The following is a 71576-nucleotide window of genomic DNA, read 5'->3' as shown; positions in this document are numbered from 1 at the left end:
TACCTTCACTGTGAAGGCCTCGCAGGACGATTCTAAAGTGGCCCCCACTTGCCACTCTTCAGGGTCACCGAGGACAAACCAAGAGGAGAGCGTTGTGGGTTCTGACAGGGCTACAGAACTCTTTCCTGGCGGGGGGTGAGGGGTTGGGTGGAGTAAACTGTGACATTGGTGACAAGCTATAGAGTTCATGGAACTCCAGTCCAGATCCTACGAAAACAATGGCAAATGTGCTATAAGAATTGGGAAAAAATATTGTTACATATTTTCTTGTTATTATTGTCATATTATTGTTAGTGAAAACAGATAAAATGTTACCACTTTTGAGACAACAATCCCTAAAGAAATTACTTCCCTTTGGTTTTTGCTCTATATGTAGCTACTCAGTGGCTTGGAGCAGGGATACCTTTTAAGTAACAGGTTTATAAGGGTGAAGCATGAGCAACATTATCTGGTAGTCTATGATTTCAGAAAGTCTGGGAAACAGCAGTATCCCTTTGTAGGCTTCCAGCCCTGAGATTCTCTGATTCAGGGATGTTCTCAGAATGTCCATCACTCAACCTATTCTCTGATGTACCTGGATAGGAGCATGTGATACAAACCAGAGAGGTTTTATGGGGTCTTAGGATCCCATAAGAATTGTGACCCTCCACTCTCCTTATAGACAACAGCAGGACTTTAAAGATTTTTTTTTTTTAATTTATTCGGCCATGTCGGGTCTTAGTTGAGGCATGTGGGATCTTTCATTGCAGAGCATGGGCTCTCTAGTTGTGGAATGCGGGCTCAGGAGTTGTGGCACATGAGCTCCAGAGCACTTGGGCTCAGTAGCTGTGGTGCACAGACTTAGCTGTCCCGCAGCACGTGGGATCTTTGTTCCTGGACCAGGGATCGAACCTGCGTCCCCTGCATTGGAAGGTGGCTTCTTAACCACTGGGCCACCAGGGAAGTCCCAACAGCAGGGCTTTAAATATCTGGGTTTCAGCTCTACTGAGTAAGAGCTTCTACGGGATGTACTCCTCCTTACTACCCCACTTTTCTTTTTTCCTTGATTTTCTTATTTATTTTTATTCAGCTTTATTATACCACATCGAATACAGTTTGGGAAGCTTCTATGGAGAAAAGTGATATAAAAATAAAATACTAAACACAATAAATAATAAAGTGAAATAACAAAAAATTTGTTTAAATGATGTAGCTGCTGAAATCTAGGCAGACGCTAGGTTATTAAAAGGAATTCTCAGGGCATCTTTTAACGCTCAGCCACATCCATCCACTCACCCAATATTTACTGAGCATCTTCTGTGGGTCCGCTTCCGACAGGTGTCGGGGATTGTGCCTCCAGGGGTTCACCCTACTCCAGGGGCAAAGCGTTTTCGGCTTGCCCTCCCGAGCTGCACAAGTTTGTGGCTACTTTGTGGCAGCCCCTGCTGGGCCTGCTGGGACATCAGGTTGAGGAATGAGATGGGTTGGAATGGTTGGTGCGGTTACTGCCACAAGACCCACTGAGGGCAGAACGAGAGGAAATGGGCTGAAGCAGCAGCAGGAGGGATGGGGGTTTGGCAGAGGGAAGGCTTCCCCTCTGTCTGGGAAGGAGGAGCTGACTCAGGTGACAGGAGAGCTGGAAGGATCAAGGTGCCAGCTGCCCTCTGGCACCTAGATCCAGGGTGGCTTTCCCTGTGTCTCACCAACCTCTGGGGACTGCTCCTAGCCCCAGCAAGTGCTGCTGTCTCCGCCACACCCTTTGGCGCTTAGTCATACAGCGCCTGGTGTTGCCTCCTCCAAACTGTCAGGGAGGTGGGGTCTCCGTCTTGTGCTTGTTACTAGGACGTTACTAGGTTCCCGCCAACGTTCAACAAATAGGGACTACTGTGTGCCCGGTGCTGGGATGTATCATTGAATAAAGCAGACACTAATTCCTGCCCTTGTGGAGCTTGCATTCCAGTCATTATAAATAAGTTAGATGGCTTTTTAGAAGGTGATCAGATCTATGGGGGAGGGGGGGATTAAGTAGGGTAATTGTTTTGTATGTACATCATACATCAATAAAAAACGGTTTTTAAAAATAAAGCCATGGAGGAGAATCCAGTGCCCAGAGTAAGGAGTTAGGGGTGCGAAGGAAGCCGGCAGTCTGAACTAGAGCTATAAGTGCAGACGTTATTGAAAAAGTGACACATGAACAGAACGTAAAGGAAATAAATTGTGCAGATTATCTGAAGGAGGAGCGTTCCATCCGGGGGGTCTGGGGGCTGGCGGGAGGCGGGAGGTGCTGCACTGTGCCCTTCCAGCCCTCAGGTTCATGAGTGCTCTGGCTCATTCACTGACAAGCGGCCGTGAGCCTCTCTGAGCCTCAGATGACTTCACTGCCTCCTCTTTGCCTTTGGGAGGTGTTCCAAGCAAGCTGTAAACTCCTGCTGACCATGTCAGGGCCCTGAACTCCAGAAGATTTTTTTCTAGGCACTCAATCAAGTTGAGCCTCCACTTACAAGTCTATAAAATGGGGATGATAACACCACTATCTCATAGGGTTGTTGGAGGTCAAAATCCACAAGAGGAGAGGTCGCAAAGGGGGAGGGGGCCTCTGAACTGAGCTGGGCGGTTCCTTCATTCACTGTGTGCCAGGAACTGGGCTAAGGGTTTACACTGATTAGCTATTTAATTCTCACAACACAGTATGACAAAGATGCCCTTTCTGTCACTGTTTCACTGATGGGAAATTGAGGCTTGCAGAGGGCGACAGCTTTGAGCTGGCAAGTGGAAGAGCCAGAACGTGACCAGGATCTGTGGGAGTCCAGGGCGCTGGCCCACACTGCCTCTCCTGCTCAATCACTCAAGCCACACTGTATTTGCTGGTGTGAGCACAAAGAACCAGGTTCTGAAACCCAACCTAGACACAGCTTCTCTCACATTTCCTTTCAGTCAGCCCCAATCTCTGTGGCCTCCTTTGCTGGGATATAACCCAGTGGTTTCCACCTCCAAAGTCAGGCACTTGATTAATTTTGTCAAGTGTGGGAGGGAGGGAAGGGGATGCATTCTCAGAACTGGGGCCGAGGCTGGGGCTGGCGGGCTCCACTTTCAGCTGATGCTAGATACCACCAGCACAGGGTTTTTGAGAGAAACCCTGTGACTCAACCTCACCTCTCACAGCCCCTGTTTCACTCGAAGGCACACCGTCTTCCCATCAGCCTCCCTTGGCCCACAACTCTGCCCAGCTGCTAACGCCCCCCCGTGACACTACCGCGCCCCCCCCCACCAGCTACTCGCGCTGCCTCCCAGCAAGTCACGTCCCAGCATGGGCGGGGGTCCTCTTTGCGGGCTGAAGAGCAACAGATCCAGTGGGTCCGAACAGCCCTGCCCCAGACCCTATAGCAGACTTGCTCAACCAAAGCCACCCAGTGTTAATCACCTTTACCCAGGCAGAAAGCAACGGGTGCAGTCCAAGACACTGCTGGGACAGCTGCCACTGTTATGAAAGGGCATGGGTCAGCAGGAAGAGAGAGCTCAGAAGGAATAGATAAGGGAAGGGGCAGGAAGACACATTTCCAGATTCCCAAACCCAAACTCTCCATTTTAGTTAAGTCAACCTGCTTGCACTGATACAATAATAAGACTACTTCCTATGATACATAATAACAAGTGCTGTGTGCCAGGCGTTATGCTCAAGCTTTTACATGTCTCTTACACAGTTTTTCATTTGTTCCTCACAACAACTGAATGAGGTCAGTGATATTATTTTGTTAGTCTGGGTCCTCCGAGAAGCAGATGACAAAATGGGATTAAATATGCAAATGTTTTACGAGGGGAAATGCCTTTACGAGAGAAAATAGGGTGGGAGCCAGGCCAGGCAGAGAGAGCCATCATACCACGTCTGACCCCATCGAGGAGCGAGGGAGAGAAGTCTGGGCACAGGAGGCCTAGAGGTTCCACAGAGTTGCCAGGGAGTCCTCCAGCCAAAGTCACTAGAGTTCTGGTTCCCCCAGGAACCCATGTGCCTTAGCATCCCTGCTGTGCCCAGTCATTGGCTGGGGGCAGATGCAGGGGAGGATGGCCTCAGTGCAGGTGCAACAGTGGGTTTCAGAGCAAGCAGCTGGGGGCCCTTGGATGATTATGCTGTAATTGGATATCTGTGAGGCATCTGCTCATAATTAATAACTAAGTATTATAAATATTAATATTTAATTAATAGTTGTGGGGTGCCACAATTATTATCCCCATTGTACTGGTTGGTAAACTGAGGCTCAGAGAGGTCAAGTCACCTGTCCATAGTTTGAACCCAGTTGAGTATAACTCCAAAGCTTTCTCCTGTGCAGTGTGCATCTGAGTTATTGACCATCGTGTCACAAGCCTGATCTCAGACTCGGTAATCAGCAGATGGCTGAGCACACAATCACTGTCACAGAAAGGGTTTTGGGGGGGAAATGTGGTTGAACTCCTGAATAGTAAGAAAAAATCCTTGCATGTCTCCTGTGTCCCCCATAACACCTAGGACCCTGAGTCAGAGCTATCTCCTATGCCATGTGCCTTTCTTTCCCCACTCTCCCTAGTCAGAGGGGCCATGCCTCCCAGGTAACCTCCCATGGCACTCTGGGCCTCTTACAGCACCCGCCAGTCTATCTTACGTCAAAGTCATTTGCACACTGCAAACTCCTAGGTGCTCCACCTGGGACACTCGCTTCCCAGTCTGAGGAGTGGGTCAGGTAACCTGCTCAAAGTCAAATACCAGTAGGAGGCTGAACAAGGCTGAACCTCAGAATTGTCTTTGAGCCATTCTGCCTACACACCCAAAATTTATGCAAATAACCATAACTGAGTGAGCAGAGCTGCTGATGTGTGAGGAGAGGTTTTAGGAATCCCCTTGCCCCCTCCATATCTGATTTTTCCAGTCGCCCACAATGTGGCCAATGGTATGCATCTTTTGGTTTTGAGAAGTGCTTTGAATGTCCTCTTATTTTCAGCTGACTTATTCTGTCCCCAGATTACCCCACCACTGGCAGCAAATCCTTTCATGGACCTCTCATTCCGAAAACAATATGCAAAGTGCATTCATTCACAATCGATACTGTCTTTTTGGCAGTGCTTACCAAAACCTAAAATGTGTATACCCTTTGATGTAACTATTCCACTTCTAGAAATCTATCCTACAGAAATCCTTACACACGTGCACAAAGATATTGTACAAGGTGTTTGCAACATTAATACTAACAGTTTAAAAAAAATGAGACATCCATCAGGAGCAGATAAATTATTGTACAGCCACACTACGGGCTGTTAAAAATGAATATAATGGTTCTGAGTTCAGTCACGGGCACCCACTAAGAAACGCTAAGTTAAAAAAGCAAGTTGCGTGTTGACTGACGGTATGAGAAAGTTCTGGGGATCGGTTGCACAACGATGTGAACATACTTAACACTGCTGAGCTCTACACTTAAAGATGGTGGTAGTAAACTTTATGTTATGTGTATTTCACCACCATTTTTTTTTTTTTTTTTTTTTGGCCGCGCCATGTGGCTTGTGGGTCTTTATTCCCCGACCAGGGATTGAACACATGCCCTGGTAGTGAAAGCACCAAGTCCTAACCACTGGACTACCAGGGAATTCTCTCACCACAATTTTTTTAAAAAGCAAGTTGCCGAACAATATACCTAATGATTTCATTGCTACTTGTTACAGCCTTCAAAGGAATTTCTCACCTGTGTTTCTAAGCATATATGTATGTAGACAAATAATTAGAGTTTTTGGTAAGACTGGATAAAATCAAAATAAAATCAAGCCGCTAAAAGTAGTTATTTCTGAAGAGGAAGTTGGCATAGTTAGGTGAGGAGGGGTTATAAGGAGAAAGCTTTCACATTTCACTCTGTATGTATGTGTAATTACGTGTGTATATAATTTCTTTGAATGATTGGGCTTGCTTGTGTTGTTCTTTAGACGCATTCATCCAGCCAGCAGATACTGCGCACGCACCTTCGCTGGGTGAGCTGTCATCCTCAGAACCAGGGCTTCCCTGGTGGCGCAGTGGTTGAGAATCTGCCTGCCAATGCAGGGGACACGGGTTCGAGCCCTCGTCTGGGAAGATCCCCCATGCCGCGGAGCAACTAGGCCCATGAGCCACAACTACTGAGCCTGCACGTCTGGAGCCTGTGCTCCGCAACAAGAGAGGCTGCGATAGTGAGAGGCCCGCGCACCACGATGAACAGTGGCCCCCGCTTGCCGCAACTAGAGAAAGCCCTTGCACAGAAACGAAGAGCCAAAAACACAGCCAAAAATAAATTAATTAATTAATTAATTAATTTTTAAAAAAAGAGCCTGGAATAGGCGGATGAAACTGGATTTCTCGTCTACCTCTTCCTCTTCCCTGCAGACTGGCTCAGAGAATGACCTGCCCTCGTCCCACTGTGGGTGGGTGGGGTGAGAGGTAGGATTAGAGTCTCACTATGAGGACCATTTCCATAAAGCAGGTTTCTGATCAGAAAAGGAGACAGCTGAGTGCCAGAGAGCCACTGGCCCCTCTAGGTCTTACTACAAACACCAGATCTCCCCATACCACAGGCTCCAGTCACAACTAACCGAGGCTTCGTTCTCAGAGTCAGATGAGATTGTGATTCCTTTGAAAAGTAAACCTCGGCCTGGTGAATTCAGAACCACTGGCCTCCAAATCAGAGGCTAAGGGCTGGGAGAACTCAGCTCTTTCTGAACCTTAAGGCCTCACAGCCTCAGGAGGCTCTAGCTATTTGAGGAACAAGAGACAACCAGCTGCCGGAACTGAGGAAGGAACAAGATCACGTTTCACATGGTCCCAGGCAGCAGCGACCTGAGCCAGCAACTTGGCAGGAGCTTGGGCCAGAGCCACCCAGACTGGAGACTCATTTGCATGATTTTTGCAGTACTTTGCATCATGGGGCCCGGGAACACTGTTACCCTAGGATCAGAGAGGTCAAGACCAGTATTTGGTCACACAGGGCCTGGGGAACAGAAACAAAACTCAGGGGACGAGAGGACTCATGAAGGGAGGGGGATGGCAAAGGGAGAAAGCCAGTCCCAGTACTTCACTTGCAAATACTGGCAGGGGTGTCGGATGGGGTAGGAAACTTCACTGCCCCTTAGAGCAAGAAAGTTATGCAAACGAATATATTTGCATGGCAGCCTGGCCCCTAAAATGACTTACCACATGCAGGTTCCTGGCCTCAGGAGCAGCCACTCCCCACCCCCAGAGCCCCACATGAGATCCTACAGGCTTGAAGGCCAAGATTTCCTGACCAGAGGCTCTGGGTACTGACTTCCCTTCAGAGCAATCATTATTCCTTGCAGAGTGTGGATGGACATTCCAAGGTAACTCCAGGCCTGAGATGCTGGTGTGTGACAAAAAGTGTGGAAGCTTAGGTACACTAAAATGTGTATTTGTTACAGGGAAGCTCCTAAGGGCTTCAGGTTTAATACACCTGGAGCCCATGGTGTAGGGACCACGGTGAATGGAGATGAGAAAGACCTGCAAAGAACTCTGGCTTTTCAGTGACACTCAGAGGGGAGAGGGGCAAGGAAGCCCTTGACAACCATTCACTCCAATTTTCCAGGACCCCCTAATCTCATGTAACGTTATCCTTTTCTATAATGATCTGTAAAATGCATAACTAAAAATGATCTAAGTTTAACGTATAACCTTGTAAGGATTCTTTAAAAATTAATGAACTTAGGGCTTCCCTGGTGGCGCAGTGGTTGAGAGTCCGCCTGCCGATACAGGGGACACGGGTTCGTGCCCCGGTCCGGGAAGATCCCACATGCCGCAAAGCGGCTGGGCCCGTGAGCCATGGCCACTGAGGCTGCGTGTCCGGAGCCTGCGCTCCGCAGCGGGAGAGGCCACAACAGTGAGAGGCCCGCGTACCACAAAAAAAAAAAAAAAAAAATTAATGAACTTAAGAATAGGTGGTCGTGGCGGGGTTTGGGGGGGACTTCCTAGGTGGTTCCAGTGGTTAAGACTCTGCGCTTCCACTGCAGGGGCTGTGGGTTCGATCCCTGGTCGGGAAACTAAGATCCCACGTGCTGCGCGGTGCAGCCAAAATAAATAAATAAACAAATAAAATAATTAACTAATTAGTTCAAAAGACTGGGCCGGGGGGGGGGGTGGGGGGGGGGGGTAACAGGCGGCACTTCCCTGGAGGTCCAGTTGTTAAGACTCCAAGCTTCCACTGCAGGGGGCACGGGTTTGATCCCTGGTTGAGGAACTAAGATCCCGCATGCCCCACGGCACAGCCAAAAAAAAAAGAATAGGCGGGGGTGAAGAGAAGGAAGGAGCAAAGGGCAAGATGGAGGGATTAGGAGGTGCAAGCTACCATGTATAAAATAAATAATCTATAGAGCAGCACAGGGAATACAGCCTACATTATATAACTATAAATGGAGTGTAAGCTTTAAAAATTGTGAATCACTATGTTGTACACCTGAAACTTATATGATACTGTAAATCAACTATACCTCAATTTTTTTAAAAAAAAGGAATATGTGGGGAAATCCCTGATAGGCTAAGTTTTGGTTTTGGGGGAACAAACATGGCAAAAGAGGGGAATCCAGGTTGAAGGGGCTGAAAAGAGAAAATGAACAGAAAATACCGAGGACCCCCCACTGAGGAGAAGTCAGGTTTCCCATGGACAGAACTGATGGCTAAAGGTCCAGCTGAAGTGATGAGCAGACAGCAGTTCAGACCAGAAGACAGAGGGGTGAAACTAGAAAGGAAGAGCTGACTCTTACTCCGCAGAAACCGGAGCAGAAATCTGACGGCAACACCTCCACCATGCTGCTCCCTCATTTTCTACCATCAAATTTGTCAAATTTGCCAGCTTGAAGGCCTCCTGAGTCTCCACCAGAAAAGCTCTACCCTCCCCACTGAGGCCCCCTGCTCTGTCCCTGTCCCATGAAAGCGTTGATCCTCCCTGCCTTCCATCATATTAACCCCCACCTATGCCTCTGAGTCCCAGGAGAGCTGGACCCACTTCTAACTCAGCTGTGTCTCCCCAAAGTCCCAAGCGCTGGGTGTGGCACATGGCAGGTGCTCGAGACGAGCTGAATGGGAACGTGGCATTTCTGTTCCTGGAGGGAGTCTCAAAGAACAGCTCGGGCCCAGGAGGCCAAGGCACTGACCCTGCAAAGCGCGGCCTGTTTGGGGGAGGGGCCGTAGCCCTGCACACCCAGCCGGTGCTTCCCTCCTCTTGAAGTCCTCGCATGGCCACGTGTCACCCTCCTGTGTCTGGGTCAGGAAGGACCGACCCTTGCTGTCCTGAGCAAGGCATGCATGGAGGGCTTCGTCCAACAGGAGATGAGGATCCAGGATCCAGGACCTTCTGACTTCACTCATCCCTCCAGTCTCAAACCCTCTAGGGCCCTAAGAGGCCACTTGGGCTGGGGCAGTCTTGAACGGATCGACTCAGACCACAAAGTATGTGTCCAGGCCTCCGGATGCAGAGAAAGAAAAGACAAGGCCTCTGATGGTTGCACGCAGATTTTGTATCTCACTGGGCAGCAACTGGGTCTTACACTTGGTTTTTCCCAAAGCATAGCACATATAGTAAGTGCCTGGGTATTTATTTGGTGATTTAGTATGTTGGGTCCGACTGAGTGCAGGGAAAGGAAAATGAGTCCACCGAAAGGCCCCACCAGAGCCTGGTGTCCCTTCCAAAGAATGGCTACTCCCCAACTCAACCAGCCTCCCCCTGGGGTAGCCCCTAAACATGGGCTTCAAGAGACAGAGCCGGGGAGAGGCTGTATCCCTGGGGCTGATCAGAGGCTGGCTCCCAAAGCCTCCTCCAGCCCCCTCTGGCCCCCTGGAGAGCACCCAGCAGGTTTACATTCACCGGGGGTGGGTGAGACAGCCACTTTCCCCAGCCTCACCAACTCCACCCTCCTTCCTTGAATAACTGAATTTCCTTCGCACCCTGAGCAGGCCAGCCTACCCACTCTACCCACTGTCATTCCCAGCCCTCCACGTTTCCTGTCTCCAACCCAGTCAAAAGAAAACCCCAGGGCTTCCCTGGTGGCGCAGTGGTTGAGAGTCCGCCTGCCGATGCAGGGGACGCGGGTTCGTGCCCCGGTCTGGGAGGATCCCACATGCCACGGAGTGGCTGGGCCCGTGAGCCATGGCCACTGGGCCTGCGCATCCGGAGCCTGTGCTCCGCAGAGGGAGAGGCCACAACGGTGAGAGGCCCGCATACCTGAAAAAAAAAAAAAAAAAGGAAAACCCCAAATTTTCTGTTATTGTTTACCAACCCAACTGCCTCCTCTCCCCAAGGCACAGGTGATGCCCTCAAGCTGACAGAAACATGGACTCAGCCTAGACCACCAACTCCGCTCCAAACCTGGGCTTCCCTGTGCCCTCTGGGCAGGGCAGCCCACCAGAGGGTAGGACACCAGTAGTGATAAAGGCCACCTGGCCCCTGACCAAACATTTAAATCCACCATCTTGCTGCATTCCTCAACAGTCACAGGGCCTAGGAGTGCCACCCCCATTCCCTAGAAAAGGAAATTCACCTCTACTCAGTGGAGAAGAATCCAGCTGTCTCCCTGCTTGGCCTCCCTTCCCCCCTCCCTTATCAAGAGGACTTTGGTGGTGGTGGTGTTTTTTAAGAAACTCTAAACTTGGAAGCAAGAGACCCAAACCAGATTGACCTCTGCTTAGTCATGAGGCCTTGGGAGAGTCACTTTACTTCTCTGATGCTGAGTTTTCTTACAGGTAAACTGGAGGCTAGACTGACTCTGTCAGAGGGCTTTTATGATGGTGATGAGATCAAGGGAAAGAGCCCAGCACAGCACCAGTGCTTCCTAGGTACCTGCAAGTGTCCATAAGCCCTCTTTACATCTCACACCGCTGAAGGGTGTTCAAGAACCATCTCCTGTTGCCCCCTGGAACCATGCAAGCCAGCATCTGCCTTTAGGCACGGAAGTTCCACTGCCATCCCACCTGGGAGTTTAGCAGAAGGAGCTTAAGTTCTTCCTAGAGACAAAGAATCACAGGGCCACACCAGTGTGGAAGGTCAGGGGTGTGGAGAGAGTAGAAAGTCATGGCAAGACCCCACTCACCAAGCCAGGCCCCTCCTGCCCTTCATCCCAGCCACGTTCCCTGAATGTCAGATCCAGTTTTGTGAACTGGGCTGACCTAGATGGAGGAGGAAGGAAAACACAAGTGTTAACATGTGGGGCAAGAGGATGAGAAGGCTGTGAGATGGGCCTCTGTGGCAGAGCAGCGGCCCTACAGATGCTCACATCCCAATCCCTGGACCGGGGAACATGTGGCCTTACATGGCAAAGGGACTCTACAGGTGGGACTGAGGTGAAGGACCTCCTGCATTATCTGGGTAGGCCCAGTCTAATCACACAGGTTCTTAAAAGTGGAGACTCCTTCCTGGCTAGGTTAGAGAGATGCGACAACAGAAGGTCAGAGAGATGCGATGTTGCTGCCCTTGAAGATGGATGAAGGGGGCCGTGAGCCAAGGAATGGAGAAAACTCTGGAAGCTGGAAACGCAAGGCAAGAGAATCTGCCAGAGCCTCCAGAACACAGCTCTGCTGAGACCTTAGATTTTAGACCAGGGAGACTATATCAGACTTCTGACCTCATAAATCTAACATATTACATTTGTGTTTTAAGCCACAAAATGTATTACAACAGCAACAGAAAACTAACATGGCCTCCAAAGACAGCAGAGCACTGATAACGCCCTTCCCCTGTACCCCAATTCCCGCCCTACCACCCCTTATCCCCTCTTCCCCCGAGTTCTCATCAATCACCTCTGATACCCACATAAGCACAGACAACGTGACTGGATTTCTCTGAAAGCAAAACCTCATGCTGGTTCGTTCGAATGGTGGTTTCTAGAGTGATGGGTAGAGTTTCAAGGTAGGAGCCAGCCACATTCAGGAGTTGTGAGGGGGAGGCCATGGGGCCCCAGGCATGCCCTGCCTCTGCCACAAACCCGAGCAGGGGGGATGCGATCCCACTGATGACTGGGGGGATGAGCAGGCCTCTCCTCCAGGCAGGAGACCAGGTCCTAGGGTGAGACCACCCCAGGCCTTGGGATCCTGAGCTCTAGTCCAAACCCATTAGCTCTGGGATCCCCAGCACATCCCTTCACTCCCTTGGTCGGTTTCCTCGCTCATAAAACAGGGATAACCATCCTGCCTTGCCTTTCTCCCCGACAGCTCTGAGGATCAAGTGAGAAAATGCAGTTGAACTTATCGATGACCATTTTTCCATCTGACTGGGAGGGAGAGCAGTGGGGTCAATAGACCGATTTCTACCTTGGGCCCCACTGCGAACCAATTCACTGTGCGTCTCAGATACCCCACCTCTGAGCCTCAGCCTTCTCATCTGTGAATCGAGGGGAATGGGTCATAGGAGCCCTGGGGCCTCTTCCAGGTCTGAGGTAGAGTATTCTGGCTTCTGCCTGACCCCTATCACCTCCTCCTGGAACTTTCAGGAACTACGCTGACCTGCTCCTCTGGACCCTTTCCCAGGATTTGAACCAATTCACCACCAGCAACTTCTTCACAATCCTCACACCAGCCAGCCCCCCAGGCTGAGGGTGTCAGCGCCTGCTTGTGGCTAAACAAGTCGAAGAACTGGGCTGAGAAGCAGCTTGGCTCCTGATTCAATACTTGGCAAAAGAGCATGGGCTCCCCGCACCGTGGTGGGCACCGGCCCTGCTCTTCGTGTCCCCATACCAGGTCCTGGCCAGGCCCTCAGTGGGGCGTGCGCTGGCTCCCTCTCGCCCGGGAGCCCTCCCCTCCTCTCCCAGGACACACGGACTCTGCCCTCCCAACTCACAGAGCCGCTCTCCACGTGCGGAAAGAGGACAGGCGGGGGGGGTCAAGGGGCTGAGCCCCACGAAGGAAGAGAAAGAAAGCCTTTCAACTATTAAATCTGTTTAGTAAAGACAATTTTGCTCATACAAAACAATAGGAGTTTACAACAATCTGAGTGCTGGACACGCCATCAGAGACGGGAGGCGCCGCGGGCACTCGGAGCCCTTCCCTCACACCCAGAGAAGACCCTGGGTGCGCCCCCCAACCCTGCCCCTGAGGGAGATGAAAGCTGAAGCATTACTGTCACCCCTGTCCCAAGGGACCACGGCACAGAGGACCTCTCCCCACACTGCTGCAGACTAATACTGGGGAGGGAGGGCCCTCCCCCCCACTGGCCTGGACACATGACGCTGAGTTGTTTGGGGTCGGGGGGAAGGGGCTGATGGGGAGGGGGCAGGATCGGGACATCTTTGGTGTGAAGCCTCCACCGCCCACCCGCTAGGCCGCACGATGGAGATCTGCAGGAGGGCCGCAAGAGTGGTGCTGTCTTTGCCCACCAGGGGGTGCTGCCGATGCCCCAGAGCCCGGGAGGCACAGGAAACGCAGCAGCTCTGTGTCACTCATCGACTGCCCAGGCTCACCCATGCGGGCTGAGAGTGGGCCTGTTGAGAAACAGCAAAAATGTAAGAAAATAAACACGAACGGGTTAATAGTGGCAGGAAGGGGAAGCAGAGAGATGACGTGGCAGATGAGCGCCTCGGAGGACCAGGACCAGCACTCAGCGGGGAGTGGGGTCCTGGGCGGGGCTCCAGCCTTCCTGGTCGCTGTGCCAGTGCTAAGTCACTCCTCTCCACCTCCCAGGACCCGCTCACAGAGGCAGGCACGGACGGCCTGGCTCAGAATCTGGACACGCTTCCCAGGCACTTTGGCAGAGCCAGCGCGGGCAGGGCAGGCCTGAGGAGGGAGACAGTTCCTGAGCCCCAACGGAGGCCCTCCCTCTGCAGCCCTGCCTGCCCCTGGCCCCTCAAATGCACAGGCCCAGGCACTGATCCACGCACACGGGCACGGGCACACGCGCACACACACAACCACACTCACTCCTATCCGTCTGGCACACCGGTGACGTCTGAGGGCTCAGCAGAGGAGGTGGGTGGCCTCCCGGCCCCAGCCCTCCACGGCCTGCAGCTCCCGGAAGGCCTCAGCCAGCGGGGACCTGGGGCTGTAGTGGGGAAATTAGAGGGCTGGTGGCACGACACAGGGACGCCCCCTATAACAGTTTCCACAAATACCCTTTAACAAACCCCAAACCCTTGTAGTATCCAGACAGGAAAGGGTCTGGGGGGAAGGAGCAGGAATGAGGGCAAGAACAATAAAAGAAGTTTCATAAAAATTCTAAGTCAAATTATTGATAAAACTGCAAAATGAGCACAGGTTCAAGAGCACCTTGCTCCTTCTCTCCACGCCCTCTCAGCCTTCCAGGCTCTCCCTCTCAGGGGTGGCCAGAACCAAAGGCAGAATTCAGCCTATGACGAGGTCCGGGCTCCATGAGGCTGAGGAGGAGGGGAGGCGGGAGTGGACAGTTCTGTGTCTCTTCATTTAAAAACTAGATTCAGGTCACGAGTTATTGCTTGTCCTCCAGTGGAGCAGGAACGGGCCCAGCGGCTCAGTGAGCGAGGGCCGCAGCCTCCAGGGCCCGAGCTTTCTTCCGCCTCTTCAGAAGCAGAGGGTTGGATGCGTCTTCAATCTTTTTTATCTTGATCTGCTCATAGTCGACCCGCATCGTGGCCAAGGCACTGGTCATCTCCTCCTGGGGGGGGGGGGCAGTGACCGAGAGAGCCGTGAGAGGCGACAGGCAAAGCAAGGGCAGGATGCGGGTGACGGGCGGGAGCAGAGGAGACAGAGGGCAGGCTGGGTGATGGGCCCAGGGCTGGGTCAACAGAGCCTGGCCACCGTGCTGCCAGCGCTCTCCTAGAGCCCTCCAGCGGCCCCACGGGAAGGCAGAAAGAGCGCCGACCAGGAGTCAGGAGACCTGGGCTCATGTCTGCCCCAGCCGATCACTAGCTGTGTGACCTCGACCAGGTCACCGCCCTCTGGGCGTCAACTTCCTCGTCTGCAGAGTGAGGAGATGGTACCAGATGACCTTTCAGGTCCCTTTAGAGACCCAGACAGTAGAGGGCTTGTAGAAAACAGCCACGGCCAACTTTAGACCAAACACAGGACCTCTGCCCACAACCCGGCAGGGAAGTGGCTCAGAGCCGCTGTTCCTGTTGTAACAGAGCCCCCCTGGGGTCAGCGAGTACAGAAGCGACCCCTCTGGGCCAGCACTGCCTCTCACACCCAAGCACCTCGGCGCGCACCCTCTGAGCCCCTCTTGGCCCGTGGTGCCCTCACCTTGACGTCCTCCCACCTCTCCTTGTCCTCCTTCAGGACCCGGCTGGTGTGCAGTGGGGTCTGAGGGACCTTTGTTGATTGCTGGGGACAGAGAAAAGGGTCACGGTGAAAGCCTGGGTGGGGTGGAGCCCCAAGGGACAGTCCGCATGAACCCAGGCCCCTCCAGCCCGCCAGGCTTACCATGATCCAGGGGTGGTTCATGAACTCGGTGATGGTCATCCTCTGGGTGGGCTCTGTCTTCAGCAGGTTCCGGATGAGCATCTTCACTGTGGGGGATAGCGAGGTGCAGGGAGGGGACAGAGATGGCTAAGGGGCCACCCCCCTTCTGCTTCTCCTTCCCACAGTTTTCAGGGAAAAACCAGATTCAAAGGGGCATGGACACAGACCACCCAAGGAGCTAGCCTTGAAGACCATTACGGCTCCAGCCCTGACAGCCCCACGCGCCCCATACCCCAGCTCTGCCACAGGCCCTTCACACAGACAGGACGTACCCAGCAGCTGTGGGCCGGGCGCAGATCCACAGCCACGCCACCCACGTGAGACCGCCCCTGCACACGCACACACACCTGCACACACGCACATGTACACGTGGGTTCTCTACCTTCCTCTGATACTTCTGACCATTCTGGGTTGGGGAATTCATACTGGCCCATTCGGATGCGACTCTTCATGCCCGGAGAGATGGCAAGGCCATGGTTGGAATAGAAGGGGGGATACCCACACAGCCTGAGCCGAGAGGAAGTGGGAAGAGAGGGACAGAGCTGATGTTATTTAGCGTCCTGCACCAGGACTAGAGCGCAACACAGGCTTCTTCTTGCAAAGGTCGCAGAGAAATTGGGACTCACTGACTCAGGTACAATATACAAAGTCAAGGACAGGGCCCGGGAATGCAACAGTATGTAAACCACACATTTTCCTGCCCATAAGCTAATTTATAGCATTTAGCTGTCAGAATCCACTAAACGCAGAGAGATGGGGACATGCGGGGGATTCTCAGGGCATCTCCCATCCAGAAGGGGAACGCTAATCTTTGCCTCTTCTTCTCATCCCACCCCTACCGCAGCCCAGCCCAGGCCAGCCCAGCCCCACTTCCCCCAGGCCCCTCCCCACGCACTCACAGGATGTACATGATGACACCCAAGGACCACATGTCACAGGACTTGTCATACTTCTCTGGGCCCAGCACTTCTGGAGCTGCAAACCAAAGGTCAACGTGGGTGGGCCTGGCCCTCAGAACACTGGGATCCACCGCAGTTCCTCGGCGGCTGGTGCTCCCCATCCAACCCTTCAGCCCATCTTGATGGGACCTTAGCTGGGCTGGGAAGGGGAACAGTCATAGCCCAGACCCAGGGCTGGACAAAGGAGACCAGAAGACCCTTCTCCAAGAGAGCCCTAGGGCTAGAATCTCAAGATAAAACAAGTCTTGAACTGCAAGAGCATTTCAGACTGCCATTTAATTTGACAAACGCATTTTGAGAGTTTATTCTGTGCCAGTCAGCTGGGGCTCCTGAACCAAATCTGCATCCCAGACTCCACTGGGAATCTGATGGGAATGGCAGCTCTACTCAGGAAAAGCGTGCACGTGTGCAAAATGCCGCCCATAATCCAGGCAGATGATTTCCTGCAATGCTTCAGTCCCAGCTGAGCTCTGACGAGCCCTAGTTTGGGTCAGGTCACACCAGAACCAGTGCTAGAAAGGGCCTGAGGATTCAACTCTCCTAGGACCTGTGGCCCTGGGACCGGCAAGAGGAAGGCTTGAGAAAAGCTCTGGGGAAGACAAGCTCCCCAGGCCTCCTCTGGACTTACCCACATAGTATGGCGTGTAACAAGGAGTGGTCAGAGAGTTGTGGCTGGTGGTTTCCTTGGCAAAGCCAAAATCAGTGAGTTTGAGAATGGCGTTGGGCCTTTTGGAGGTGTATAAGAGATTCTCAGGCTACAGAGAGAGAGAAATAAATAGAACCTCTGCTGAACCTGTGAGGGGCTATCACTCCCTCCCTCCCTTCCTCCCTTCCTTCCTTTCTGCCTCCATTCAACAACCATTTGTCCAGCCCCTGTGATCTGCACAGCTGACGGTGACGACCCTCAGCTCCCTGCCTCCCAAGAGCTTACAGCGTGCATGGGAGTCGGACACTGACGCAGAGAACCGCAGTGAACACTGCAGTGACACAGAGACCGAAGGTGCGGCGGTGAGGTGTGGCTGAGGAGCACCGCAGGGTGAGGGTGGCCTCACAGGGCTTCATGACTGGGGTGGGGGTTTGCCCAGCAAGGGCAGGGCCTGCGGGGTAGAGAGTGGCACTCCGCCCCACTCTCGCTCAGGAACCAGGCAGCGGGGACGCACCGCAGGATGACTCTGGGGACCCTCCCTAGGGTCACCACGACCCTGACCCCTATGGCCTCCATGGCACCTGAGTTCGGGGGACTGAGGGGGGGGACAAAAAGAACAGCTGGTACCTTGACATCCCGATGCGCGATGTTGATTGAGTGTAAGTACTGGATCGCCTCGCCGATGCTCTTCATGATCTCTGATGCCTCTGCAGAGAAGAGGGAATGGGGGAGCGGGAAGGAGAGTCACAAGATGTGTCATTAGGTTTGAACACCCAATACACCAATCCCCCCGCACAGCCTAAGGCTCCCTACGTCCACCGCCGCCCCCCAGAAACCAGGGAATGAGGAGCAGCCCTGGCTCAGCTGAGGAAGAAGGCCCCGGCGGTGAGCCGGAGAAGGCAGCAGGCCTCCGCACCTCTCACGAGAGCCCCTTCAGACACCCCGTGCCCCTGCCTGCCCGAGCCCAGGCCCCACAACAGACCCTTTCTACCTCTTTCTGTGAATGCCTGGTCTCCTCGATCCTGGATTCGGCTGAAGAGTTCTCCACCATCCAAACTGAAACAAAGCCACAGTCAGATCTGAGGACATAGCATCCCACTAGCACTCTCCCCACTGCCCCTCCAAAAATCAGGCGTCTACATTTTAAGCTTCAGAGTCCCCATCCGGCAGTCCTCAGAAGGTGGGGGGCCTGGGTGGGGAGTGGGATCAGGCTGGGCCAGGAGTAAAGCGGAAGGGCTGCTCACCACTCCATGACAATCAGCAGGCACTTCCTCCCCGCGTACAGGTTCTCATAGACGTCCACGATCCGCACAATGTGTGGGCACTGGGAGGCCCGCCAGTGCAGCTCCACCTCCCGGCGGGCCTTGGGGCAGTCCTGCAGCATCTGCAAGCCGAGCGCCTCCTGAGTAACCTCAGCGGGGCAGCCGCACCGCCTGCACCTACCGGAAGGCCTGGCCCACGCACTCGCCCGCGTCCCCACCGACACACCACCGACTCTCCCTACCTGGGTCCAACACCAGCCCTTAGCACTTTCCCTGCACTTCCTTCTCCTAAGCCCCGACTCAGAGCTCTGCAGCTCCCTCATCTGCTCTAAAAGGAACCTCAAGATGACCCCTCGTGGGGTCTCGACAGCTACTCTGAGACCACGCCTTGACCATTCAGGAGAAAGGCCCAGCTATGGGCATGAAGTCTATTCCAGAAGGCGAGCAGAGTTGAGCATTGGGAGACAGAGGGTAAAGGACACCTGGGCAGAAAGACAGACCGAGAAAAACCCAAACAACAATGGAAAGGGGCCTAGAGACAGGGGAGACTCCAGATCAGTTAGAAAAGGTACCTCCAAGATCCCTAAACCCAGCATATCAAATCCCGAGCAATGTCCTTTCAACAAACAGATAGCCTCAGGAGTCAGCCCGGTGTGGTTTGAATCCTGGTTCTTACTAGATCTGCAACCTTGAGCAAGTTACTTAACTCACGGTCCTCGTCCTTGTCCCCTCTTCTTCCATGCACCAGGTGGCCAGGGGTATTAAAGCAGCCTGGCGCCCTCACCTGCCTCAAGGGCTGAATCTTTTTTTTTTTTGACATCTTTATTGGTGTACAATTGCTTTACAATGGTGTGTTAGTTTCTGCTTTACAATAAAGGGAATCAGCCATACGTATACATATATCCCCATATCCCCTCCTTCTTGAGCCTCCCTCCCACCCTCCCTATCCCACCCCTCTAGGTGGACACAAAGCACCTAGCTGATCTCCCTGTGCTATGCGGCTGCTTCCCACTAGCTATCTATTTTACATTTGAGAGTGTATATATATGTCCATGTCACTCTCTCACTTCGTCCCAGCCCCCCCCCTCCCCCCCCCCCCCCGGTGTCCTCAAGTCCATTCTCTACGTCTGCGTCTTTATTCCTGTCCTGAAGGGCTGAATCTTGACTAGTCTAAGCCAGGCCCTTTACTAAGACCTGACACTGGTCAAGAAGAACTTTATAGGAAGTCTGCTGAGAGGCCTCTTAAAAGGAGCACAGGAATGCACACCATCTCTCCTGCATATGACACCTGGTGCCATGGCAGTCATCTTGGTACCAAGAGGTACCCTGGGGTGGTGGGTGATGCATCAGGAGCACTAAGAGACCTTCTGGAAAGTGCATGAAGCTTGGTGAGTGAGATCAGATGGCCAGGACGGAGCCAGATTACAGAGGGCAGGGAAAAGCAAACACAGGAATTTCCAAAAATAAAACTAACATTCAGTTATGCTATGGTCTATGATATGCTGGTCCTTTCTTAATTGTACAATGGCTGCCCATTTTACAGGATGTGGAAACTGAGGCTCAGAGAAGTAGTGTGTCCCAGGCTCAGTTCCTGGGGAAAGGCAGAGCCCGGGGTTGGAAACCAGGCCTGGTGGATTCCAAAGCGTAAACCTTTTCCACGATAACACGCAACTTTCAGAGGAGGGGCAGAGACTGAGACTTGTCAGTCTCAGATCACCAAATGCAAACTGGCTTTGCAGAGGCAATCTCCCAACAGGGGCCAAGATAATTCAGTCTCCTAGGGAGCAGGCAGAAGACAAGGTCGCCATGGGGTCACACTGCCACCTGGTGGCCATCTAAGGACACTGCACAGGTCCTGAGTTTTGCCACCTTCAACTTCATTTATTTGGATGGACCAAGGAAAAAGGTTATTTTCCTTTCCCATGCACTATGAGAAGGAGGAGGAGACGTTGGCCAATCTCATTTGCATGTATTTCAATTCAACAAGCATTTATCGAGCTCCTACTAGGCCACACACTGTGCTAGATGTCAAGACCAAAGAGAAGAGTCCCAATCTGAAAGAACTCAAACTGGGGGGGGGGGGGGAGGGCATGAGGGGAGGTAGACACACAGAAAATGCTTCTAATCCAGAGACAATGTGCTATAAGACTGATAAGTTCAAAGGGTTCAAGAGAAAAAGTTCTCAGAGCACCCAAAATAGAAAGACCTCTATCGCCCCCTACAGGCACATAGGAACTGAAGCCCAGAGAGGAAGAATTGAAGTTGTCAAATTTACTCAGAGGCAACATGAGGTCATTGGATTTACAATCATGAGAGACTTGGGCTTGGTCTGGAATTTGTCAATTTCTGGTTGCATAGCCTTGGAGAGGCTATTACCTTTCTAAGCCTGTTCCACATTTGTAAGTTGGGGGTGAAAATACCTGCCTGGCCCCCTCCCTCAGAGAGCCATTGCAAGCATCTAATGAAAGAATACCTCTAAGTGTGCTTTGTTATCAGAAAGGCACTCACCACTGTAAACCATGAGCATAACTGCCACTGCACAGGGGCCCTCTCCATCACCTCTGAGTTGAGGCTGGAACATCCTGATACAACCAAGAAACCCTGATATATACAAGTCACCAGCAAGACTATAGGCTGGGTTTCTGTCTGCAGCCCTGTGCCCACCGCCTGGAAACCAGCTCTGTGCTGTAACCAACCACAGCTGTGCTAAATGAGGACACACCAAGGCCCAAACCCAAGTGCACGCCCCTCGGCCCCTCCTAAACTCAGAGCACGCACCGCAGGTTCTGCTTGCTCTCTTTGCTACAGACACGTTAGCGTGTGTGGCATTAGGTAACAGAGAATCTACAGCCAGAACGCCTGGTTTCACATTCCACCTCCAGGTTTACACACAATTCCTTACCTGGCAGAGGAGCTGGATTGGCCTAGCACAACAAACCTGGTCTTGGCAATCGCACACAATTTGCATCCCAGTTCTGCACTTCCCAGCTTGTCAGGCAAGCCAATCTACATTTCTGAAAAGGGTTTCCTCATCTGTAAAACTAGATTCAATGTGGCAAAGTAAGAAAATTGGAAAAAGCAAGTATTTTTAAATTCTAAGAGAAACATAGTAAGAATTTCCCGTGAAGACTGGTAATTGACAGCCAGGTATGTATTTATCAGAAATCCTTGAATGGATATAAAAACCAGCCCACGCAATGAAGGCAAGACCTTCAACCCAGTCAGGAGGACAGGCTGGCTGACATCACAGGGGCAAAGCCATTAAGAGCCAGAGAGACTTTGTAGACAGCTGTGGGGTACAGAAGCCTGGAGAGAGGAAAGCAAGAATGTGCTAATCTGGAGTACCGGGCTAAGTAAAGATCAGCAAGGGGGCTGCTGAGCTCTGAGCCAGAGAAGAGTCACGGAGAGAAAACAGGATTCCCCGGGTGCTGCCAGGGGCCACCAGCAGAGGAACATAGCAGGTTCAACCAGAAGCCAAGAGAGTCACGTGGGAAAGGCTCCTACCTCTTTGGCCTGGACAAGGACAGTGGGGGCGAAAGGGCCCAGAACCACAGCCTTGAGGGCTCACGTCTGAAGGAAAGAAGGGTCTTCCCACCAAAAAGCCACAGGCCCTGAGACAAGGAATGCCTGAAAGGGATTATAAAATATTTTAAGCCCATGCTAAGCCTGGAATGGATACTGCAACTTGCCTCGGCCCCCCTGTAGTTTGCATCTGAAATTCCCTTGCTCTGTAGAGAAGGTCAACTGTTGCATGTGCTAGATAGCAATGCAATAGGCAAGGTCACCTACCTACCAAGTATGGCGGGGGCCAGGGAACAGGCCACAGAGCCCATTGCCTGGGGAGGAACCTCTAGGGTAATGGTGGCAATGAGGGAGCTGTGGGAGCTCTCCCAAAATACTGTTCCATTACCATGCAATCCAGCAATCCCACTCCTGGGCATATATCCAGAAAAGAGGAAAATTCTAATTCAAAAGATACATGCACCCCAATGTTCACAGCAGCGCTATTTACAACAGCCAAGACATGGAAGCAACCTAAATCATCATGCCAACAGATGAACGGATAAAGAAGATGTGGTATATATATATGCAATGGAATACTACTCATCCATTAAAAAGAACGGAATAATGCCATTTGCAGCAACATGGATGGACCTAGAGATTGTCATATTAAGTGAAGTAAGTCAGAAAGAGAAAGACAAACATCATATGATCTCACCTGCACCTGGAATCTTAAAAAAATGATACAAATGAACTTATCTATGAAACAGAAACAGACTCACAGAGAAGAGACTTGTGGTTGTCAAGAGGGAGCGGGGTGGGGGAGGGATGGAGTGGGAATTTGGGATGCAAACTAGTATATATAGAATGGATAAACAACAAGGGCAGCACAGGGAACTCTATTCAATATTCTGTGATTACCTAAATGAGAAAAGAATCTAAAAAAGAATGAATACATGTAGATGTATAATTGAATCCCTTTGCTGTACACCTGAAACTAACACAACACTGTAAATCAACAATACACCGATAGAATTAAAAAAAAAAAAAAAATACTGTTCCATGCCCGTCTTTGCCGGAACGTGGAGGGCAGGGGATGGTGCCCCTTACGTCCGCCCCCAAAGCTTCCATCATGGGGCCACATGCAAAGGCTCAGGAGTAATCAGTTCCCAAGCCTAGGTGAGCCAGAGAAAAGCAGAGAAACAGCGGCTGGGGCCTGACGCACAGCTACCGGCAAGGCAGCTCTGAGGACAAGGCAGGAAGGAACAAGCCCCAGGTCCCAAGGCATCACCCCCTTCACAAGCTCCGCCGCTTACCAAGTGTGTGAACTTGGGGACGTGTTTAATCCCTTTGTGCCGTAGTTTCCTTACCTCTTAAATAGGATAATAATAGCACCTACCTATATTAAATGAATTAATACATATGCATTATGTAAATTACTAAGAACGGTGCTTGGCACATAGTAAGCACTGCATTAGTGTTTGCTAATATATTGTTCTGCCCCCCCAAACCACCCCCCACAGTGTGCCAGAGTCCCACTGGGGTGGGCAGCTGGGATCTCGCTCACACCCATCTCATTTAAGGTGCTATTAATAGCTCCAGGCGCTGGGTGGAGGGGGACCCAGAACACTGGGAGAGAAGCGGGCTTAGGCATCCCTAAGCCTCCTTCCCACACCACCTAACTAGACAGCTGGGGGTGGGGCGCACATGTCCTGAGAGAATGAAGCCATCCATCCCTTCCCAAGACTGATTTGGTGCCAAGAGTGATGCAAAAGTCTGAATCAGGCAGAGCGTGGTGCGGGCGTGTGGTGCACCTTGGTAAGTAAGACCTCCTCTGCACTCCCAGCAGGAAGGGCACCAACCCTGCTGTGGGCCAGGCTCACCCGCTCCCCCCCCACCACAAGGAGGGGCTGACCTGGGCACTCTGCAGGCCAGAAGAAACGAGGAGGACTTGGGAAGGAGAGGTGCTGCTGTGGGCTGAGTCCTAGCAAGCTCCTTAGCACAGAGCTGGCAGCAAGCAAGGAGCAGCCGAAAAGGAGCAGGGAGAAGGGAGCCCCTGCTTCCAGGGAGCGCTCTGAGTTAAAACGTGTGCTAAGCACTTCCAACGGGGAACCCTCAGACCCGCCCCAGGAGGGCGCATCCTATTTTATAAATGAGAAAACATAGGCTCAGAGGAGCTACGCGATCACTTCAAGGTCTGAGCTGGCTGTCCCCAGCAGGGCTGGAATCTCAACCCCATTCTCACCGCTCCCAAAGCCTCTTTCCCACCACCCCGTGGTAAGGCAAAGGGTACAACATCTGCCCAAGACTGTCCCTGATACCAACAGCCAAAACGGGGGCTGTACACAGGCCTTAAAGTACAAACCAACCTTTAACTTTGAAATTCCAGAATTCAAGAACTGGAGAATTTTAGAACTTACCCTATGGCACTAATCATAGGTGGAGCTTTAAGGCTATGTATATTCTAAGAGTTGTTTACCTCAACTAGAAATGGCTAGCAAACCGAATGCCCAGCAACAAGCAATAGAGGTTGCTTTTTCAAAAAGAGTTTATCTATACACTCTTCAATCATTAAAATGATGTTTCGGAAGAATATTTAATGCGAAATGGATTCCTAAATGTCTCAGTCACCTTGTCGCTATCAGCAGTAGCACTTTATTTTTTTTCTTTTGCAGCACAATTCCCAATCTGAAATTTCCTTAAATTTATCTGACAGTATGTGAAAAAGCAACCTACAAAGCTTTATGTACAGTACAGTTCTATATGTATATCTATCTATATTCGTGTGTGTATGTATATGTACACAGATGTATATAGTACGTGTATGTGTGTATATATATACACATATATGGAAGCGCATTCACAGTACAATGTTAATATTGGTAATTATATATCTGAAAGATAGGATTACAGGTGCCTTAATTTTCTTTATTATAACTTAATTTTCTAAGTGACTTACAATTAGCATATATACTTTTAAAGAGGCAAAGAAGCTTACTCTCCCAATTTTACTTGGAGGCTGTCACCCATACCCCCAGGCCCTGTGGCCAGGGAACAACAGCTATGGGCTTCCAAGCAGTTCTGCCAGGTGGCTTAGCCACAGACCAGGGGCTGCCCAGTCGAGTCTTGAGCAAGAAAGCAGCTCATGCCCAGTGGGCGCTGGATGCTGCACAGCCCTCCTCTAAGGAGAGGAGAAGAGCAGAACTGTAGTGCAACCTACACAGTCACTCTCTGTCCTGCTCCAGCTCCACCTGGCCGTTGACCTAGCCTCCCCAGCTCTCCAGCTAGCAGTGGGGCATCCATGTCTGGCTCAAAAATCCCTGGACCCCTACTTTCAACCTGAAACCTACAACACTGGGCCCCCAGAGCACTGAACAGTGAACAAGGAGGTTATGAGGAGTCACAAGGCTGCAGGACCAGGACATGCTGTCCTGGCATCATGTGTTATCTCTCTAAAGAGCCAGGTCCCTCCAAAGCCCCCGTCCCTGGCTCTGCAGCCATCCAGGGGATGCGGAGACATGTGGCACTCACAGCACGTGACCTCACCTACCCAGACTGCCATCACTTGGCAAACCCGGAGTGCCTGGCACGTGCCACACGCTGGTTTGGAAGGTGCTGGGAAACAACAGAGAACACGACAAATAAGGCCTGTACCCCCATGGAGCTTACATTTTAGTGCAGGAAGTACACAACAGGATTTTTTAAAAAATTTTTTAATTACACACCATGTTTTGTGCTATAAAGGACATAAATTGTGTGCTGCCACAATATCTCCCAAATTTCAGAGAGACGAAACGCTGGAGAGAGGTGTCACACATCTCTTTTCATCTAGCCCAGCTCGGGAGCATAAGACATGACAAACAGATAAGTCTTGGTTGAAATGATGGTTTTCCTCTACATCTATAGGGGCAGCAAGAGTATGTCCCTCTTCTAGAACCTCTGCACAGCTCAGAGAGGAGCAACTGATGGGCCTCCCCTAGGAAGTGATCTAAGCAAACAAATCTAACAGCAGATTTTTTTCGATCTTAGAAGGTCACTGAAAATAAAGACACACAGAAGTACATCACCGGGTCCTTCATGTTGGCACACACATTCCCAAACATTTGGTTGGGAGGTAAAAGCGGTTTTCTATTTTGCTAACTGATTTTCATTAATGTGATGGGGGAAAATCCCGACCTAAAACAAAGCTAAAACTTAAAATGGGGAAGGAACCCAGTACAAAAAGCCTTTAAAAGCACTGAGCCACACTGCCCAGAAGATGAGCATGACCTTCCCTGTGGTCCCCACCCTCGCCCTCGCTCTTACTCTCCAGGACCTTCCCTGGGGAGCCACAAAGGACCAACCTTCAACCAAAAGACTTAGAAGTTACACTGTAAATGACAACGTTTTTTAAATACTTGCAACACATGACAGATAAAAGGTTAACTTAACTCTGGCAAATCAATGGTAAAAGATTAACAATCCAATATAAAAATGGCCAAAGAATAAGAACAGGCAGTCCAAAGCAAAAGAAACACAAACCAAAGATGCTCGATGCAACTCATTAAAAGAGAAATGTTTATAAAAAACAGTAACAATAACTTCACCAGAATGGCAAATTTTTTTTTAATGTTTGACCAAAAACGAAACAAAAGAGGAACTTCCCTGGCTGTCCAGTGGTTAGGACTCCGAGCTTCCACTGCAGGGGGCACGGGTTCGATCCCTGGTCGGGGAACTAAGATCCTGCAAGCCGTGAGGCCAAAAAACAAACAAACTCCTGAGTTTACGCAAAGATTGCTGAGGAAAAGGCACTCTCTCATACACTCAACAGGGATATAAACTAGTATATTTTTGGCTATATCTATCAAAATTGTAAATGTTCAAACCTTAGGCCCAATAATTACTTCGCTAGGAAATCATCCTACAAATACGTTCCTAAAGTATCTTAATGGCAAAAAAGCTGGTCAGAACCTAAACGTCTGCCACTGAGGAGACGGTCAGGTAAATGGCAGCATCTACATGTAACCGAGTGTGGCACAGCCTCTGCTGGAAGAGCGCGGCAGGGTTGCATCCGCCGCTGTGAGGGGAACTGGGTGTTAATAAGTGGAAAAGCAGACAAAGAGCATGATGATACTTTGGCTTTTTTGTTTCTGTTCTAATTTTTTTTTTTAATGGAGCTGCGTTCACATTACTTAAGTAACTTTTAAAGTATGTTCACATAGACAAGAAGCAAACACACCAAAAGGTTCATTAGTGGTTATTCATAAGTGGCGGTAATATAGGTAGCATTTTCTTTTTTGTGTTTCTTAAATTTCCAAAAATAAAAATGTACTAAACAGAATGTAAAATATACCACTTGGGTGGTTTTGTTGTTTTGTTTTGTTTTGTTTAAGGCAGAGGGAGAAGATATACAGACACTTCGATGCTTAACATTTTTCTGGAGGTATTTACCCCCTAAAGCATCGACAGGGTTGACCCCAGGGGAGTAGGCACTAGAGAGAAGCTAGTACCATTTTCCATTTTTTCCCCTTTTCATTTTATATCTTTCTGTATTGTTTGGGTTTCTACCATCTGCGTGTATTTCTTCTTAAAAATTAAGTCTAGGGATTCTCAGGGGCAGTATGCTTTGGTCCTATGTTTGACCCCCAGCCTGAGTGCCCCAGAAGCAAGCTGACCTGCTTGTTAGAGCAGGAGGTGGGTGGAGATGGGGATACCATGCTGACCTCGGAGGGGGAAAGAGGACCTGCTGGAACTCAGAGTATGAGGGGAACCCAGGTGACAGAAAGACCTGGCATCTTCCTGGAGAGTATAGCCCAAATATGATAAAGAGCAGGCTGAGGCCCCAAACCGCTACTGCTGACCACTTCTGACTTATTTGGAAATGAGTCCTGCGCACAGCAGGGATGTCAACCACGGTGGAGTCTTGGAAAGGAAAGTGAAAGGCTACAGGACACAGATATTTCTGTTTCTTCCAGCCGACTTTGAAAGAGAAAGAAGAATCTTCGTGTATACCGCACCAACCATGCGTCAGGTGCACTTTATATATAGAAAATATGCTATATTTAAGCCTCCTAACAGGCCTCTGGAATAGAGCCAATGGCTGACTCCATTTACAGGTGTGGCAACCAGGGCTGGCGAGGTAACTTGCCCAAGGTCACACAGCTAGTGACTGACAGAGCCAGGATTCAACCCAATTCAGACTCTAACCTCCAGGTCCCTTTTTTCACTACAAACGAGGCTTTGACAAACAAACCCTGAGCTGCTGATATTAGTGTACTGTTACCCTGTCTCCTTCCTCCTAAAGGCCTCCTTTCCCTGCTCTGTCTGCTGGTCAGCCCCATTTATCCCTGCATCCGTCAGGCCCAGCACAGAGCTTAGTGCAGAGGAGCTGCAACACACACTTACTGATTAAATGGGCAGACTGTGTTATCAGAACAATTCTATAGGCCATGGCTTACAGCAGGATACAAGGCATCTTTCCCCAGGACACAGGGTAGATGACGGGAGGAAGGAAACACACTAGGCTCTCCAAGTTGGCTGTAAGCTAAAATCTGAGTGGCAGGGAGAAAAAATGCTCTGCTCTTTGTAGTATGTAGGTATGACTTTACGAAACCCACAGAGATGGACTATTAAGAGAAAATAAGACAGAAGGAGGTCACGAACACAGCTTCTGGTCCACACGTAGCTCCCATCCATTTGACCCTATACAACTGACAAAGCAAATATAAATTTTCAATTGGAAGTGATAAATGCCACTCATCTTCATCACCCCAGTTTAGCGGAATGAGACTCAAGGCATGTATACCCTAATCAACAGATCTAACGGGAGGTGGAGGGAGTTGAGAGAGAAAGTAGAGGAGAAGGGTCTTACAAATCACACACACACAGAGACACACACACACACACCACCCCTGACAACAATTCCACACACCTAAGACTGGAGGACAGCTGCGTGAAGAGAGAAGGAAAAAGAACAATAAGTAGTTATTGTGGTAACGTGGTAGAAGATATGAACCACTCTTTCCTACACAGTTTACAAAATGGCCCAGATGCAAGACAGAACTCAAATCACCCACCATGAGCACGAGGACATCTGCGAGAGAGACTAAGTCTTTTTCTGCCAAGAGCAGGGCACCTGATACATTCCTGTCTTGCCTTACTAAAGAGTTCGCCTCTCACACAGCTGAAGATGGAAGAAGGGAATTGCTACCCAGAACTTGATTCTGACCAGAAAGCAAAGTCTAGTAAATTATGTTTAAAAAAACAAAACAAAACCTTAATTAGCAAAACAATAACAAGAAGAAGACCACATTGGGAGGAAGTAACCTTGTCAATTCAGAGTTCAAAGGAGGGAAGAAAAAGCCTTAGGACAAAAACAATTGTTTAGCCTAGACTTCCAGAAAATCAGTATTTAGAAGTTGAGACAAAGGAATAGTATGATCAGAGATCCCAAAAGGGAGGCATTTTGAAGGACAAGGCCTGGCCTCCAACAAGTGGATTCTGATCATCTAAAGCATGATAATCCCGGAAAAAGGAACCAGGAGGAAGCAGCTGCCAATGGCAAGGCCATGCACAGGGGGCTCTAAGGATGTGTCCAAAGACACAAGCACCTGCCCATAATCCAGGACAGACCCAAAGACAGTGGTGTGGGCTCATAAAACAGCATAAGCAGAGCTTGTGAAAATGCAAGAACTATGAGAAATGTGGCTAAAGGCTACATGCAAAGCTGTAAGAAGCAGCAGGGAGGAAGTGGGCCCCTCATGGGGACAGAGGCTCTAATCTACCAAAATGACAGAGAAGGGGGGAATGTTCATCTCCAAAGTGTTCCATCTTTTCTAGCAAGGAGAAAGCACTTCAAACTGGGACACACTTAAGGGAAACCTCAAATCCAAGATGGCCCAAGAACCAACCAACTTATAATCACCCAAAGATGACTGAGTTAAGACGCCCGCCTTAGAAGAATCACATCCCAGGATACAGAAGGAACCTGCAGGTATGATTCCCGAACCACCGTTGGTAATCACTGAGCGGCCATGGGGAAAACAGGCAACGCCCTGCTTTTTGGCAGCTAGCATTCCCTCAGTACCCACTCTGCTCCAGGCACCAGGGGGTTCAAGGAGTTCAGTCTAGTGAAGGAAACAGAGTCAAGGCAAAAGAAACAATATGTACACAGAACTGTTAAGAAGAAGAACTGCTTAACTTCACATCTGCCTCTGGCAGAGCTCTGGAGCAGATCATGAATTGGACCTTCACAACACAGCCTGCTTCCCTAAGAAGCCATGGCACACTAGTCTTGTTACCTTTTCTAGCAGGGTTACTAAATTATAGAGCAAACAAACAGCAGATACCAGGGTCCTTGACTGCTACAAAGTACATGGACAAAGTCTCCTGCCAGACCTTTGGGATGACAAAGAAAGAGGGGGTGAGATGAAAAAGCATTTTGATATTTGTAATTGTTATAAATGACCAATAATAAAAGTGTTATTTAATGGACCTAGGACAGGCTGAACATGCACCAAATTGAACTCACTGCTCCCTCTGACTTGTTGCCCAGTCTCAGTAAATGACAATGACATCACCATGTAGCCAGGTTCCCACATATAAATCCTGAAGTAGTCATCTGCAGCTTCTCTCCCTCCCTCACCCACAGAACCAATCCAATTTTGTCTACGGAAATATCTCCCAAATCTAACCTTCCCTTTTCCAGTCTTGCTGCCACTTGCTTGGTTCCCTTTTCTTTTATGTGCTTTCTAACTGGTTTCTAGACAGTAGACTTAATCTGCTCTCCAATACATCCCACATCAATCCCTGAAAGGCAAATCTGAGCAGGACATTTTCTTCCTTAAAGATGTCCATTGGCTAAGAGGATAAAACCCAAATTCCTTAGCTTGGTCTTTCCTAACTCCTAGCCATAATATCTCTGCCCCCACCTCCTAACACATTCTACTTAAGCTACACTGAACTTCACTGTCCTCAAACATGCCATGCCTTGTCACGACTCCACGTCTTTGCATCCTTTGAGCGCCAGCGCAATGTCACCTCTTCTGTGAATCCTCCCTGGTGCTTCCAGGCACAGTCAGCCCCCTTTCCTCTCTGCTCCCACAAGGCTCTTGTTAAACTCTTACTGCAGCACTCACTGGTGTTATTTACAAGACTGGGACTCCTCCTTCTGCTGAATAGACTGTGTGCCTTTTGGAGACTAGGACCATGTCTTGTTCACCTTTTGATTCCTAATCCTGGGTCTAATACATGGCATTATGGACGTACTCAATATTTGCTTGTTGACTAAACCCAGAGAACACCTCCAGCGACAAACCAAGGCATGCAATCTTTGGCTTTGCCTAGAATTTTACCAATAAGCTGGCTGAAGACATAGTAGACAGCAAGCTCATCAGACTTGCAAGTGACTCCAAAATTGGAGTGTGCCAGTTAACAGATTTTTTACAGATCACAGTAGGTGAAAATATGGGCCAAGGTGACCCCCTAAAAAAGCCACATGTTGGGGCTCAAAAAATCATCTATAACGGCCTGTGATGAGAGAGACCTTTCTCAAGTCAGATCCATACCACACGATGAGTGAGAGCAAAGGCTCTGAAGCCAGGCTGCCTGGGTGAGTCTCAGTTCTTCCATTAACTAACCATGAGATCCTGGAAGTTTCCTAACTTGTACCTCCAGTTCCCTTCATTGTAATACAGGGATAATAATAGTACCTACTGTATAGGGCTGTTGTTTAGTAAAAATAACAATAATGTACTTGCACTTAGAATTGTACTTAATTCAAGCAACTCTACTACTGTTTGTTGGTGATATTGTTGTTTCTGTTGTTAAAAGCTACTTCTAAGAGAGGAGAAGCTATAGAGCACTGTTAAAAGCAAGGGCCCTGCGATTAGACTATCCTAAATTCAAGCCAGCTCTAAGCTTAGTAGCTGCCTGACCTCAGGCAGTTATTTCGCTTTCTTTCTTCCTTTTTTTTTTTTTTTAAATAATTTCCCTGACCAGGGATGGAACCCGGGCCCCCCTGCCGTGGAAGCACAGAGTCCTAACCACTGGACCACTGGGAACTCCCTTCACTTTCTAATCTCCATTGTTTCATCCATTAAATGGGGCTAATGACAGTATCTGTCAGAGATACTCGCTTTAGCATTACGGTTGATCCTTGATCAACATGGGTTTAAACTACACAGGTCTACTTACATGCGGATTTTTTCCAATAAATACGTACTACAGGACTACAGCATCCCCAGTTGGTTGATTCCACGGATGCAGAACTGCAGATGTAGAGGGCCGACTGCAAAGTTATATGTGGATTTTTGACTGCATGGGGGTCAGCACCCCTAACCCTCACATTGTTCAAGGGCCAAGTGCATTTCAAATGGGGAAAAAAAAAAAATGAGATAAACTAAATGCCCATTAATAGATACTGGTCAAATAAATATGGTATACCCATAATGGTGCATTAAACAATATGCAATTATAGAACAGAAGGAAGTAGATCCAGACAAATGAGATCAAAACTTCTCCAAAAAAGATATTCTTCCGTGAAAAAGGCACGCTGCAGATCGATACATGTAGTCTGGTCCCATTTTTGTAAAATGTTTTGAAAAAGAAAAAGCAGACGTACGTGTGTGTGCACGCACGCATGCGCGCACATGTATTTACCCAAACTTTTGTAACTATAGACAGCCTTTGCTTTACTTAGTAACATGGAACCATACAAATGACCACACAAAGCAATCTTAATCATCAATGGGGAAAATTAAGATTGTTCCATGACCTTTAGAAATTTTTGTCAAAACATTAAAAACTCTTTTACTGCCAGCTATAAATGAATAGAGAAATGAAAAAAAAATTTAGTATAAAACTAATATTTATTTAGCACACTGTAACTGAAAAATATCAGACACTGAGAATGAGTGTTTTGTTGCTTTGTAAAGACTCATCCAGAGCCCTCTGAACAGGGCTTGCCTTTTTGTTATTTAACACACAATACCGAGCAAGCATCGCCTTTGCAAACTGCCACGCTCCTTTCTAAGTTTGGATCAGTTTCCAACATTTTATCCTTTGTGCTTTCAATGTTGCAAAATATCTCCAAGAGTGCCTTCAACGTGAAGTTTTTTTTCCCAGTGTCACTTCCTCTGGAACTTCTTCATCCTTTGCATCACAACCACTGTGTCAACGAGTTTGCCTTCACCGAGTTCCTCTGGCTGCATACGCAGAGTCTCAAACAGCGGCAATGTCAACATTCCTACAATCAGCTGTTTACTCTATAATTTCACTTATGTTCAGTTACGGAATTTCACTTTTCATTTCTTTGCTGAAATTTCATCAACGGTGGGCAATTTCCTCTTTTGATTATCCATTTTTGTAAAATGTCACACGAGTTTATCGCTAGGGGACAAGGAGGCAACACAACTGCACACTGTCCTGTGTATGTGTGAACTCAACAACAGATGGGCGGTGACCACGACCAACAGACTCTGAAAGAAGGGCTGTGACTGGTCACTGATCATAACAAACACCTGTTAGGTACTTAGTGATTTGTGGACTGAAGAGCTAGTAGCAAAGTTTGTACTCTATGCAATCACTCAGAGTTCATATACCATGGCAACTGGAATTGGAACCATGCTGTTGGGAGACTGGTGTTATTTAACTAAACTGTGATAAATGAAATTCATGTATATTGTAACTGTGAAAAGCAAGGACTGCCCTTACAAAGAACATAATAGGGAAGTATATATGCTAAGGTGTAGCAGCGGTTACCCTTCAGGAAGAGCTACATTATTTAAATTATTTCAATGACTAAGTTCTACACCGTGGCAATGGTTCTCAACCTGAGATGATTTTCCCTGACAGGAGACATCCGAAAATGTCTGGAGACATTTTTGATTGTCGCAACTTGGCAGGGCACAGAGAGGGCTGCATCTGGGATCTGGTGGGTAGAGGCCAAGGATACTAATTCCTAAGAAGCACAGGACAATCCCCACAACAAAGAATTATCTGATCCAAAAGGTCCATAGTGCCAAAGCTGACAAGCCCTGTGTTAAACCAAATCGTTTTTATTAAGTTCTTTTTAATAGCACCTTTCTCATAAAGTGGTGGCAAAGATTAAACAGGATGATGGCAAGCAGAAGGTACACAGTAGATGCTATTAATATCAGAGGCTCTGTCTAAACGACTTTGAGCTGCATGAGTACCTTAATATCACCTTAGATTTGCGGTATTTTTTTACGAACATTAACTCGTCTGATCCAACACCATGATGTGGCTGCCAAAGAGTCAGCATCACCTTCAGTTCACTAGCAGATCAAGTACCTAGATCAAGACAGGAGTCCAGATCCAGCCACACTCTGTACCTCTCAGACCACATCTAGAATCCAGTGTCACCTGCTAAGCAAAAAAAAAGTATTAAACTTCCAAAGAATGATGAGCAGTGCATAAAAGGTCTGAGAAGCAAGTCACAGGAGAAACGGGTCAATAAACTGGGACAATTATCCTGAAGAAGAGAAACCCCGAAGGAGCAGCTGAGGGACTGAATGTGATTAACAGTCCCAAAATTCTATAGGGCTGTCACAGAGAAGAAGGCTAAATTATTAGACTTGCCCTATGTGGCTCCCCAAGGCAGAAATTAAAAGGAGCTATCCCCCAATAGCAGGGGCCTGTAAGGTAGTAAGCTCCCTATCCCTGGAAACACTCAAGCAGAAGCTCTCAGGTGGGCTCTCAGGGGATTCCTACATTGAGTGAAAGAATCTAGATGAGCAATAAGGCACTTTCTAATACTCACGATCTTGGGTGCAGAATACAGGGTGTAATTTCAGGAACAAGAAATTAACAGCCTCCTTTGACCCAGCAATCCCACTCCTAGGTATTGACCCAAGAGAAATGAAAACATTATGTCCACAAAAAGACCCGTGCAAGAACATTCATAGGAGCTTTATTCATCATAGCCAAAAACTGGAAATGCTCCGAAGAAGAATGGATAAGCAAACTGTATCATAACCATACAACGGAAAACTACTCCATATAGAAAGGAACGGGCTACCAATGCAGGTAACCAGGTGGATGAACTTTACATAAAAGAGTTCATCGTGATTATTCTATTTATAGGACATTCCAGAACAGGCAAAACTAATCTCTAGTGAAACAAGCACCAGAATTGTGATTGCCTGGGAAGGAGCATGAGGGAACTTACCAGGGTAATAAAATTTTTTGTTCTCTACCTTGACACAGGTTCGGGTTGCACAGATGGAAGCATTTATCAGAACTCGTCAAATGATACACTTAAAATCTGAGCATTTCACTGCTATATAAATTTTACCACCAAAAAAAAATTACTTAAACGCATGAACAAACATTGAACTCTAATTAATGCCTACGTATGCTATGTTTAAGGGCGAATGGTACTGATGTCTGCCACTTACTATAAAATGCATTCCCAAAATAAGATAGGCTGATAAATGGATAGGGAGATGGAAACATGGAGAAAGACATGAGAAAGCGAGTAAAATGTTAATGGTAGAATCTAGGTCGTTGTGTATATGGGTGTTCACTGCACAGTTCTTTCAAGTTCACTGCCTTTTAAAGTATTTCATAATAAAGGCGGGGGGGGGCGGTGGAGGAAGTAACAGCCAATAGGGAGCACTAGGGAAAGAAGAGGTGGCCGGGAGGTCATGGGAGGACAGCAGCAAGGGGGAGAAGAGGGCCTTCAGACAACACAGGGGCCTCTCAAGGGCAGAACTGCAAAAGGCGCAGCTGACCTGGAGACAGGCAATCTTAGCCAAGATGGAGGCTATGTGAGGTTAGTGCTCAGACCTTTGCTGTCCTAAGTTCTTGTTCCCATGGGACCAGCTCCATCACTATCGGGCTCTAGCCCTGCCCCTCTCTGGCCTTGGTATTCACCCCCGGACAGTGAAGGGACCAGCTCTGACAGTCAACTATTCACCACATCTTTGCGAACCACGTTTCTAGACAGGAGCCAAAGGATGCAGAGATGCAATTAGAGCTGCAGCAAGCTCCAGCCACTTTCCTACAGGCAAGTTTCCTACAGCAAGAAGATTGCTATCATATCAGTATGTACTCAAAAAAAGGGACTGGGTACAAATAGCTCTGTCTGAACGAGAATAATCCACTTTGTGGATTATCCACCACAAACATTGAACCAATGAGCAGAAGCACCCTGCCCCCCAAGACCCAGCAGGTTTCTGGGACACAGAACATTATGGAAACCCGAGAGAATTAAGGAGATATATTTGCTGGAGAAAAACAAAAAAAGTCACTGATATTTTGAAAAGTCCAATTTCAATAATTTGAAGATTATCTACTTGACTATCCCTGCTCCCCTGCCCACAATGGCATAGACCATGTAAACCTGACTGCATACAAGACTGTCAGATTTTCTGTGGTATGATTTGCCTACTCTGGCTCTCCACCCGGAGGACACATGTCCTGGAGTTGGCCAAGTGAAAGAAGGAGACGCCGGAAAGCTGACTGGCCTAGTTCTAGTCCCAGCTCTACAGTTAGTTACCTTGCTGAGAACCTGCACTCTGTCTCCTCCTCTGTGGAATCTTAGATAAGCCTAGCCTACCTGAGGGCAAAGGTTTCTTCTGACGCTAAATTCTTTGATATGATTCTCTCTTTCTAGGTAGGTAATATAACCTGAAAATGTGTTCAATTTTCACATATTCCATAGCCCTTTAAAGTCACAATCCGGTTGCGGCCGACAAGATCCTCACTCAGGCACGTGGAAACTAGGGTGCAGAGAGTTTAGGATGTTTGCCAAGGTTCCACACTGGCTGCTGATGGAGTGAGGGGTACAACCCAGGGCCCTGAGAAGACCACACACATTCCCTGGAAAAGCACAGGAGACCCCAGGAACCCCTCTTAGATTTCAGTACCTACAACCAGTCCCTTCTTTCTCTGCCTTATCCATTCTGGTTTCCCTGGAAACCAGAGAATCTAGTACTTTTGGCCTCAGACCTTAAAGGGAAGGAGGATATGTTATGTGCTTCTCAAACCAAAGACAGTTACCTCACAAACCAAAAAACAACTTCCAGCAGGACTTCCTTCCTACCATTCTCCTTGTGGGGAGGGGGTGGGGGGCAGGCTGCTTGGAGGTCAAGACTCTTATAGGAGCCTGGAGTGCCTGAGGGTGGGGGAAATCCCACTCCTCCCCTGGAGTAACTGTGGCCAATCACCTAGGGGAAATCTGGAATCCTCATCATGCAGGACAACAGGACACCCTGTCTAGCTCCAAACGCGTCCCAGATGCAAGGAGGGCCATGACAGGAAACGGAGACCCAACAAGGCTAGGACCTGTGATAAAGAGGAACACCAGGCGTGCAGTGCCACCCCTCCCCCAATCCATGCCTACTACGCACCAGGCTAGAATCAGGTGAAGACAGAAGGACAGGTGAAGGGAGAACAAGAAGGAGAGATGACAGGAATGGGGCTCAGACACTGCCCTGCCTTCTAGCCTTGAGGGGGCAGCAGGTCAACAGCTTAGTGCCTCGCTGCCAGGACCTGGAAAGAACACACCTGAAGATTCTTCTAAACAAGGAAAGCTCCACCCTGGAGTAAGAAAGAATTTCCACAGTGACCAATTTGCCTAGAAGTGGCGGGAGTGCATTCCCAGCAGTGGTGCTGCATCCCAGCTGATGTGAGAGGGAGGAGTCACCCCTCCTCCTCTCCTACTGCCCGGCCCCCCTCCACCCTTACCCAAGACCCACCAGAGGTTCCTGGCAAGGGCTCCCTCCCTGGGGGCCGCCAGTCCTCAGGGCTCAGAGCTACTGGTCCCTCTGGGGACGCCAGAGCCTGGGAGTCTGCAAACACAACCCCAGTTGGCGGCAGCCTCTAATACTCCTGCTTCCCAAACCAAAGCCCGGCCCACCCAGGCTTCCTGTTCGGGGGAACTGAGGGCAGCATCTGCCCTTTCTCTACTCCCACAGGCAACAACCAGAGGGCCTGGGTTTGCTCCTCCCCCCATCTGAGCAACGCCAGGCCGCCGCTGTGGCTATGGCTGAGGTAAGACAGGGAGATGGCCAGAGAAGCTGGGAGATGAGGGACAGCTCACCATAGTTCCTGAGGACAGACTACCTCCCTTCCCTTTGGGGAGGTCAAAAGAGGAAACAGAACATAAAAATATAAACACATACACACTTACAAACAGGAAATCCTGGGCCTGCTTTCATGACACTGAGCTCTACCTACATTGGAAGTGCATAATCTCCAGGAAGAGGGACTGATTCCCACTAACATTCCCTTTTTCCCTCAGTGGTTAATTTCCTTGTAAGCAACCATGACCTCCGTGCAAAGCTGCACCACGAGGCTGCAGAGGCCCACAGTGGGCTTGGGAACTCCCTGGGCCTGGGTTTGTTCCAAGTGAAGAAGCCAGTGAGGCCTTCCTCGGGAGCCGGCCATCAGGGGGACCACCGACAAGTCACCAACGGTCTGAAAAGAATTCTAGCCGAGACTCTTGAATTTTAAAACTCCACAAACTTTATTTAGTAAATCCACTTCCCAATTCTGAATTCTTCCTTAAATTTAAACCAAAATGCCTTCACCTCAGTTCCCCTGGGTGATGAAAAGCCAAGTGCCTTTCCACCCTGGTCTGCCCTCCAGATGCCCTTGGATGGTGGGGAGGGAAGGAAATATCCAGCCCACCTGTTTCTCCCACACTGCCACCTCAAGGTTCAAAGTCCTGCCCCATCAGACAAGGAGAACGCACAGAGGTAAGGGAGCTAACTCCTGCGCCCTCACACTTCCAGTCCTAGCAAGCAGCTGCCTCCGGATCAGCAGGCCCTCCCTTCTCCGATGGTGAGGAGCTCTCAGCAGCCTGGGCCTCAAGCAGGGGTGTCTGCTCACTGCTTGTCGTCGCCCCCCTCCTCCCTCCCCCCCCCCAAACTGCACACTGCCACTTCCCAGGCATGACAGATGTAACTGCTATTCAGTATGTTCAAGCCAGGACAAAAGCCTTCTCCAGAAGCACAAAGCCAGCAGGAATGCAGACAGGCCAACTTCAATGGAAGCCACCTGCCAGGGGCCCTTCTCTGCCACACCCCCAGCATGCACACACACAGTTTTTTAAGCCTCTCAAACCTGTGTTAACATATATGTTAACATATAGTCAGGTGAATTTTTCTCTGAATCACTGGACAGTTTTCCCAGAGCATGGAGACTGTACTGCCATTTCTCAAATAGTATTCTGTAGGATGTTAATAAGTGATAGGTAAAAAGGGGGCCCTAAATGTGTCAGAAGCACCAGGTTATACGAAGTCAAATAGATTCTTTTACTACAGAACTTCTCAGAGCCTTTAGAATGTTAATGTGCACTGCAGAATGTTTCCCAGATTCATCTGATCACAGAGTGTCTCAGGGTTGGTGACGCACCAACACATTCCAAGACTGTCTGGTGTTTGGAGAAATGGGTGGCTCCTTCTTCCATGCTCACCCAGTCCCCAGTATGCAGCTCTTCTACCGTTTGGAATATATAAGAAATATTTTGCTTACATGTTCCCCCCTCAATAAGCTTCCAGTGAACAGATGAATGAACAGATTCACGAGCGCGCACGCGCTGTGGTATCTTCACAATTCAGTTCAACCGGTGACGAAGCTTCCGCAAGGACCATTAGAACTTCATCCAAAAGACTGAACCTCTGCACACACTCAAGCCAACACTGGCTGTGAATCATATGTGCTTATGTCACCAAGGACAAGGGTTCAACGCCAGATAAGCCAGCTGGTTTTATTCCCTTACCAAGTCTCCCCCTAGACTCCCCCAACTGTTTTGCATTTGTCCATAATGGTAACTGGGTGACTGCATTCAACGTACACACCTGTGGTTAGGGAGAGGCCACCACCATAAGTCTCACACATGGTCTGGGTGAGCTCAGCCACTAATACCACCAATTCCCAAAGAGAAACCTTAAAAGAATAGCAGGCTAACCAAGCTCGACTAGCAAGGGTTCTCACCCAACCTTCCTCTCATCATGAGAGTGACAAGACACTCAGACATGACATTAACTGTCAACATCTCCCAGAAAGTACAGTATTTTTATATTCAAACTATATATCTCAGACCATCTCTTGGACCTGGAAGTAGTGCCCCCCGAAAAAAAAATGGTTTGTCTGACAGATCCTTCCTTTGCGTTGGAAAAATAGAGGCTGCGTACGCTGGGGTGAACTTGTAGAAAAGCCCCTTCAGGAGCCTCTCTGGTTTCTTGGTGTGGGCTTTCTGTTTCATTCACAATAAAGCAGACTCTGAGAGGGCATCACCCACTGACCTCTGCAGCTGAGCACAGAGGCAGGTGCCCCCTGATAGCAAGTTGAAGGCACTCTCCAGCCCGCCACCCCTCACACAGGAAGCCTCTTAAAACCTCTGCCCTTGTTCTGAAGCCACGGACTGCTCCTGGCATGCATATTTCTTAGAACACCTTCAGTGGAGATGCAGATTGTGGTTAGTATCAGGGCAGCACCAAGAGGTTGGGGAACTCCTCAGGCTCTGGTTCTGACCCAAGAAGGGAGGAAGCCCTACGTCAGCTCTTCCCTCCCAACCCTAGTAGCATCAGAAGGAAACAAGGTGAGATCCCACGAGGTAATACTGAACAGTCTCCGTCTATCACCGAATACAAAAGTGCATGTTTCATCACCTTAGGAAAAAGTCCAGAGTTTATTCCTACCCTACCTTTCCAAATTTCTCTTTTTGCCCACCTAGCAAAATTAGTTCAATCTATAGAAACTGGGAGTGAAAGGGAACACTGAGAGCTCTTTCTAGTGAAGCATCCCCCCATCTCCCCAAGCAATCCCAGACCCCACCTCCAAGAGCAGAAACAGAAAAGCCCCTTTCCCGCTCCTGCCACCACCCCCCCATCCCCCCCGAGCCCCCCACCCCCACCCCAGCCTCTTCCCCCTGGACTCCTCAAGGCTACAAAGAATTCTTTGGCTCCATTATTCCACTTACCTTCTCTAACTGGGAGGGCTTGTGTTTGGATGTAGTGGCTTCTGAAGCTGACACTTTAATTCTTGATTTTAAAAACTTTATTGTTTAAATACCAGTTTTGCCTCTGAGGCAGCCAAGGCTCTGCTCTGCTCGTTAATTAACAGCTGCTAAACAGTACTTTTTTCATCCAAGCTGATGAGGCCCAAGGCCACTGGGGGTAAAAACGCTGGTGCTGGAAAAGAGGCTTCAGCTCCTCTGTGGCAGTCTCGTCAGAATCCAGAAGAAGACAAACAGGCAAGAAGCTAACCCACTTCTGTGGGTACGGTGCAGCTCAGCTAAGAGCCTGGCACTGTGCTTGCACACGCAGACACCAAACGAACGAGACACACTCTTGTCCTCAAGGGGCTCAGAGTCCAGCAGGCCGAGATATGGGAGTGACCATAATTTAAATTCAGAGCAGTCACAGAGCTCGTGTGAGCTACCACTAGTATAGGGCAGAAAGGTATTCTGCCTGGAATTGGGGGTGGGGGGACAGGTAAAATCTAAGCCTCGAAGGAGAAAAACAATTCTACCCGGAATAAAAGGATGAAGAAGTGAAAGGTGCAAAAGATCTGGAAGCAGAAGAACGCACTGCAGAGTGGGATGGAGCCCTCTCCTCTCCTGGAAGGAGAGAGAGAGAAAGAGAGAGAGAAAGAGAGACGCGCGCATACATGCATGTGTGTGCGTGTGCGTGTGTGTGTGTGTGCGTGTTGGGGGTGGGGGAAGAAAGAAAGGTCAAAGCCAGCTTGCCTGAACACCATGTTTAGGAGTTCGAGGGACACACTGGAGGCAAGGGGAGACCACTGAAGGTCTCTAAATAGAAGTAATGTTTGTGGTCACATCTGCCTGGGTACAGATGGCTGAGTCTCTCAATGCCTCTGAAGAAAACCAGATCAGTGGCCTCAAAAAGCAAGCATTAACCATGCAGAGAAACAGCGACTCCTTCCTATGAAGCAGGATGTAAAGAGGGGGAAGGTACGCAAGGCCTGTACCAGCTGGATGACCCTTAGGACTCTCCACTGTCGGGTTCCACTGAGATGTGGACCTTTCCTCAATCTCTCAGCAAGGCCTGATGATCAGAAGAATCCTGGGAATGATGTCACATCCCTGCATCTCTCTAGGGCCCCTGGCAGGTCGAGTAGTCTGAAACCCAGCCATGATGCTGGGGCAGCAGAGGAGCACGCACAGCCCTGCGCAATTATCTGCAGAAGGCCGAGTGAGGAAGATGTGACTGATGCATTCTGTGAGGCTCCAGAAAACACCACTAGCACCAAGGGATGATACAACTTCAGGGGACTAAATTTTGACTTGATGATCATAAAACTTTTTTTTTTGCATTTTATATATTTTTTAATACAGCAGGTTCTTATTAGTTATCTATTTTATACACATCGGTGTATACATGTCAATCCCAATCTCCCAATTCATCCCACCACCACCACCCCCCACGCTTTCCCCCCTTGGTGTCCATACGTTTGTTCTCTACATCTGTGTCTCTATTTCTGCCCTGCAAACCGGTTCATCTGTACCATTTTTCTAGATTACACATATATGCGTTAATATACGGTATTTGTTTTTCTCTTTCTGACTTACTTCACTCTGTATGACAGTCTCTAGGTCCAACCACGTCTCTACAAATGACCCAATTTCGTTCCTTTTCATGGCTAATATTCCATTGTATATATGTACCACATCTTCTTTATCCATTCATCTGTCAGTGGGCATTTAGGTTGCTTCCATGACCTGGTATTGTAAATAGTGCTGCAATGAACATTGATTGGGGTGCATGTATCTCTTTGAATGATGGATTTCTCAGGGTATATGCCCAGTAGTGGGATTGCTGGGTCATATGATAATTCTATTTTTAGTTTTTTAAGGAACCTCCAAACATAAAACTTTAAAACCAGAAAAAAAAAATATTTTAAGAGTAAGGTTTTCTTGAAAAGGGATAAGCTCCCCTAACACTGGAGGAATTTAAGAATAGATTCAAAAGGTTGCCAAACACAGATAATTATCACAGACAAAAACACACATTCCTGAACACCACCTCTGCAGTCTTGTACAATAAGATACAAAGAGTGGAGTTCAGGAATCTGTATTTTCAAATGTTACCCACAGGTGATTCTGACAGTCGACTTGGCTGGGAGCAACTGGGCTAGATGACCATCTGCTGGAATGCAGCCCTAAACAAGACAAACAAAATACTATTGAAAGTCCCTTTCTAAATGATCACCTTCTTTTTACCCTCTCGACTGGGCCCCAAAACCTCTCCTCATGCTCTTACACAAATCCCCTTCCAGCTCCGCTGAATCTTTACCAGGGTGTAGAATGATGACCTCAGAGCCTGGTGCTGTCTGAGAGAACATTCTGCAATGATGGAATGTTCTCTTATCTGCGCTGCCCAACACGGTAGCCACTAGCTCTATGTGACCCTTGAGCACTTGCAATGTAGCTAGTGCTACAGAGGAACTAATTTTTAACTTATTTAATTATTTAAATTTAAATAGTCACATGTGGCTAGTGGCTACTGGACCAGCCAGTGCGGCTAGCTACGAAAGAGGGTTTATGTATTCACTCTGAGATTTACACAAGCAAGAAACTTGTGACTCTGCTCCTTCCACCACCACCTCTTGGAGCTCATCCCCAGCCTGAAGAGACCCGCCTGATGACAGGGAGATTAAATTCAAAGAAAACAGCAGGAAAGGAGGAGCTCTGTGACAGCTGTACCAGAGACAACAGGTACAGAGAACCAAGAGCCTGAACAAAAATCTTCACCCCTCAGGGCTTTGCCCTTCTCTGCCCAAGAAAGCAATTAACACCAACAGTGCCAGCAGCCGTCACCCCATCCCGGACAGTGGGGCCTGTTGCCTGGTGCAACCACCCAGCTTCCCCAGAGCAAGCAGACCTCATTCTCAAGGATGACCTAAAACATCCCTTAGCTGACTAAAGCTGGAGTCTCAAAGCTGGTTTGTAATGGAACTTTTTGGCTGTTCTGGGGTACAGAAATCCAAGGGAGGAGAAATAAATCTCGCCAAGAAAAAAAAAAAAAGTGCCACTACTTTTCCAGACCTCGGAAGTTTTCATCAGGAAAATATATCATCCGCACACTAAAAACACAACTGGATTCCTGCCCGGGTGCAGCACAAAGGCCAGGTTCCAGCCTGACCAAGGACTCCAGCTCCACGCGTGTGGCCCTGCAGCCTTGGTTCCCGCTCCCAGGCTTCGGGACCCTTTTGCCAGCATCTGCCTGGACACACACTCACAGCGGACAAGATGCTTTCTCAAGGCTCCCTCAGACCAAGTTACTGACTGCCTCCGCTCGGGAGAGGTGCTCAGCCTGCTGCAGAGACACAGGCCCTCAGAGAAGAGGGACGGTGGCAGGGATGGCGGGTGAGGAAGGATGGGAGAAAGACTACAAACTAAAAAATCCCTGCGGGGGAGGGGGAGAACAGCCATCCTTCAAAGACCAGATCTTTTTTCTGAAGTTTACTGGAAGACTTATCTTCCCCCCTTATTGCTCTATAAAAAGAAAGAGAGAGAAAAAAATGTTGCAACTTCCTTTGTCACAGCACATGCTCAGGAAAAAACAGACCTGACCCATTGCTTCACTTTCCCATCTTCACTAACGGTCAGCTCCATCCCGAGCCCTGACTTCCGCTCGCCCAGCTCCTGAGAGGCTGGAGGCAAAGATGGCCAGAGCTGGGGCTCAGAGAGCACCCTGAGTGTACCTGCCCACTGGTCTACCTGGGAGGCTCAACACAGGAAGGATGCAACTCCTCAGAGCAAAAGAGAAACCCTGGGAGGGCCCAGAAGAGGACAAGAGCCTCAGCCACAGCTGCAGCCCGGCCAGCCCTTTCTCATCACCCCTTCCTCCCCGGCTCCAGGCGATAGCCAGTCAATGTAATCCCAAGCATTTCCCGTTACCAGAAACATCCCTAGGGAGACCTTGGGTCTTCCCTCCTCAGCAAACAGAAGATGGGAGCCCCAGTGGAGTCCCTCAAACTACTCCTCCCACTGTCCAAACTTCTGTCTGCACTGGCCCTGGGCCCTGTCACAGGTGTGAGTCCATACCAGGCAAAAGTGACCGCACCCCTGACCCCTCCGGCCTCAAGGAGCTCACCCTGAGTCTCTGTATCCTTTGTGGCCCTGATTCCACCACTTTCCCACCACCGGCTCCCTGAACCTCTTTATGTGTAAAACTTGGAATCAGACCACCTGGACTGCCTCTGTCAGAGGTACTGCCTCTGTCAGAGAGGGTCAAGAGGGAGGACATGTGAAGGCACACAGTCCAGATTTGGGGGGTCAGTCTAGTTTTACTCCTTTTATACACAAGGGTGTTCACTCCTCCTCTAAATTGTAAGTTCCCAGAGGCAGCACTTCCATCTTATCATTGCAGCAATTTGCACAAAATAAGCATTCCATACATATTTGATGATAAAATAAAGAGGTGAATCAACTAACTACTGAATTACAGCAGAGTCAGGGAAGAACTATTAAGAGAGGCAGTTCTGCAAGCCATAGGGAGCCAGGCATGCCCATCATTAATAGCCTCAGGGCTCTGCACTTTTATTCCTTCCTCCTGCCCCCACCCCAATCACTTCCAAGGCTCACTCAAATGTCACCTTCACAGTGAAGCCTTCCCTGAGCCCCTATTTGAAATTTCAACACCACACACAAGCTCCTTGCCTTCCAGGGTCTCCTCCCCTCCTTTACTTTCTCCTTTGTACCTGTCACCATCGGACATTTATCTGATTATATTCTGTCTGTCTCCCCCTGCTAGAATGCGAGCTCCACGCAGGCAGGATCTTTTTTTTTTTTTTTTTTTTGGTCTGCTTGGTACACTGATGTATCCCCAGAGCCTGAAATAACACTTAGCACTTAGTAAGTGCTCAATAAATAATTGCTAACGAGTGAATCATTCTGAACATGTTTCCTCTTCTGTAAAACGGGGACTTTTACTTTGCAGTATTATTTTAAGGATTAACAAGAGTGTACGTGAAACACCTAGTACAATGCCTGATACATATAATATCTGCTCAATAAAGACTTGTTACCAATCTGGGAAACTTTCACAGTGTTGCTAAGCTTTCAACAGTGATCTGAAGGAGACAGAAGATAGAAGATTGTTGTAGGTATCAAAGTCATTCTGCTGTTCTGATCTATCCTTAGGGAGGCAGCAAAAGTCATTCTTGGCATTTCTAATTAATTTTCTTGAGTAGTGGGTTGCTTTGGATCTCAGAGGGCTAGAAGGCGCCCTAAGGCAAATCCCACTTAGAAAGGCAGGGGTCTAGTCTAAGCTGCAAGAAAGAATCAACCCTCATTGTTCTAAATCCCTCTCATCTCATATAGCAGAGGTATTAAGGGGTCTAAACCCAAGGGGATGACCCTGACTAGTCGACCTTCTAGGTTAATCTTGACATCTGGGCCTCCTGATGGCCAGTCAGCAGGGAAGACAGGAGGTAGGCACAGAGAAGAATCCATGTCTATAAACATCGGTTGAATGCCTGAATGAATAAAAATACTACAGCCCGGAGAAGGGTGAAAGAACACTGGCCTGCAGAAAGTGAGGACAGAGAGGATGGCTCCCAATCCCGGGATCCCTGGAACCTGGGCTGACCACCTCTTTCCCAGCATCAGGTTCTTTCCCAGCATCGGGTTGTTTTCCCAGCAGTGGGGTTGCAGCAGCAGTAATGAAAAAAGCCCTTCAATACAGGAGAGCCCTTAGATTTACGAATGAAGAAAATAAGTGAGGCCCAGAAAGGTTCAAGGACTGCTGAGGACCACACAGCCAGGTAGGTCTCTCACATGCCAGTCCAGTTCTGTTTCCCCTGCATGGAATTAACTGGTCCCACGAGGTTCAAACCTCTGACCTCAGTCCCAGCAACATGAGGCTCAATACTGGTCCTCTTGCAACACACAGGAACAAGGCCAGCAGACAGATAGATCACCTTGGACTGCATCTGTGTGTCTCTGCTGTGTCTGGAGCTGACTCGAAGATGCCAAGAGCCGTAGGAGAGCTGGCAAGCTCCACATCTGTCCCTCCCTCAGTTAAAGTTCTCCAAGGGGCAGAAGGGTCATCTCCACAGCACAACAGGAAAAGGAGGGGCTCTGGAACTGGGAGGAAGAGGAGAGGCATCAATGGGAAACTGTGGTCAGGGCCCTTACAAGAACGAGAACTCCGTTAGCAGAAACATAAGGTGACAGCTTGAGTCAGCAGATCCGAGTGGGTAAAGGGAAGAACACCCAGAAGGCTGTCCTGAGAATGGCTTTTTAGCAGACAGGAGGAAGAGCAGGGAGAGACGCTTAGGGGGACCCTCACTATAGCCCTGGCTCATTCTCAGAGAGCCCAGGCAAATACTGCCCCTCACCCAGGGCCACCCCCCTCCACCCTGAGGATCACTGCTAGTACCTTACACTTATGTAGGCAGCATGCACTATTACTCAGTTTTCCCACCTTTGTGAGGCAGCTAGGTATAATGCACAATGCCAAAATACTCTCTGAATTTTTTTTTTAATGGCGGCGTATAGTCACTACATAGAACTGAGAGGATACAAAAATAATGGAGACGTGGGTCTTCAAGGAACTTACAATCCAATATCTCCACTTCACACATGGAGAAATACATTTAAAATGTGAAAGAAAATGTAAGAGTGTCTTGGCAAGTGTGACAGGGAGGGATGGCGGAGACCTGCTTCTGGCATGAAAGGCTTCACGAAGGAAGGAGTAGCATGTGTACCGGGTAGAAGAGGCAGATACAGACGGGCTGGGGACGGGGAGCACGGGGTGGGGGTGGTAAGGGCGACATAGGACGAATGGGGTACAGGCCACGGGTGAGGGTGTGGGGCTGGAAAGCAGAGCCCCATAAGGAAACAGCATATATAAGCCACTTAAGCTGAGGCACAGCACACACTCAGAAAAAACCAGATTGGGGTCAGATCTGAGAAGGATTTGGAAATCTCCTGAACTCTGCGTCCAAAGGGAACCCATGGAAGGGTTTACGCTGGGAAGCTACATGATCAGAGCTGGGCTTTAGGTAAACTAATCCCCATGCTCTCCAAGGAACTGAGGGGGCAAGACCTCATTCCAGGCCAGGGTCCTCAGGGTCGGCCACATGTTTGAAGGCCCAGCCCACCCCCACCTCTACTCTCTAGCCCTTCCTTCTCTAATTACACCTCCAACTCAATTTTATTTTCTTTTAAAAAATCTAAAGCAAGGTAACCAAAAGAGACCATGAAAGCAGGGGAGATGAGGCACAGAGGAAGGGGCACTCACAGCCCCTTCCTCCTCCCTAAGAGCACAGGTGACTGGAGTGCGGCCAGGGGGAGGGGACACAGAAGCGAGGAAGTCCCTGGGAATCCCACATGGGCTCCAGTGGAAGGGATATGGTGCTGGGGAGCCTGGCAGTCAAAGGGAATAGCAAAACGACATTTCTGTAAGTGTGAGAGTTTGCAAAGCAGGTTACTCTACGCACTCATTTTGCCCCGTGGCCTCCAGCCTTCCTCAGATCCGGGGGCCAGTGAGGAGAGAAGCACAAGGAAAGGTACAAGAAGACCTTGCTCCCCCAGGCAGCAGCCTGACTGCAGCAAGCTCCAGGGCACACTGGGCTCTTCACCAGGCCACCTGCATTCCTAGGATGCTCTAAGTTCCACACACGTGGCTTCAAGCGCCCAGGGCTCCCCCTCTTTCTCCTGCCCCACCCCCCAACTCTTTGAACTCTGCAGAAATCAGGCATGACGAGCAATCTGTAGATTCTTCACTTAGAAACGCTTCCCTCACCTAAGGCTCCTGTGAAGCCTGCCTTTAAAATCCTTCCTTTAAAAATCCCTTCCTCTAAGAATTACAGAAGCCAGGCAAGGAGGCCCAGGAGAGGGAGAGAAGAGGGAGGGCATGGCTACTCCAAGGACAGGGACTCCTTCTGTCAGAGTTAAAAATAAACTCTTAGCAATTTACACCCAACTCCTCCCCTCCAGAGGCCAATGGGCCTTGGCAGATAAATCTCTCCCTGCAGAGGAAATGAGGCCCCACGGGGAAAGACAGGAGTAGGCAGTCATGGAGACGTGGTCTGGGTATGTAACTCTAGCTGAAAGCAGAGGGTCCCCCAAGTCCTACCTCGGCTCTCTCCCATGCACTCCTTCTCCCAGATAAACCCTAATACCAGAAAACACAGAATCCTCCTATCCAACAGGATTAGTACCAACACCTGTCCAAGGATTACAAAAATCAGAAAGAAGAGAATGTCAAAGTCAACTAAAGGAAATACTCTGCCCAGTGTCTATCAGTTAAGTAGGTATCTCAGCTACCCGAGCCCGTTTCCTCTCCTTGTTCTATAGTGCCCCAGGATCCACGGGCAGTAGGAGAAGAGGCCACCTCGATGGACCTCAAGGGACACAGATCACCAACAGCCCTGCCCCCCACAGTCAGGAGGCAGAAGACACCCATGCTCTCTGTGACATCCTGCAGGTGGCCGAGCTGGGAGGGCCAGAGGGGCCATGGCCTGACTCATGAAACAGGCCCTGAGAGCCAGGGCCCCGTTATTCTTGGAAGCCAAAGAGATGAGGTCACACTTTTGAATCTGGTAACCTGAAGCCCCATGCTGCGGAGGTGGAGAGTATAGCTTAGCAACAGGGCAGGAGTCCTGGGGCAGGTAGCACGCTCAGCCACAGGGCGTGTGGCTGGGTGAGGGCCTGGAACAGCCGTGCTGGACTCCTCTACTCATCCCCACACTCCTTCTGCCAGGGAGGCTAGCTTGCGGGTGCGGTCTGGAGGAAGCCAGATCTGGATGCAAGCACACACACAGTCTAACGGTGCCAAGCCCGCTCACCTCCTCCCTGGCTAATTCATCCTTCCCCGAGCTCCACGGAGCCTCCACACATAAATCTCGACACCTGGAGAAGCAGCAGCCACGGCTCACTCTCAGCGCTCAGAAAAGCCAGTTGGCCCCAACCCACCCACCAAGCTCAGGCTGGAAGAGAAGGGGGCCAGTGGGGAGGGTGCGCAAGTGAGTGTGAGACACAGCTCAGCAGTGTGGCAGGAAGACCTGGGACAGGCGTCAGGGCCTGGCTGTGGGGGGAGACTGCAGCAGTGGCAGGTTTATTTTTAGCCGTTGAGACAGAGGGGCTGAGTGACAGTTCTGGGCCCTGGGCGGGAGGCCCGGTTACACATGTCCAGTGTGGGCTGGGAGCCTCATAACAATATGAATAATCAAAATGGCAGCAAAGTGATCAACTCAATCACCTCCTGGGAGGGCCCGGGAGGGTAAGGAGCCCCACAGGAGCATGAAGGTGGAGAAGCTGGCGGGGCCGTCAAGGGCTCTCCTCCCACGCCCCTCTACCTGCGACTAGAGAGATTTCGCCTTTGCTTCAGGTTCAAAAGAACCATCCCGGACATAAGCCAAACAGAGATGTTCGCCACACCTTCCCTGAGACAGAAAAGGCTTCACCTTCACTCCTCACCTCCCTGGAAGAGCCCTGGATGGACACTGGCCCTGGAGATGCCTGGAAACGTCCCTCAAGAGTAAGATGCCCTTTCATACGATCCTTCTGGACAGCTCAGGTTCCTGGCGGAATGAACACACAGCTTGGCTGGTCTTAGAACGGAACATCAGTTACAGATAAAGTTGACCTTGGAGCCACGTCCCAGCCTATACGACCTGGCAGATGGCACATTAAGGTGTTTACCGGATCAGAGAATAAAGACCCCCAAGAACTCTGCACTGCCAGAGGGGAGCACAACCCTATCCCAGCTTCCACTCAGTCTCCTCTTCCTCCAACAAAGTCTTGTGGCCTGGCACTCAGGACCTCAGTCCAAAGCTCCAGGGCTAAAAGCACTGCTTTAGCCCTGAATGGCAGGAAGAAGAGAAACGAAAACAGACCTCGCTAGGCATCTCCCACTCCTCTTGCTTCCTCAGTCTCCTTACATCCCTTAGTACCCAGTCCTACGGATAAGAAGTGGTACCTGGATGTACATCCTAACTTCCCCATAAGCTCTGGGAATCAGTCCCCAGCTCTCACCTCAGAACAGCCCCAAACCCATACTACAACTCCAAGTGAATTAGAAGAAGGCACCCATCTGTATGGACCCAGTCACACACCAAGGCAAAGCCTGACAAATGGACAGTGAGTTGGATTAGAGCCCTCCTCCTCCCTCAGCCAGATGCCCTGTGCCGGGCACAGCCTGCACAGCCAACCACAGCAGCCACGTTTGGCCCCGTAACTTCAAACGGGAAGGAGTTTCAGATGGCGAAAAAAAATGAAGAGTTTCCATCTCTACCCTGAGCCACCAGAACGCTAAGATTCTTCTGATTTCAAGGAAGGAGAGGATTCACACCCCACTGAGTTACACAGTCCATCCTCTCTGTTGAGGCACTTGCTGGAACACTCACCAAGTCTTCACACAAGAGAAGGCACAGCTGGTCAGTGATGGCTATTAATTAAGTGGACGGGAGCTGCCCTGCAACGCAGCAGCGAGCCTATCAAAAGGGCATCCAGGCTGGCCCAGACGCTGCCGATGGTCAGACGTGCAGCAAGTCAGCAAGCTCTCCTGCCTCCTGCCTCCAGCACAGCCCTCCACTATCCACTGCCGTGTCCCAGGAGCCACTGGCAGCCTGGCCCTCTGATGTGTACACTGAGGCCTAGAAAGTTTAACTGACCTGTTCAAAGTCACACAGCTAGCTAGCAGGGCACCAAGACTAGCTCTATCTATCTTTCTTCCTTTCTCTCACTCTCTCTCTCTCTTTCTTTCGAATCTAGCACATAACCCATGGTATCGGGTTCATCCCTAGATATTTATATCCATACATAGCTTAAAACACAAAATATCACTATTCCCCTAAGGACTAGAAAAGGTATAAAATCTGATTTTGGTTACATATCTGGTGTACATCAAGCTGCTCAGTGGCATGGTCCCATCTTAATGCCAATGTCCCCGTTTCTAAGATGACTAATGTAGAAAGATCCTAGTGACCAGTTAGTGGAGATGAGTTTTGCACTGCCAGGTCCACAATCCCCATACTCTTACCTCTAACAACCAAAGGAACCCAGACCAAGAGGAGGTCCCAGTGAACCAGGTCCCAAGACACAGCTCTGATGCTGATACCAGGTAAGACCTTGGATATACCACTGAATCTTTCTGGACTGGCCCAGCCTCTTCCTCGGTGAGGTGGAAAGGGTCAAGAAAGATAAGCAGGGAGTGTTGTGAGCTCTAAGGAACTATGAGCTGTGGGTCCCTTTGCCACTGAGCCTTATTTCATTACCAAGAGCAGCTGCAGCCCCTTCATACACGAAGAACAGCTCTGCCCTGCCCACCCACTTCTGTCCAGGACACTGCAGCAACTGGAAAGGTGCAGCACAGGGAGGAGGGGAAAAAAGAGACCCCACAGGATCCTTGGGAAGGCCTCATGCAGAGGAGAGGGAGTAGGAAAGTATGAATCCTGTGCCACAGATGTCGAGCTACCAGGGAGAGTCCTGCATCAGAGCACAGGACTCAGATGCAGATACTGATGCCCTGTCTTCCCCGCCACGGCTGGCATTCCTCTTGGCACAGACTCCACACATCCCTGGGCTCTGCAGGGAGGGAGGGGGCCTCCGTCATCCCCAGGATGTGGCCAGGGGTTAAGCTTGCCTCCAGCAGTCGTGAAGCTTGGCTCCTCCAGGCTTCTCCCTGAACGCCCTGCACCTGCTTCTTAAATAAAACCGCCAACTGATGATGGCCCAACTCCTCACATTCCAAGCAGTCAAAACATCTTAATTATGAATACCAATACCGTCATCCTCTAAAAAGGACCCCTTCATTTCCCAGGCACCCATCAATATTTGGTCCTGAGGCCTGGGGCTGCTTTTCTCCCCCTTTTGTCAGCCACTGATGCCACATCTTAGCTGGAGATTATTTTCAAGCTCTATCAAAGCCCAGAATTCATAAGTGAAAAAGAACCATGAGCCGCCCCAGCTTTGATCCTGCCTCAGTGGATGTCAAGAGCCCTGCTGCAGTAGACAGCAACCAGGGTAGGGCCCAAAGCAAGGAACAGGGTCTCTGAACCCAGAAGCTACACCTTCCCTCAAAAAACCACAAGCCCCAACCTCAGAGATTTGTAACCTTTCTTTATAACATCCTGTTAGTTTACTTCATGCTCCTCAAACACTTTAAAACCTGCTTTTAACACAAAGATCGGTTAGGCTCAATTCTGAGTCACCAGCCCCACTTGCTCCTTACCAAATGACCCACTCTCCCCTCAGCTGCCCCGAGGGCAACGCCACCATCACCTCCTGCAGATGTGCTCATTCCTCAGAGACTGTCCTCAGCTCCTTCGGTCCTCACAGATTGCCTCTTCAAAGTTCTTCTATTCCCAACCACACAATTTAACCCCTAGACCAGCAAAGTACAATAGAACTTTCTACAAGGTCAAAAATGTTCTTCTCCACTGTTCAATTCAGTAGCCATTAGCCACATGTAGCTACTGAACACCTGACATGTGGCTAGCAACTGATTTTTAAATTTAGCTTAGCTTAATTTAATTAATCAATTTTAGCTAATTTTAAATAGCTATACGTGGGCATTGGCTACCATACTGGACAGTACAGCCCTAGACTACATTTGTTAATTTCACCTTCTCCAAATAAGCTTCCTGACCTCCAAAATTTTAAGGCCACTTTCAATGTCTGTAGCCTCCATACAACAAAGCATATGGTAGGATGCTCAGAGAATTGTTAACTACTGTAACAACAGTGGAGATAAAAGAGATTGGTTGATTAATGAAACTTTCCTCACCTTGTGATTCCATCCAGCAAACTGCCCCTCACCCAGCCACAAACTCTCTTGCTCCCTGACCGGTACACAGCACGAGGCGTGCTGGAGAGGGTGCAGCCTGCACTGTGGGGATGTGGGAGCCCTGGCTCTCCCTCTCAACCATGAGAGGTTCTGATCAGCTCCCCTTCAGAACACCAAGGAAGCCACATGGCGGTGACACAAAGTCACCTGGAGAGGGAGGATTGCTGGAGAAAGGCAAGGAGAAGGAACAGTACTTTGTTTCCTCTAATCCACACAACGGAAAGACAAACAGAGATAAGTTATGACAACATTCTATATTTTGTAAAGCAACAATATGCTTCACCGAATCAGAGTCACAGGGCAGAGAGGGACAACGGTGCTGGCCTTAATTAAATTTGTTCAGCTAATACCTAGGAGTCACCATGACACAATGAAGCAGTAAGCAACTGAGGAACCCCACAGGGAACAGGACCAATTACTGCACAAGTGAGCTGAGGCCAGGCATCCCTACCAAAGAAATAGTGAATAGAATTCTCATGTTCTTGCACAAAAAAATAATACTAGTAAATAAGGTTTCTAGCAAACACTTCCTAAAAAGGGGAGGGTGTGGTAAAAAAAAAAAAAATGTTTGTTACTGAAGATTCAAAACTCATGGAGCTGCTGAGTTGGTTTATAAGCTGCCTCTCCAACTCTGGCAACCTCTGCTGGGAAGCCGCTAAGTCCCTACCCAGCACCCCCTGGCCGACAGTCAAGGAGGGCCTGCGGTGACAGTAGCTCCTCGGGCTTGAGAGGCTCTGGAGCAGCAGCCCGTCCCAGGGCCAAGCCTGCTGATGTCAGTGCAGTTCCCAAGTGGGAAGCGGTCAGGCGTCCTGGGTGCTAATCCTGGTTCTGCCCAGTGCATGGCTGTATTACCTCAAGCAAGCCTTTGCTCTGGGCCTTGGTTTTCTCATCTGCAAGATGAGGGGGTTGGATGAGATGACCTCTAAAGTCCCTTCCGACTCTGAGAGAAGTATAAGACTCAGATCTTCGCAAAAGCAGCCAGGAGAGATGGTGAGGCAAGGTCATAGCACCCACCAAAAAGCATGTAAATGTTACCTCTCTCAGGTGGAGGTAGAGAAATAGCAGGGCGGAACGGGACTATTTTTAAAGCACTGATTACATTTAATAGGACTAAGAGGTCACCAGACCACAGACAGGGAGCAGGGCATCAAGGCAGCCGCCACCTCTCACCAACTCTCAGGGCTGTGAGATAGCAGATATCAGAAGCCCCATGACAGGCCCTGCTGCTGCTCTACAGCTCTTTGACCTAACTCCCCAGGAATGGCCTAACACCCCGGGTAGAGCAGAGGTCTCCTCCCTTTTTCTTCAGGCACCTTTCCGATGAGGCAATCCCTCCTGCCCCACCACATCTTCCTCCCTTGCTTAATAATCAAAACACTCCTGGTTTTGAAAATCATTTCAGTACTCAGCACCTACGGTTAAGTTAATCAAGATTCAAGATCTAGAAATCTCTTTGGTGTGTGTCTCTGGAACAGAATTCTTTGAACCAGATTCCCCCCACAGCTATAATTATGTCTCAGCCAGTATTTGGATATTGGAAGCGCTGTTGACACTGCTATCAGTCTCTGAATGCCTCATCCCTTCTGTCTTCCTCTATTATTAAGTTTTTACACAAAGATATGTGGGAAATCTACAGTTTAACAGTTGAGTCAACTTGTAAGATCTGGGAGCAGGCTGCCTGTCAAAACACACTCTGACTTCAATCTTCATCCACTTCTAACCTGAGAAGGACAAACTATGAGTGTTATTTAAAATACTCCTGGATCTTTAGCACAGGGAGATCAGCTCGGTGCTTTGTGACCACCTAGAGGGGTGGGATAGGGAGGGTGGGAGGGAGGGAGATGCAAGAGGGAGGAGATATGGGAACATATGTATATGTATAGCTGATTCACTTTGTTATAAAGCAGAAACTAACACACCATTGTAAAGCAATTATACTCCAATAAAGATGTTAAAAAAATAAAATAAAATAAAATAAAATACTGCTGGATCTTTCCTTTCAAAACCATTCAAAGGGAGAAAAAATCCAAATCTCTCTCCTATTAATTACAATAGAAATCTGAATTGCCACCCAAAAGCATTTTAGAGGGTGGTTTTCTGTGTCTATTAAATAGAATAAGGAGCAGAAGTTGAGAGCTTTTGTTCTGAAGTCTTTATACCATATTCCAGCTATCCAAGAAGATGAGCAGCCAGTGTCCCCAAACTGCTGATGGGTGAAGGCAGATGGCGTCTCAGAGGGGACAGAAAACTCTCCTGGAAAGAATGTCTGTCACTTCCTCAACAGTACAGGTTAACTGTGGTCAAACAGTATTCACTCAACTCCACTCCCCGAGGTCAGAGCCACGGGGTCAAACAACCACTCTCCTTCCCTGCCCCCAGTTATGAGTAGGGAAAGAACGGTCTAAGGCACAAGTATTAAAGGGTTCAGGATACTGATATATTCCTTCTCCAAAAGTAGACACCAAACAACCAAAAGCCCTCAGCAACAGCTTATAGTAAAAACCAAACAAATCTGACAGTGTTGAGGCTAGCTGAAGTTCTCCCCCAAAAGGGAGGATGAAAGCAGCAAGAAAATAATTTCAGAGGCCTTAAAATCTGTTAAGTTGAACATGCTTGTCTTCTACAACCCCCAAGTACCAGAGTCTTATTCTATCTAATTATATATTCCAACATTTCCACCCATAACACATATCTGAGTTTTGTATGAATAGCTGAAACACAGCTAGCCACAGGGATTGAGGGGGAAAAGAAAATATAACACAGGAAGTATTTTTCTCCTCCTCCAATCATTAAGACACCCCAGGGGAAAAAGGCGTTTTTGGTCACCTTTAGAGATGTGGTTTGATCTGAAACCCCTCTTTGGGGAAAACCTTTTTCATGACCCTGAACATTGGCTCACACTGCACTGGCGACTCATCAGACCTCCAAGTCCATTCTGTTTAACTTCCGAAGTAGATACTCTCACTGAAATCCCCATTCTCCCCCCTACCAGATCCCCTTAAAAAAGAAAAGAAAAAGAAAGAAAGAAAGAGGTTGGTTTTCCCCAGCTCTAGGAAAACGCTCCCTCCTCTGTCCACCAATCGCCCTTGTCCAGGACTCAAGTGGCCATCTCCGATTTGCGGAATCAGCACTGGGCCAAGCCGTGGTTTACGGACCCGGTTTACAATGATCAATGGAGCTATGGAAACAGCAGACACCGCAAAGGAGCCTGCTGGCCTCCCATCTGGAGCCTCACAGGCACTGAAGGTAGGAGGGGGCACGCTCTCGGATCAAAACAAACCCTCCCCCGCGCCCGGGGCGGTCGCGGCGGGGATGGGGGGGTGTCGGTGTCCCAGCGGAATCTCCAGCCTTGCACCTCCCCGGCCGGCGCGCCCCAAGGCAGCACAGCCGCACTCGCAAGGCCCAGGGAAGTGAAATCACACATTCCGGCTCCCAAATAAGGAGCGAGGCTAAATAAACCTCTGAGATACGACTTCTCCAAACCAACCGACCAACCAGCTCAATGAGTAATGGGCCTTTTGTGCCCACAGAAAGAAAGAAGGGAGGAGAGGATAGGGAACCACAACCCTCGAAAATCACTTCCTTGAGACTAGGGGGAAAATTAGCAGAAGTGGTCCCGAAGCCAACCGTTGCGACTCGGCTGGATGCCGCTCAAACCCAAAATGGCAGGGTCCTCACGAGTCCTCTCGAGTCCCCGGCACTCACACCAGGAGGTGACCGGAAATTCGGTCTCGGCTGTGTGGTCCGCCGGGACCTGACCTTCCCGCTGCCCCCCGCCCCCTGCCGCGCACTTGGCACCCCCTCACGCGCGCGGGACGGGCAGCCCCGCCGCGGCCACTCCTCCGCGGCTCCGACGCCAGACCGAGGAAAGCGTCGGCGCGACCACGCTGAGCCACCGAGAGCTTAGGCCGCTGCGGAGTGCCAGGGGTGTCCCCGGGAGACCCCATTCGCCCGTCCTCCCCTCCCTCGGGCCCCAAACCTACTTTTAGGGCGAATTTCTCCTGGGTCCTCTTGTTGAAGATCTGCAAAACTTTCCCGTTGATGCCCAGTCCCAGGACCTGGGTGGTGACCTTGTAGTCGTCGATGATGGCGTTCTTCTTGATCTGCAGGCTCGACTTGACGTGGAACTGGGGGAACTGCTGCGGGGGCTGCGGCGGCGGCTGGGCCGGGGGGTGAGGTTGGGCCGGGGCGGGGGGCTGCGGCGGCGGCGGCGGGTTGGGGAACATCGCCGGCGTTGGACAGCATGGTGCGGTGGCGGCGGCGGCGGCGGGCTGGGGAACAGCACCGGAGTTGGACAGCATGGTGCCCGTAGGCGCGAGAACAGCGGCGGGAGGGCCCGCGGCGGGCCCCTCCTCCGGCTCCGGACGGGTTCCCCGCCACCCCGAGCCCGGCTGCGAAGTTTGGTCCGGGCTGGAGCCGGCTTCCCCGCCCCGGCCCGGCTCCAGGCTCGGCGGGTCGCGGGGCTCCGTGGGTCCCGCTGTGCGCCGCTGGCGCCCACCGGCCCTGCTCCCTCCCCCCGGGGGCCAGGCGCTCGGTGGAACGCGGGACGGAGGGGCCCCGGCCGGGGGGGAAGCGGCCGCGCGACAAAGTACCCAGCCCGAGGGCCGGCGGCCGCGTCACAGCCTCGTCTGCGTCCGGGGCCGGTCCTTAAAGGGGAGGGTCGGAGGGGGCAGGGCTTGGGGAGGCGGGACGGAGCTGGGGAGGCGTGGGCGTGGGGGAGGGGCTGGCCTTAAAGGGGAGGACGCGAGGCTTCCGGAGCGTGAAGGGCCAAAGCTAGGGACTGGGGCTGGGGACAAGGAGCGGGGACCGAGAAATCTTAGTTCTTAAATAATCAGGGCCACGCAAAGGGAAAGGGGAGGCGTATGAAAGTAGCTGCATAATCAGATAGATAATCCACTTTTCTCCAATTGTCTGGCTCTTTTAGAGAGCAGCAGCTGGGGGTGTATTTCGAAGGCGGGGGATGACTAGCAAGTATGCGCCAGATGAGACCTCCGGGGTGACCTGGAATTACAGAGGCCACTCATTCTCGGAATAGGGTGAGGCAAATATGGAATATTTTAACTTGAACACTTTCCTCTGAGTTTTGCATTTCTTTTCTCACAAATTCGGTGCACCTCTCCCAGTGGGAAGAATAGGGTGTGGAGAGAATTCCCTGAGACAATGTACCAAAAAGGGAAGGTCTGGGGAATAGGTCCTGATTTCCAATGTGGAAAAGTTAGGCCCTAAACCTACAGCCATAAGAAATGGGTATTTTTGAAGAAGCCAAGTTCTAGTCCAATTTAGCCCCCTGTCTCTGAGGAAGATACTAAGGATCTAGCTGGACCTAAGCATAGCCCAGATCAGGGGAGGAGATTGGGGAGGCCCTAAATTTAAGCTGCCAGAGGGTGTCGATACATATTCTGATGGGGTTTGGGGGATGATCATGAAATAAATTCCTGCTGATCTCCTCCCCACTCTGACTAGTAAAACAGCTCAGAAATAAGACAAGGAGCCTGAGGTGAAGAGAAAACCTCAGCTTAATTACTGATAAGGCCAAATTAGAGAATGTGACTCTACCTATGGCCACACGTGGCCCCTAACACGTTCCTCCAACACTCTAGAGCCCCCTTGTACAGGGAGACCTAGCTCAGGGAGAAGCAGAGGAGGGAACATCCTAAGAAGAGGTGCCCTGGGGACCGAGCCCAGGCAAGGATGGAGTGAAGGGTAGCCTGAAAGGTAGAAGTTACCCTCCCAGCAGAGTCCCTTCCCGGGACTCACTCCAGGGCCCACTCCATGGACCAAGGAGAAATATGATTCCCCTAACACAAATACTCGCTCTTTCTGAGCACAGTTAATTTAGTGTACACCTTGACTTTGTGCAAGGTGCCGTGCTCAGGCCTGCAGTGGTGGATGGTGTTGATCTGTGGGGGAGAAGAGAGGTACAAGCAGACAGCATCAAGAGAGTGGCACTGACACAAGTCTGGGAGGTGAGGGCAGAGGGATTCTCCTTTGCAATAGCAGGTGGTGGAAGCTCTCCTCTCATGCTAGAGGGTGGATAAGTTAGACAGTTCCCCATTCCTCTGACTCCTCAAAGATAAAAAGACAGCCTACGGCCACAGAGATTGGAAAACACCTCACCCGTTCTGCAGCACTACTATCACTTCCCTTAGGCGCACAAGGGAGAAGACCAAGGACTGAGAGAAGGACGCAGGGATGGGGAGGTGGAAGCACCTGCTCCTTGCTTCTCATCTCAGCTGGGCTGGGGCTGCGCAGGGCTGGGAGTTGGTCTTTTTTCCTCTGCAGAGGGTCACCGGTGGCTTCCTACTGCCTGGTACTGAGTTTTCACCTGCTTCCCTCCACAAGGCTAGAAAGAGGATAAGCTCTTTTTGCCCTTTCAGAGACAGAAGGCACAGTGGAAAGAGAACAGAATTTAGAGACAAATGACCTGAGTTCAAGTCTCTCCTCTTTGTATCTGAAACAAGGAGAAAAATAATAAAATTGAATATCGGGGCTGAGTGAGAATTAAATGAGGTAGTGTTCATGAGAACTCCCCAAAAGCTAGAAATGATCATGAAATAGTAAATCTTATAATGACTGAGGCATTGCTGGCTTGCTTCTCTGCTCTGTGCCCACTGCATGGGGATCTGCCCCTGATATCAAAGCTGCCTTCCTATCTAGCTGGGACTCTGGGGAGATGCTGCAGCCCAGTGACCTAGGAATAACTAGACAACTGAAACCACAGCTGGGGCTTCCTTCTGGAATTACGAGGACCAGTTAGGCCCAGGGGGCACACAAGGACTCAGTACATAGAGATTACAGAAGCTGCACACACAGCACCCAGAAAACATATACATATATCAACACAAAGACATGAGTGCAATGTGCCTGGCATGTAACAGACATGAAATAAATGTCTAATGGATGGATAATAACTGGGGAGTGAGATGGGCTAAAGGAAGAACCTAAGACGGGCAAGAGATCCAGAGTCTTAAGTTCCATTCCAGTCCTAACTAACTATGTAACCTCATGCAAGTCCCGCGCCCTCTCAGTTCCCTCTTTCTCATCTGTCCAACAGTGATGTTAACATCTGTCCTGCCTCCCTTGTAGAGCTATTGTAAGAATAAAATAAAATATTTTTCCTTAGGACATGGAAGTCCAAAGTCCTATTTGTATAATACCAAGCTCTCAACCATCTGTAATGAACTACTTAAACAATTTTTATGGATATGTAGAAGCACTTCAAAAGTTAAAAGTCTATGCAAATAGAAAGTACTATTTTTGTCTACTATTGACATGCAGACACACATGCCATGAATACTGTACACACAAAGACAATTGAAAGACCTCAGGTACATAGAATTTGGTTAATTATAATCCTCCTCGTCATTGAATCATTGGTCCATCTCTGCTTTTATTTAATTAGCTATTAGTTTGGTTGTTTTGTTTTCTTTTGTTTTGGGGCAGGTTTTTTGGCTGCGCCTTGCAGGGATGTTAGTTCCCTGACCAGGGATTGAACCCAGGCCATGGCAGTGAAAGAGCCAAGTCCTAACCACTGGACCACCAGGAAAGTCCTTAGTTATTTTTAATAATGCAGTAGGCACCTGTGAATCCACTACCCAAAATGAAAACTAGCACTTTGACAGTAGCATACATCTAACTAGGTGGTTCCTCCATTCATCCCCAACCCACCTCTGTTTTCTCTGGCCAAGATAACCATTATCTTGAATCCTAGGTTCATTATTCCTTTGCTTTCCTTTTATGTAGTTTTATTTCATAAGGACACATAAAGGTGTCTGACCTTCATAAAAGGTGAAGCTCATAGTGTCTTAAAAGGGAGGTGGATAGGGTTCCCTGGTGGCGCAGTGGTTGAGAGTCCGCCTGCCGATGCAGGGGACACGGGTTCGTGCCCCGGTCCGGGAAGATCCCACATGCCGCCGAGCGGCTGGGCCCGTGAGCCATGGCCGCTGAGCCTGCGCGTCCGAGCCTGTGCTCCGCAACGGGAGAGGCCACAGCAGTGAGAGGCCCGCGTACCGCAAAAAAAAAAAAAAAAAAAAAAAAAGGGAGGTGGATATAGGTGACTTTATCAGAAAGATGAGGTTAAAATAAGGAAATGTCGTGTCATAGTTTCAGAGTATTCCCCACCTCCTCATGATGATGGTGACGGTGATGATAATGATGGCGATTATTGAGTGCTTACTCTATACCCAACACTGTGCTCAGCCTGCCATTGCCTCATTTAAATCTCATGAGGGTCTGTGGTAGAGATTGCTGGTTGTTTCCGCCAGTATCCATTTCCCCCTCTTTGATAGTAAATAATCTTCAGTATTTAGCTAAGCACATAACTGCCCGGAATAAAAACTACATTTCCCAGCCTCCATTATAGCTGTCTGTGTTCATGACTTGTAAATGGAAGCTGTTGAGAAAAGAGGTAAGTCCTCCTCCTTCTCATCCTCTTTTCTCCTTCCTGGTGGCTGGAATAAAAATGTAATGGCTGGAGGAACTTCCCTGGTGGTCCAGTGGTTAAGAATCCATCTTGCGATGTAGGGGACGCCAGTTCAATCCCTGGCTGGGGAACTAAGATCCCACATGCCGCAGGGCATTACTAAGCCCACGCGCCACAACTACAGAGCCCGAGTTCTGGAGCCCTCGCGCACCACAACTAGAGAGAATCCCGAGCACTGCAGCGAAGGGCCCACGTGCAGAAACTAAGGCCCAATGCAGTCAATAAATAAATAAATAAATAAATAAATAAATAAATATATATATATATATATATATATATTTTTATGTAATGGCTGGAGCTTGAGCAACCATCTTGAATCATGAATTTGGAGGCCACAGGTTGAGGATGACAGAGCAAAAGGATAGAAAGAGTCTATGTCCTTCTATCCGTGGAGTATGCATAGAAGATGGAGCCTGGATCCAACGTATCAGCCCTAAACAACTTACCCAGCCTTTATATGAAATAGAAATAAATGTCCTTCTTATAACAGCAACTGATGTTCTAAGTTTTCTATCACTCACATCCAAATCCCATTCTAACTATTATGCAACCCTATGAGATACGTACTGTTATCCTCATTTATCTATTTTAAAAATGAGGAAACTTAGTCCTAGAGAAATTGAATAACTTTCCTAGGGGTACATAGTTAGCAAAGCACAGAACCCAGGTCTTTCTGACCCAAAGTCCATTTTCATGGCCCCCACTCTAAATCCTAAGCAGACATACACCCACATATCCTTCTTGATGTCCGAAATATGGTATCTTGCCATTTCTGGGCAGGAATGACCTAAAGAGGTATGGCCTATACTTTCCATTTTAGATAAACTTTAAATCTCCCACACCTCAATTTCCTTCAATCTTGACCTAATCTGTTACAGAGTATAGGTCTGTGTTAATTTGCATGACTGGGTTATATGATAGGATTCCTTGTGAATCCGTGGCAATATCTCTTCTCAAGGCTTCCACCGTCCTGCCTTCCACCATCAGAGAGTAAAAATTTCCTATTTTGCTGTGATATGGCATTATGAATGGATGACAAAGGGTGAAAATCTATGGAGGTGAATTTCCTGCAAATTTTCAGATAACACGCTCTTGATGAAATACGATCATCCCCAAGCTGTTGGATAGATATATGCACACAGATAAAGTGGCCTTTGTATCTATTGCTGGGGCACACAAAATACTGCTGAAGGCAGCACGATTCACAGGAAAAGCTCTCTTCACTGAAAGCTCACTCTTGGAAAGGAAAATGACTTGAGGCCAGGGAGAGATAAGCAGTCTTCATCTTATAGGCTAGTTTTTCTTTGAGAGATTGAGAAATTCTCCAAAGCAAAAATGACAGATATATAAGAATTATTCATCACAAAATTTCTGAAATCTCTGAAAGTGCTAGGGACTGATCCACAGAAAGAAATTTTACCCAAAGTAAATATTGTGGGCAATGCCCTATGTGAGGACATCTCAGAGGGGAAGAAATGCTCTGCTCCTCCGCCCAAATACCCTTATCTGCACCCCATCCTTTAACTGTTTAATGCCACAGCAGGGAGCAGCCGGAGCAGAGGGAAAGAGAAAGAAGGAAGTACCTAAGGGGGAACAGAAACTTAGCCTCAGAACATCGACAGACATGACCTGGTCCAAAGGGACGGAAAACGGGACTAATTAAGACTACAGGTTGCCTAACTGTAAATTCTGTGCCTTAGTATGGGAAATGGAGAGGAAAGTGGTAAATATTCCACCGTAGTCAAGATAGCCCAAGACTGTTGTCCCATATTAAAAGCTTTGCCCCTCCAGTCTAGCCTGTATCTGGCATGTCAATTGCAATTCAGATGAGCATTCAGCCTGGATAGTGAAATGGGGAAGGGAGAAAGGTAAAGGGGATTTGCCATCCAGGAGCACAACCAGGGTGTGTCAACCCAAAGGGTCATTGGTCTTTGTCTGGTAACCTGCTGACCCCTGGAATTTTTTTCCATCCCTCACTTAAGATGAGTAAATGGGAGTGGGAAGGTAGGAAAGGTAGGAAGAGATGTGTGGGGGTGGGGGACTGGGTAGCGATTTCCTAAGTGTATAAGAATAAACAGCTTCCTATGAGACCATAATTTTGAGGCAGCAGAACATGGCGGAATCAAGTCCTGGGTTCAAATCCCACCTCTACCACTTAACTACTATAATAACTGCACCTCTGCATTCTTTTTGTATAATGAAGGGGGAGATAATATTCCCTAGATTAATATTCCCGTGCCAAGTTTTGAGCTGTTACTGACACATACTGATTGGCCTCTGTGGAGCAGTTATTATGCAGCAGGTACATTCATACCAGTCATCTCTTTCAATCCTTTCGACAGGCTGTACTTAGTATTATTTCTGCTATTCCAATCATTGAAAGCACTGTGGCTCAGAAAGGTTAAATACCCGGCCAAAGTCATCACACTAGAGCAGAAGACCTGGAATTCAAAACTCATGCTGTTTCCGCACATGTCAAAGTCCATGTTCCTAAATGCTCCTGTAAGTTGCATTTGGCTCAGGAGAAGGAAACAGTCTGCAACCTGCATCTTACTCAAATTCCAAAGACTCTTCCTCCAAGACAGAGAGTTAAAGGCAGTGAATAAAGTCATTTAAGCAGTAATGAATTTAGGATCCTAGGATGTATAAGCTTTTGAGAAATGACTTAAATATATGAGGTACATGTGGCATAACCCACATTTTGTTTCAGTTTTGCTCATTAAATGACAGAGGTAGGAGATAACTTTTTCCCCCATGTTTCTCTTTAGGTTATGAAAACTGTAATATTGTAGAGATGAAAAGGACCTATGAAGACCATCTGATCTGTCAACTTTCTCAAAAGACCACACCTACATGTAGACAAGTAGGTGTGTGACCTTAAAAGCTTTAGGCTCTCAGAACTTCCGGTGTCTCACTATATCATGAAAGGAAGTTCTTCCTTTTGTGTGACCTATATAGTACATGTTGCGGGCAAGTCCCTCTCATTCCTGGAAGCTCGCTCATTGATGCTGGCCAGGGGTCTCCCCACAGCTTTGGATAGATGTCTAGAACCCTCCCTTCACTGGAGCAGTAGGTGCAGGGGAAAATTGGATGTGCTGGAAGAGAGAAGTTGGCATGTGGGCCAGCCTGGTACGTGCACCTGACCCCCACCATCAACTCTGCACCCCCTTTCATATCCACAAACATTTACTGAGCACCAGTTCAGGTCAAGTATTGTACTGGGCATAGGAATGCTCAGAGGACCCTGATGGACCTTGAGTGCCTTGAGAAGTTACATATATATGTAAATGGTGACAGTTATGTATATACATAACATAAAATGCATCATTTTACCTATTAACTAGTTCAGAGGCATTAAGTACACTCACATTGTGCAGCCATCACCACCATCCATATCCAGAACTTTTCATCTTCCTAAATTAGTTCTCTGAACTCATTAAATAATAACTCCCCACTCCCATCCTCCTCCCAGCCCCTGGCAACCACCATTCCACTTTCTGTCTCTATGGATTTGACTGCTCTAGGAAGCTCATATAAGTGAAATCATACAGTATTTGTCTTTTTATGACTGGCTTGTTATACTTAGCATAATGTATTTAAGGTTCATTCACGTTGTAGCATGTGTCAGAATTTCCTTCTTTTTTTTAAGGCTGTACCATTGTATATATATATATATATATATATATATATATATATACCACCTTTTATTTATTCACTCATCCCTCTTGATGGACACTTGGTTTGCTTTCACCCTTTGGCTATTGTGAATAATGATGCTATGAACATGGATGTACAAATATCTGTTTGAGTCCCTGCTTACAATTCTTTTAGGTATATACCCAGAAGTTGAATTGCTGCAACCTATGCTAATTTTATGTGAAATTCTTTAAGAACTGCCATGTTAATTTCCATAGCAGCTGCATCATTTTACATTCCCATCAGCAATGCATAAGAGTTCCAATTTCTCCACTTAGCTAACACTTGTTATTTTCTAGGTTTTTTGGGTTTTGTTTTTGGTAATAGCCGTCCTAATGGGTGTGGCCTTGAGAGGGTTTAAGTTTGGGTCTTCAGGGCTCACAAACAGGAGAGAGTCATCTAGAAAGTTCTCACCAAAGAAATGACATTTGACCTAGGGATCTAAATATGGGCAAGAATTCTCCAGGCAGGGCTTCCCTGGTGGTGCAGTGGTTGAGAGTCCGCCTGCCGATGCAGGGGACATGGGTTCGTGCCCCGGTCCGGGAAGATCCCACATGCCGCGGAGCGGCTGGGCCCATGAGCCATGGCCGCTGAGCCCGCACATCCGGAGCCTGTGCTCCGCAACAGGAGAGGCCACAACAGTGAGAGGCCCGCGTACGGCAAAAAAAAAAAAAAAAAAAAAAAAAAGAATTCTCCAGGCAGAGGAGGAGAAAGGGGTAACGCTAAACAATGGAGCAAAGGGAGACGAGAAATTGCACAGCCTGTTTAGGAGCAGCAGGTGGTCAGCACAGGCTGGAATGCAGGGTGTGCAGGGGAGAGTGTCAAGATGTGGGGCGAAAAGCAGATTTAAGGGCTAGACATTCCACTAAGGCTTTGGACTTTGGGCAACAGCGAGCCATTGGTAATACTATGTGAAAGTGCTGTGCAAACTTCAACACATGATATAAATGCAAGAACTTAGAACAAAAAAGAAAGAAATGTTTTTAAAGAAAAAAATGGGGACTCCCCTGTGGTTAAGAATCCGTCTGCCAATATGCAGGGGACATGGGTTTGAGCCCTGGTCCGGGAAGATCTCACATGCTGCAGAGCAACTAAGCCCGTGTGCCACAACTACTGAGCCCGCGTGCTGCAACTACAGAAGCCCAAGCGCCTATAGCCCGTGCTCCGCAACAAGAGAAGCCACTGCAATGAGAAGCCCGCGCACCGCAACGAAGAAGAGCCCCCGCTCACCGCAACTAGAGAAAACCTGCGCGCCACAACTAGAGGAAGCCCGCACGCAGCAGCAAAGACCCAACACAGCCAAAAATAAATAAATAAATATTTAAAAAAATAAAATAAAGAAACAAATGTACTAAGACTAGTACACATTACCTGGAAATTGGAGGCAGTTTCTGGCATCTACCAGAAAGGACACTGGGCCCCCGGGGTGCTGGTTCAGGCCAGCCCCCTGGTGTTGGGTCCCAGTGCAAAGGTGGCCAAATGACCCGCCCAGGTCGACCTCTCTGGTACGGAGGGGCTTAACTGTCCATGAGATGGGAGAGTGGCCTTCCAGGCCTAGAGGGTCGCAGGTCCCCCCTCCTTCCTCCTGGATCACTGCACTCAGCAACGTGTCACCTTTTAGTGCAAGATTCCAATTCATTCAGACACTTGGAAAATCTCCCCAAGCAGCCACCTGCCTCTGACAGCCCCTTCTAAGCCTGAAGTCGGACCCAGATGAGGCCTCCCCGATGCAGCTGCCTCACTGCCCCTTCTGCCTTGGAGGAGCGAGACAAAGGACTCTTCCCTATATCCAACAGGTAGAAGATTTACAAAATTACAGAATATTCCATCTCTCTCTCTCTCTCTCTCTGAACCTTTAATGCAGCAGTCCCCAAACTTTGTGGTACCAGGAACCGGTTTCGTGGAAGCCAATTTTTCCACAGACCGGTGGGAGGGGGGATGGTTTCAGGGTGATTCAAGCTCATTACATTTATTGTGCACTTTATTTCTATTGTTATTACATTGTAATATATAATGAAATAATTATACAACACACCATAACGCTGACAGGAGGTGGAGCTCAGGCAGTAACGCGAGCGATGGGGGCAGCTCCAAATACAGAAGAAGCTTTGCTTGCTTGCCACCGCTCACTTCCTGCTGTGCAAGCCAGTTCCTAACAGGCCACGGGACAGTATCAGTCCATGGCCTGGGGGTTGGGGACCCCTGCTTTAGTACGTGAACATGGTACACAATGCAAAAGCCCCAAAGGACATATAGTAAACAGCTGTCTCCCAGCCACCCAGTTCTCTGCCCGATTTTCTCGTGCATCCTTCCAGAGGTATTTGAGCCAGTCCAGCTTTTTGCTTAAGAACTAGCATGGACTGTGTTTGGCCTAAATCCCAGGACACCAGATCCTAAACTCCAAAGTCACACTGTCAAGAGGGAAGCCCTAGATCATCCATGTTACCCAAAGTCAAAAGGCTTGGATAGCTCATGGCCATGCCAGCCTTCAGTGTAGCCTTTACTCTGTGCTTCCTGGGATCAGGGCATCCTCTGGAGTCTGAGGCTTCTCCCAGCATCGGTGAGGGGAGGGATAGGAAGTGAGCGATGATGGCCTGGGGTGGTAGCTGGGTATAGATCAGGGAAGAGGGTGAGACCAATCCTGGAAGAGGAGAGATGGGGCTATGCTCCCCAGTTCTGTGGGGGAGGCCTCTGAATCTGGGCCCACTGGCTGCCCCCCTTGTGTCTGCAGAGCCATCTGGTGCAAAAGCCCCTGTCAATAGGAAGGGTAGCAAAGCAGGGTGTGTGGGCAGCCTTCCCCTGGGTCAGGGCCCAAGCAGAGGTGTTTCTTCAACTCTCGGTGTGATCGCAGCTGCCCCGGCCACTGAGCTCCTGCCTGCGTCACTCCCCAGGAATCTGGTTCTTGTTTACCACCAAGAAGTGTGGTGATTACAGAGCCAAGCGGCCCTCCTCCAGCTTCCTCAGGGAGTGTGTGGGGAACCCAGGGCCTGGGAGACATGCTGAGTGGGAAGATTAGCGGGCTTCCTCACCAGGATGAGTCAGGGAAGGGCCTGGCGGGACTCCAGCACGGCCTGGGCTGGGACACCTGGGACCATCTTCTACAGAGCTGGGAAAAGAAAGAGCAGGGCAGCAGAAGAAGCAAATGAAGGTGAACAGTCAAGGACCAGGGGCAAGGACCAGGAAGACTGGAGTCAAGATGACACTACCTGTTGTGCGCTAAGCACTGTGTTAAGAAAGAACAGAGAACTGGCAGGCAGTGAAGCCTCCTGCAAACTTCTTATCCATCCCTAGTGACTGTCCAGCGCCTGCCACAGAATAGGACGCTTATTTTTGCTTGGCAGATGGAATGGAAGATGGTGGCTGGCACTCAGGGAAAGATAAATAAAAGTCATAATAATCATGCCAATTGATCAAGCACTTCCTATGTTCCTGACATGGGTCTAAATGCTCACCGTGTGTTAATCAATCCCCAGAACAACCCTACAAGGCAGATGTTACTAATATCCTTTCGGGGACCCAGATGAGGAAATTGAGGCCCAGTGTGTTTAAGTGACTTAAAGTAAGGACTGGAGTGGGGATTTGAAGGCAGGAAGCTGGGACCCAACCCTGTCTTCTTAGGCACCATGCTTTCCTGAGCAGGGAGCAGAGGCCACCAAAGATAGACAGCTTGGGGCATAAGGCTCTATCCTAGAGTTTCTTCTCCCATCAGTTACCCTGCTGTGACCTCACCCCCATGCCAACCCTGGATGGGCTCCACTGGACCCTGTTCTAGGCTTGGAAAAAATGGCAATGCAACTAAGATGGTTATTTTTTCCCAAACCAAAATTCCAATCATCTATTCCTCTGGATCAAGATCTTGGTCCAAAAGCCACTAAAGGTGTTGGGAGGAGAACAAGAGCTGAGCATCCTACTCCCTCTTCCTCTCCCTGCTCCTTGTCCTGAAGCCTTTTCTCTTCTGTTCCCTCTGCATTTTTCAGAACATTGTCCAAATGCGGGGGTATTTCCAAAACACCAGCTTGCTCCATTTACTTCCCACACAGCTGTCTGCTCATTTCTCCCTGGGAAGTTGAGCTAACAAGGCAGTCTGAAAATCAGGTCATTTCTACCGTTTTTCAGCGTTTCCAGGGGCCCTGGTGCTGCGAATGGAAATGTCAACGGGGGGTAGTTACATGGCCCCATGCCGTTTTCCAACTACCGTTTATCCATAATCGATTCCTGAGAAAGACAAAGGATGTGGATAATCAGCCAGGCAGATGGAGTGTCGGGCGGCCAGGACAGAAGAGAAAACATAGCTCCCCTGAAGGGAGAGAGAAGAAAGGCCTCTGGCTCAGGGAATGTCTGTGGTGGGGACAAAACAGGCTCCAGAGAAAAGCATCAGGCTCAGACCTGGCCTCAGCAGATAAGGTGTGTGTAGAGGAACCAATTAATCACTGGACATGTCCTTTAACATCTGACAGCCTTTGGAAGCTCTCTCTAGGAAATGGGGAAGGAAGTAGTAAGGAAGGACCCTGAGGGTATCACATGAAAGAGGAAGCATGGGCATTAGAATAAGGTAGAAAGATCACAAGTCCTGGAAACTAGTTATTTAATGACACTCCTTGTAACACACACACACACACACACACACACACACACACACACACACAGGAGGTTGATAGAGCCTGTGGTGGGACCCCAGTTTTCTTTGGCCGGCTTCTTTGCCTTTAGGTCTGGCTGAGAAGATGGGGCTAGACATTTATCATTGGGCATTTTAGTCAGTTTCACTTCCCGTTTCTCATGCTGAAAGCATAATCGTCATCATAATAGTAATAATAGTTCCTCAGGCTTGCCTCTGCCTCCTATTTATCTAAGGCCTCCCAGAAGTGTGTGTATAAGTGGGAGGGGGGAGAGTACAGTTTATCTACCCTATCAGTCAACAGCTGAGGGTGGAGGCAGGCATGGAGGTGAGGGTAAGGGATAGAAATTAGCAATGGAAATTATTAAGCTCATTTTCTTTTCAAGAAGAGGAATCTAAGTGTGTTGGTAGTTCCCCAATTGGCTATTCTCACCACAGAGATGTTTGTAAATCCCTTCTCCCAGGGCCCTCCAAAAATAAATCCTTTCCTTTTCAGCCTTCAATCCATCCTAATCTAGGAAATCCCTGTAATCTGAGGCCCAGAGACTTTAAGCTGACTTCCTAGAGTCACACAGCAGGAAAGATAGGACCAGACCAGGCTTCTTGCGCATCCATTAAAAGCTGTAACCAGGAAGGGAATTTCCAGCTCTATGGGGAACTTGCAAAGCTGTTAGGAAAAACCACAACGATTTCTGCTAAGGAAAAAATATGCAGTCCTCCATAGACTTGAAACCCCAGGATAGTTCAGAGAGAGCTCCGCCTTACTGGGAATGGGTTGGGACCATCTAAGATTAGGAGAGGGCAGGGGGAACAGCTTCCAGACTTTGATCAGGACAACTGTTCACAGAATAGAAGTGTCGGGCCAGTATTTTAATTTTTTACCGCCAGTAAAAGGAGCTGTACTTTAAGGACAAAGGTTGAGCACTTTACAGACTCTGGGGACTCAGATGGGAGTGGAGGGAAGTGGGGGAGGGGGCCATTATCATGATGACAATAGTGACATAGTCCCTCCTTTAGATCCTGCTCTCCCCTTGGGGATTTGAGGACAAGTGGAGGGAGGGAGGAAGCAGGTGGTTCAAGGGTCTTTTCTATATGAACAAAAAACGCAGGTAAAGAAAAAAATTAAACCACCAGAGAGAACTCCTAATTAATTGAGTTAAGATTTTAAAAAAAAAAAAGCTTCCTCTCAGACACAAAGACACACACAGACACACATCCCACACGGACAGACGAAGCCTGAAGCACTATTTAGCTACAC

General features: G+C 49.1%; 1 protein-coding gene across 1 annotated transcript; it reads right to left on the bottom strand.

Annotated features, from left to right (window-relative positions):
- Window positions 1-12878: 12878 nt before the first annotated feature.
- Window positions 12879-57826, bottom strand: MAPKAPK2 (MAPK activated protein kinase 2). The gene is made up of 10 exons (XM_029228518.1): window positions 57509-57826; window positions 18235-18374; window positions 17982-18046; window positions 17618-17697; window positions 16973-17099; window positions 16285-16360; window positions 15768-15892; window positions 15347-15432; window positions 15167-15247; window positions 12879-14582 (listed from the first exon to the last, which is right to left on the bottom strand). The coding sequence occupies exons 1-10, from the start codon at window positions 57824-57826 to the stop codon at window positions 14439-14441; spliced, it is 1242 nt and encodes a 413-aa protein (XP_029084351.1). The 3' UTR covers window positions 12879-14438.
- Window positions 57827-71576: the final 13750 nt, after the last annotated feature.

The sequence above is a fragment of the Monodon monoceros genome, unplaced genomic scaffold, assembly GCF_005190385.1.
Source record: "Monodon monoceros isolate NGI ecotype Baffin Bay Population unplaced genomic scaffold, NGI_Narwhal_1 Super_Scaffold_18, whole genome shotgun sequence".
In the NCBI taxonomy this organism is placed as follows: Eukaryota; Metazoa; Chordata; class Mammalia; order Artiodactyla; family Monodontidae; genus Monodon; species Monodon monoceros.
Note: the sequence above shows the minus strand (reverse complement) of the source record. Positions and strands in the feature narration are given on the sequence as shown.

What these genes read in the sequence shown, in the direction of transcription:
- MAPKAPK2 (XM_029228518.1), bottom strand. Translation starts at nt 57,826, where the DNA reads ATGCTGTCCAACTCCGGTGCTGTTCCCCAGCCCGCCGCCGCCGCCGCC. An exon ending in TCGCGCATCGGGATGTCAAG is followed by an intron (nt 17,100 to 17,617) that starts GTACCAGCTGTT and finishes CTCTCTCTGTAG; the next exon opens with CCTGAGAATCTCTTATACAC. An exon ending in GTCAGAAGTATCAGAGGAAG is followed by an intron (nt 15,433 to 15,767) that starts GTAGAGAACCCA and finishes TATCCCCCACAG; the next exon opens with TGAAGATGCTCATCCGGAAC.